Raw genomic sequence first — 72,089 nt, 5'->3', positions numbered from 1 at the left:
TTCTTCTCTTGTCCCCAGCACATGGTATTCATAGCACCCCTGAACATGGAGGTTCCACTTTGCAACCATGACTAAGACCAGATGATTGCCCTGTTTTCCCTTGACAGAAAAAAAATTGGGAGACAGAAGGGGGGGAAATATCTACCCTGACCGTGGAAGGTAGGACAAGAAGAAATAATAGCAACATCAGTAGCAACATTTGGACAGCCCTTCCAAGAGTCCAAAAGCACTTCACAGACATTATATTGTGGCAACCCTTACTCAACCGTGTAAGGCAAATAACTATTATCATCATCCTTACCTTATAGATGGAGGAAGCTGAGACCAATAGGCTTGCCTATGTCTCCCTAATGAATTCATGGTCGAGGCAAGATTCAGACTACCCACTTTCACACAGGAAGCTCAGAGTCTCACTACACATGTTTGTACACATGTTTGTCAAGTGTAGGGAGACACAATCTTAGCTGGGAAGCATATTTTTAAAAGACGGAGCCCGTGGAAATCACTCCTCAGAGGGTTTGTTAATTTCATCTTCCCTTCGCCAAAGGATCTGTCAATTTCACCTCTCCAGTCTAAAACTGTGGGGGATTACAATCACAGGGCAACAAGGAATTGAAATGGGCAGGAGCTGCCTTTCAGAACCAGACTTGAACCTGGAGAGTTTATAATGGGCTGAAGTTTCCCTTCTGGCATTTCACAGCCCCTTCACACCACTCCAGTGTATAGCAAAGCCTTTGTCCTGCTGCCCGCTCTGTCTTTTTAAACTACCTTTCCCGGCTGTTATTGCATCTCCTCACATCTGTTCTTCATGTGTCAAATGTCTCATGTAGAGAGACTCTCAGTCTCTTTCAGTGCAATCCTAAACAGAGTTAAGCATTCTACGCCCATTGACTTTGACAGAAGAGTATAACTCTGTTTAGGATTACACTGCTCGCCACTATGCAAGTACAGCAGTGGGTTTCAGTGGCATGGAATTGATGTTCGTTCTGCATCACCTTTCTAGTGGCCAGAGCATTCAGGTAAGAATGCCAGTGCTTTGGCACAGGCTACCCTGTTGCAAGGTATGTGTTTAGGTTAGATTAGCTATTTTGTCCCTTGCAAGTCTCTTCTTCTAGGATCCAGAATGTAAAATTCTATCCACAGAAATCTTAAAAGATCTTCAGCTGAAGTGAAGAGTGGCTCAAGCTGTTAACCTTTGACCAGAGAGTGAACTGTTAAGAAAGGCACTAATTCCCACCAGTGCGTTGTGAGAGAAATACTAGCAGGCAATGAGAAAGAAACTAATTAAATAATGAATGCCTCCTCTGAGAGCAAAGCATCCCTAGAAGAGGAGGCTGCTCGCTGCATCTCTGCACAGCATATGGTTCCAGCCTTGCCTGTTCCCAAGGGAAGTTGGCAATACCTTTGCATATGGTAAAGTGTTTGCTCACTCCCCAAAGAAGGCTGCCACAGGTGTCTCTGGAAGATCCGCTGCTCTCATCTTGCCTCCTTCAAATCATCCTCTTCTAGGGGCAGGTAATTCCAAATCCGTTCCATCACTCTTTAATTACATAAGAAGAAGAAAGTGTGCAAGTGTGTGCACCTGCTATTGATTATGTCATTTCCTGTATAACCCAGAAACGATGGGTCGCGCTAGGGGCTGACTGCTGTTGTAACAGAGTGGTTAAGTGGTTGGATGTGAATCAGCACTCTGCTGATTCGACTCCCATGAATGCCATGACCTCAGCAGCTGGCCTTGGGTAAGCCACTACAGCCCCAGCCGCCCAGCTGTACTGTAGGCAGAATCGTAACACTCGCCTTGTTCACTGCTCTGAGTGGGGCATGAGTTTATCTAGAATAACAATATATAAGCACACTGCAATTATTATTATTTAAAAACTGGGCCTGGAAAAGTTGCGCTGGAAACTACGTAATTGCCAGGGAACATGGGTGTGCATGCTCATTTCATCCGCATGCCTGCTGACCCACTTTCCCCTTTTCTGATGCCTTTTCCCTGCTGGCCAAGTAAGCAGTGGCAGGAGATGAGCTGGGGGGGGCGGGGTTAGGCAACCCTGTTTCAAAGCACCATCATGCGCCAGTGAGAATCTCATACTTGATTTGATTGGCAGGGCAATAACTCCATGCCTCTACAGCAAAGCACCTATTCTACATGCACAAGGTCCCAAATTCAGTCCCTGGTATGTCCAGTGAAAGGCTGCTACTTGTCAAGGGAAACTGTTCCATCAGGAGCTGCGGTGTTCCAGTGGCTCATCCCCATCTCCTGGCTGATTTTAATGTGATTTTTCGGGCTGTTGTTTATTTTTGTGGTTTTTGTAAGCCATTTTGCAGAAGAAAAATGGGATAAAAATATTCAAATAAATAAATCTTGGGTAGCAGTTGATGGGGCACATTTCTCCGCCTGTGACCCTGGAGGGTTGCCACTAGTCAGAGTCCACAGCACTGACTAGAGGTAGGATTCAGCACAAGACAACTTCATATCTCCCCATATAAAGCTTTACAAACACATAATTTTACTTTATTACAGTTACATCATTTTGAACACACGGAGGTACCTGTACGTAATTACTGGGTGCCCTCTGAGCTAAAACAGTAAAGTTTCTGGAAATTTTGAGTCCACAGAAAAACAAGACAAGATAAACAGATGTTTGGAGGGAAGTGGAAATATTTTCAATATTTATAGTGATGGTATGATATCATACTGGGAAGTGAAGTCATATCTCTCAAGGAGTCACCAGAAACAGTGATTCCAAGACAGGATCAATGTCATCTCTGGTTTTCCCCAGAAGTGATGTCACATCTCTTTAGGAATCACTAAAAACTCTATGGTTTTAGGATAGACTTTCTGGCAGTTCCTAGAGCAGTGTGACTTGGAAGTGATGCTGTGTCATCACTGATGGCATTATGGCATTTTAAAAAAATTAATCTCCCCCTGGCCAAATGGAGATCTCCTCCCCTAGTGGGCAATCTTAGTAAGAGGAATGCAGCAGAATGCAGCAAGTTTTGATAAAAAAATCTACCACCTTAGGTTTGCAGAAATCCTCCACTGGAGCCAAATCATTGTCTCATATACCTACACTCAGGACTTTTTGTTCAGAAAATATTGGATAATGGAAGGACATTGTCCCCTGGAAAAAGGACTGGGGCACTGAGGAGGCAGCAAGGAGCAGATTTGAGATTTTAAAAGTGTTCCAGGCCAAATTTCAGGCCTTATCCAAAGACAGGTATTCTCAATGTGGGAATGCTCAAATAGATTCATAATCAGCTGGTGAAATGTAAAGCAAAATCGGTTTGGGAGACACAGTTGAATCAGGGATGAAAGGAATCCCACAATTCCATTCCTTTGGGTTTCCTCAAACCTGTATCCTGAATTCCTAAATTAATCTTTGAAGTGGAACCTTAGTCATTTGTTGCAGCTTTCCATTCTTCCCATTCTTCTGCAACTTTCTCCTCCCTGCATTACTGGTACATGTTTGTGCATTTCTAAAACACTGCAAAAAGAATGTTGATGTGATCATAAGAATGACTGTATCAAGATTCTTACTGTTCTTTTTTACCAGTGTGTACGGGAACTCCTCCTGAATACTGGTAAACCATGGAAAAAGAATCTTGATTTAATCACAATGCTTTTTTTTTTTGCTGTGTTTTATCAATGCCCATCATTGTCCATGTGCTTTGGTAATACTGCACAAAAAAGAGACTTGATGCAATCATATACACCATCACACCAAGGCTGCTTTTTTTGCTGTAATTTGTCCATGTACACATGTACATCAGTAATTTAGAGGGGAAATAGATATGACAGAAGCTGTATATACATGTGCATAGTATTCTATACTAAATACAGAAATTAAAAAAACAGAGCAACTGAGATTTACTAAGGCAGCAGTGCCACTTCAGAATGAAGAGCAGATAATTCAAAACTCCAAAACCTGGGAGAAATTTGGCTGAGGAGCTCCCCCTCTCATTCTAAAACTTTTTCAGGGGGTATCGGGCAAAATATTGGGCATTAGCCTTTCAATTTGAACAATAACATGAGGTAAAAAGGCCCTTCCATCAGGTCTACCTACCACAAATAACAGCCATGAAGCTGTTCTTTCTTGTTAACTTGGTTGCCCAACTTGCCATTTGCAGAGAGTGTTTTAAGTTAAGCTTGACTAGTTGAACCCTGTAAATCCTGATGCAAGATTTTGAGCTAGTTCAAGTAGATTTCCAGAGCCTAAAAGCCTTTATACAGACCACTATATTTATAACATGGCCATATTCATTTTGTTGCTAAAGGCATCGACTCGTTTTCCTTTTTGTTACTGAACGACAAGAGAAAAATACAACATATCAATCTTTCTTGATGACACCATCTACAAAACCTTGATTTTCTATCCACTGACATAAAGGTCATTGCAGTACCTGTGTTTGGCATATGCTTCTCATCATGGTGATTATATCCTAAACTGAGAATTACCTTGTTCAGTGTTGGAGCAAAACCTTGAAACAACATGCATGCAAAAGGAAAATGAACGCCCTGCATTCCTCACTATTGCTTGACTTCTCGGTCTTATTGCATTCTAAATTATTTAAATATACTATTAGACATTATATTTGGGGGATGGGGAGGGAAACAGATGTTTTCTAATTATGAACCGATTTTTACAGTGCTACGGTGTCACGTATTTAAATTACAAATACAGATTTTTTAGCATTCCAGCTGTGCTTTACAAGGGTTTAATTTGCTTCTTCTGATATGTCACATCGCACCTGCCTTTTAAAACTCCCGTAAATGTAAAACATTTGTCAAGCGCACTTATTAAAGCATGCAGAAGAAACAGAAAGATTGTTGTAGGAGAAGGAAGACATTCATGTAAAGAGTCAATGCTGAGCATGGGCACATGGGTTCTGAAATAACATTTACAAATATTAACGGGGGGCTTCAAATAGGAATGGTGATTTGCAATGCATGCCACAGTCCTCCCAGCAAGACTCACACACAGAAGTACCTTTGGTGTATAAAAATGTTCATGCTAGAATGGGAAATGGGCTCAGAGACTGGATGCAGATGTGCAATTCAGATGCACATCCAGACAGAACTCATTGGATGGAGTGGTTTATTGTCAGCCAGTGAAGATGGGACTGCGTATTCAAAATCATTGCCATATTGTGCTATGATCTAAAGGGACAAAAAACAGTAATTTTGTCACAGCCAAGTAAATCGGTGTACGGCCAAGAGCTTGTATGGGAGATCTCCTCAAAACCGTGCATATGCTACCTTGAGCACCACAGAAGATAGGTGCAGTATAGCATAATGAAGAGCGTATCAGTGAATTCTGCAGTCGTAAAACTACGGACTGCAGAATGCATTTATATTTTAAGATCCATTTCATGATACCAGTCAGAACAAACTATATTGGGAAACCTTGGCCGTACCTCACCGTATGCTGGCCACAGTCCAAATAAGCTTTTGACATAAATGTAACATTTCCATATTATATGGTGTTAGAGGGTGTGTGTGTGTGTGTGCGTGCACATGTGTGCATGTGTGCTATCCACAGACCTCCCTTTTATAGCAGATGAAGCAAGTCCAGTTCAAAACCGAACATATCTTTCTCTTTAGGCTACAGAAGCCACCACCGCTTGTAACAAGGATATTGGCATGAACGAGTCCTTTGGACATATTTCCATGTAAAGTTCCATGAAATTTGGCATAGTCTCAGCAATACGCAGACAAGTGATCCAAACAAAATTTGGTTTTATTTGAGGCAACTGATACTAACAGCATATAGAGTGAGGCCCACCATACCTTCCTAGGTTGCTTGGATCAGTCCAGGCTGGGGAAAGATGCAGTAATTAGTAAAACATGAGTTGAAACTGTTTTCAATATTGTTAGCCTTATACGAAGCCAGATCATTGGTCCATCTAATTTAGTGTTGCCTAGCCTACTGATGACTGACAGCAGCTCTGTAGGGCATCATGCAGAGAAAACTCTTTCATAATACCTATCACCTGAGATTTTTTAGTGGAGGTATCAGGGATTGAATCTAGGACCTCCTACGGACAAAGCACATGTGCTATCTGTCACTGAGCCATGGCCTCCTTAAAGATGTCTAGATCTTGGTGTTCTGGAATTCTTCTTAGAAGCCATGCTATAGACTTCCAAATATTAAAACAATAGTATAATTTAAAGTTTATGAAGAGGTTTTAGAAAGTTTCAAAAGAAATAGATACAATACAACAAAAGTTAAGCACCGTTAAGAGCAATCTTAAGCATGTTTACTTGGAAGTGCATATATGTTCCAAGTGAAATGCTTCATAATAGACATGGCAAGAGTATAGCCTTCAAGACCCATGGACCAGGATTTCTTACTGAAATCATGTATTGAAAAGTACTTTAAATTCTTAGCATCAAATCCACTTTTTCAAGGTCCAGCTACTACTAGGACATCCACTAAGCTAATGCTAAGAATTAGATTTTGATGAGGATCACCAAAAGACTATATTTTGATTCAGCATATTTTGCACTTTAAAAAAACCCTTCAATTGACTCCAAAGTACGCCTTTTATATCCATAAACTCTCAAATAAATTGAAGTACATTTGCTTTCTTTCAAAAATTGTTTCTTTTCTTTTAATTAGTAGCCTTCATTATTTTTTTTTGCTAATTTTGAAGTTAAGTCATTTCTAGAGATGGCCTAATCTTTCTTAATGTTTCTGTTGGCGTCATGGACATTTCACCTCCTTTCCATCAACATGGAATCTTTTCTTGCTTACCCATCCTTAACCTGCTGAAGCATTGAAAGCCAATAAAACCAAAGAGTTTATTAATTTAGAATTGCTGAATTTGCTGAACAGAAATATTTTCAAGTTGATATTTTATACTGTAGAAGAAACTGCCCTGTTCCTTGGATATAGTCCTGCATAGTCAATCAGGAATGGCTGACATAGCCAGAACTGTCTGGGATGTTGATGACCTGAAAAATCAGATGCTTGGTGCTAGAGAGCAAGGCATCTGGTCATACTCACTAGAAGCAAAAGATGGTCTGGAGAAATGTTGCACCAGCAATGATCAGTCCACAACAAAGGGTTTTTATAGTAGGCCTGGTTGCCCCGCCCTTCCTGTTGTTCTAAATGGGGCCCTGATCCTGTTTAGTATTCAGTTTCCTCATCCTGAGTATGGCTATCAGGTGGTATGCCTTCAGCTGAAAAATGATTGTCCTGTTGTGTGGTGATTCTGAGAGGTCTAGAGATGCTCAGATTCAGATGGAGGTTCCTGATTCCATTATGCAATAAAGCTTTCTCTTGCAGAGAAGTCTCTTTGGATTCCACATCCCTCAGTTTATGTGTGTTATTAAGTCTATGGGACGATCCACCTTATCTAAGGAGGCTATATTTTGGGTGACGGATGCACAGGAAAGAGTGTTTTTTTGTCTGAACCATCTTCTACATATCTCTATGATTTAGAGGCTGGCTCACACTTAAGAATGGCTGACATATAATGGATTTGGGAGTGTATGGGGGAAAGTATTATGTTGCACAGTTGGGATGCTCTATAAACCAGGACAGTGTAGTATTTCTATCTGGCTGACAGTGCTGTTTTTTTTTAAAAAAAGTGACACTGTTTATATTTAAGGTTGGGCCCATTTCTACCAATTCCCTCCTCAGGACTCGGGAGAACCCCAAATCAAGGTGCCAGTGCAAAAAAAGCCCTGTGGCTCCAGTATATATATGCAGTTCCTAAGACTTCCATGATGGCCTGCTAGCCTCATAAAAAATGTAGTGGCTACGTCGACTCTATGGAAGTAAAAAAAAAATCAATGATAAAATCATAAAACATCAAAAGAACAAACATAATGGATACTAAAACCAGCAATAAAATTGGCTATGAAGTTGCTACGGGCATAAACATCAGCATATAAATGCATAAAAATATTGAACATAACAACACAAATGACAATGCTTTTCTGCTTGGTAGTAGAGATGGGCACGAACCGAAATATGAACCAAAGTTCATCACGAACCAGGCCGGTTCGTAATTTGCGAACTAGCAGTTCATCAGAGCCCATTTCTGATGAACCGCCACGAACTTTAGGGTGGTTTGTTTGGTTCATTTTTTGGTTCGTCACTGCAGACAGCCTGGTGCCAATCAATGTTTCCTTGGCAACAGGGGTTAGGCTTTCTGCAGACCTTATACTGACACAGAAGTGACTTTCTGTTGACCCGGAAGTGACAGTTTCATGAACCAAAACGATCCAGTTCGTGAACCGGGGGAGGTTCATGAAAGTTCATGGTTCATGAAACATGACGAACCATGAACCGCATGGTTTATTTTTTTTCTGGTTTGTGCCCATCTCTACTTGGTAGTAAATCTGATTGAATAGATCTAAAATGGCAATATTTGAAATTTCTAGACAATCTTCAAAGGCGTCCCAATGTAAACCTGGATGTGAGCTTCTGAAGGGTTTAAAACAGCTCACATTCAATTCCCTGGCAGTCCAGGGCCATAACCAGCCTTCCTTGTTAGGTGAGGAAGCAACATTACCAGGTGGGGCCGGATTCAAGAAGTGTGCATAATGGAAAAAATGAGCCAAAATTGCACACAGAAATTGGTGGTTCAGCTCATTAAAGCAGCTTCCAGAATGCTGAAGCAAATTTGGGAAATGAGACCAAAATGTTCGTGTGTAATTCGCTCCAAAGGGGAAAGACTGAGCCCTAAGTGGCGGGAAGGGGGCGTGCATGGCGCACATTAGTGTATTTTTTTCAGTGCTTCCTGGGCAAAGGTGTTATGGCATTGGCATTGAGTGGCTTGTAGATTTGCTTTTTACCGGGGAGGAGAGCAGCAGATGACATGGTGCCATCAGCACCAGTGTTATCATCGCCATCCCTTTCTGTGCACTTTTACGCACAATGCAAGGAAAGACTGGCCTGGCAACATCCAGGTGGGCATGCACACACACCTGTATCTGAGGAGGGAGGGGTCTCCATCTGCTGAGCCCCCAGCTGCCGCATAGGCTCATGTTATGCAGATTACAGTGAAAATTGGAAAGAAAAAACAATTATTAAAAGAGAGCCAGGCAGTCCCAGGCATGTGGAGCTGGTTTGTGCCCATTCAGTGGCCTTCTGCTGCTGCTGACTTTTTCTTAGGTTCCATGGCACCAGTGCCACTCACTGTGACTTAAGAAGTCCTCCAAAGAGAGCAGGCTGAGGAGCACCAAGAGGAATTTCATCTTGCACAGAAAGCCTTCTCTGATTAACACCGTTAGCCCAGTGTTAAAAGACAGGGAGATAGCAGGAGTATGTGCATATTGCACATGCGCACACTCATGCACCTCCAAGTCTTGCCAGATCAGTATTCCATGCAGAAGGACAGATTTTTTTTTATTTTCTGGCACATCAACAGGACTCTTGTTGCTTATATTCCTGTGATTTCTTCCTTTTCATTAAACTTTGGGTTAACGACTTTAATTGGAAAGGGAGAGTAACAGCCAGCAACCTCTCCAGTCTCCCATTCTTACTAGTCAAAATAGGGGGGAAAGAAGGCCATGTTAAAGGGGCAGGGCATTTTTTTTCCTAGAGGCAGTCAGCAACCATAAATTTAAATCATATTCATACATGCACATAATTTATACGTACCATATGTATTTTAATATCTAATACTAATTTACTGAAGTACAAACAATGTTTAAAATAAACCATGCATTTGATGTGAAGAAAAAGTCAGTGCAGGGCATCAAAATACGGTGCAAAAAGAAGGGGTTAAATTTGTACATGGGAGAACAAAAAATGAAATTGGTTGGGGGGGGGATAAAAACAGAAGCGATAAGAAAGTCAAAATCATTAGTAGCTAACAGCAAATTGGGCAGCAGTGGGAGAATTTTTGTCAGGGAAACTGCAGGGGGAAAGACTAAGTCTTCCCTGTATCTTCTTGGAGGCTTTTTAATTTAAAAGATCATTTAGGGGCACCCAGTCACAGATTTCCCCAATAACATGTAATCTGGCCCCAAGAGTCTTAGAGAAACAGCTCTGGCAAACACTAGTAGGAAGAAAGGACTATCCTTCTAACTTTACTTTTCTTTGCAGTGTGTTCAGCTGCAGCAGTACATTCCATGTTTTGGGATCTGGCAGTGTGATCCTAAGCAGAGTGACACCCTGATTTCAATTGACTTAGAATGGTGAAGCTCTGCTTAGGATGGCATATTAAACCACAACAGCTTGGGGACATAAAGCTAAGCCACTCTTTATGGAACTCTAATAAAGGTAGAAGTGCAAAAGAATATTCCTGAATGTTTAAATCACCCATAAATATAAATCAATTACTTATTATTTCATTAAACCGAAGATGGAAAGAACTCATTCCTGGGTCTTTGTGTTTGCCTCCTGGGGTCTTAGATAGCTTTCCCTGTCAAATTAAAAGGGAAGAAAAGATAAATAAACATGAGAAATTAAAATTGTCTAGGTGTGTAAAAAAGAAGGGAAGGGGGGCTGGAAATAGATAGAAATGATGTTCTGCAATTATTACCAGAGCTAAGAGAAACAAAATTACTTGATCATAAATTCAGGATAATCTGGTTTTCTTTATGAGTTTCCATTTTATTAATGAAAGGAAGGCAACACCTTAGTGTACCCGGATGAATTAAAATACCTATTTCAAGAAGCAATCCTCCATAGGGGTCTTTAATAGAATCTGCAAGTGATTTTGAAACCAGATAATTTAGCTGTATGAAAGACGATATTAATAGCTAACCTCTTCACATACATCAAATAATTTTGGAGACACTCCAGGAGTGCAGTGGACACTTTGTACTGTCAGAAATTCCCTTAGATTGGCCTAGTCAAGGGACTATCTGGCCATAAAGAGAAATTAGTGATTAACTCACATGGAGAGTTCAAATTACCCTCTCCCCATATAGAACCCCCTTGAGCCATATGGAAACACACAGAGGGCTGAACTGGATATTATGTTAGGAAATTTCCTCAGCATTTTAAGAGGAAATAATAGGCATGATGGTAGGGTTGCCAGCTCTGCTTTGGGAAATTCCTGGTGACGTTGGGGGTAGAGCCTGGAGAGGCTGGTGTTTGGGGGAGAGAGTTATAATGCCATAGAAGCCTCAGCAGGTTATAATGCCCTCCACAACAGCCATTTTCTCCAGGGGAACTGATCCCTGTTGGCTGCAGATAGGTTGTAATTCTGAGAGAGCTTCAGCCGCAAATCTACATGCAGAGAGCATACCCCTCTTTTTTTCCATTTTCTGCTCACATTCTTTTATCTTCTTCTTAAATAAAAAAATACTTTTAAAAGTTGTAGAGATGCCACTACTGTGATCCATTTTAGGGTCAGAGTAAGAACAAATTGTGGGTCCAAACTTATCAGTTGAAGATAGAAAGGCCAGGTCTTCTACTATTGGACTCTGTTTCCTGCTTCACAAGCCAATTGGGGGGCTCGCTGGCACCACACCAATGCATAATGCCATTTCCTCTGCAAACTAGAAGAGATGTCATCATGTTGCCTTGAAGTGATGACATTCCTTCCAGTTTTATGCCAGTTTTCTGCCTTTACTCCCTCCAGGAGTTCAGGCATGCAGCCATCCAGAGCACAGGAGAAGGGAGAGAAGGCAGGAGGAAGGTGGTGGTGGTGGTGCACAACAGCCCACACTGCCATCCAGAGCATGGAGGAGAAAGGGAGGTGGGCCAGCAGCTGGAGCGGGGAAAGAGAGCTGGCCAAGATGGCAGTGCCCAGGCGGAGGGCTGCAAGGGAATCCCTCCCATCCTCCAGCAAACCTATGCAGCTCTGTCTTTGAAAACTACAGTTCCCAGGTAAAATTGTGTCCCTGGCTACAGGTTTGAACCTGTGCCAAGAGTCTCATTTCGCCTGACCCTCAGTTAGGGCAGTGTAGATTAATTTGGGCTAGAACTGGATGTACGGATCCTTGAGTTTGCAGCAGGAAAACAAGGGATGGGTGATTGATTAGACACTGGAGCCGAGAGGAGACAGATGTCCAAATAGTTGAGTGTTAGGTTTGGAAGATTCTTTAATGTATAATAATAATAATAACATTCGATTTATACACTGCCCTTCAGGACAATTTAATGCCCACTCAGAGCGGTTTACAAAGTATGTTATTATTAAACCCACAACAATAATCACCCTGTGAGGTGGGTGGGGCTGAGAGAGCTTTTAGAAGCTGTGACTGACCCAAGGTCACCCAGCTGGCTTCAAGTGGAGGAGAGGGGAATCAAACCCGGCTCTCCAGATTAGAGTCCCGCACTCTTAACCACTACACCAAACTGGCTCAAACTGTAGACCCCTGATTGCTAGTGACAGGGTAAACATATGGTTGGATATGATATCCTGAGAGGGTTCTAAGGGAAGAAAGTCTATAACCTGGTAGCAGGTAGCAATTCACTGTCCCTCTGTAGTTTGATGTACAAAATAAATCAGCACAATGTGGTATACATGGGTGTAAGTTTCAAGGATTCTTATTAAACTCAGATATCCACCAATTTATCTGAGGGTTTGCAAGGGAGCTCATCCTATTGAAATGTCTTTAAAGCGATTTGACTAACTATACTGAAAGCAACTATAATTGCCATACCCATAAATCTGGGAAGGGGAGACGTGAGACCAGCAGAATCCATTTCTTCTCCAACCTCGATACTTTTCCCCATGCATCAGTGGGGGAGGGGGGGTGCCCCAAGCTGTACTTCCTGAGCACTGAATTCCTCCATGGTCCCATAGTTCTGATGTCTTTGACCTGGGCTATGCTTTGGGAGGGGGCACCATCCACACAAGGTCGCCTTTGAGGTATCAGCTTCTCTGAGGTGAAAGACTTATTCCAAGTTGCACTACTCAAAGTCTTATCAATATGAATTTTATCAATACGGACACACTGCTATCACCTACAGATAAACCTATATATATATATATATATATATATATATATATATATATATATATATATATATATATATATATATAAATGGATTTAGCATCTCCAATACTTTAGGAATCCTTTCTGAACACCTGCTACCAGAGATCCTTTTCAACTGGAGATGTCAGGGGTTGAAACTGGGACTTCCTGCATGCAGAGCCAGTACTCTGCCACTGAGCTGCAGCCCCTTTCTAGGCCTTTATTGTGACTTCTAATTTTGCCTATAAAGTGCTCCATGCGGATCAACCATGGTTCTTGAAAGACGTTTGCCCTAGTCCTAGGAACACCTAGTTGATTTCAAACATCTTAAACAGCTCAGATGCGTTTTCCTTAACATAATGCATTTTCTTCAGTGGGAGGTGAAAATCTTTACTGTCTACTTCTGAACAATTTCTTTCTGTAAGGTCAAAAAATGCCAGTAGCCTCAAAGAGCCAAATGTTAAATGGGCTTTGTCAGTGAACTTTATGAGGAAAGGGAGGCAGAGGGTCAGATTCAATGAAGGAAAGTGCTGCTGAAAGCCAGCACACCTCTGCACAATTCTTTACTGGCTCATGAGGATCCTGTTTTCAGTAAAATAATTCATTAACCATAGGCTGCAACTCAGTAATTCAGTCCACAAGTTACTGCTCTGTTACTGAACTGTAACTATCTCTTCTGGTTCCTCTTCATAGAACTTCCAGTCAGTTCATCTATTCTAAACTCCAGAATTTTATTCTCAGTCTCAGCCCATGCTTCCAGTAGGCCAAAGAAGTTTCTCTATACCTTTTATAAATATATGTACTAGATATAGCTTGTCATCCATCAGAAATAAATTCAGTACAGGCCCAAATCACTTTAAACACTATTTCTTAATAATTTATTTTAAAAGTGATAAAGTGCATTGAAAGTGCATTATCCAACGTGTGCAGAATCAGCCCTTGCCGCTTCCCCGGATTCTTTCTTCAAGTGTGCATGCAGGGCACATGTGCTCCCGGCTTGTGTGATGATGTCACTTCTGGGAAGTGATGTCATCACATGGATCTAAGGGCGGTCCTGCAGGTCAAAGAGCACTCCCGCGCTCAAAAAGGGGCACGGTTTGGCCCGAAACAAGCCCACTGTGGGGTGCAATTCGGCCACTGTGGGCATGGAAGCATGCCGTGACACCCAGGGGCATGCCGCACCACCTGGGAGGTACCCCCAGCCGGCCAAGTAAGTGGGTGCAGGGGGAGGGTGGGAAGAGAGGATCCCCTGACCCGGTTGGGGGAAATGACACCTCTAAATAGTTCCTAGAAAGAAATACACAAAATACAATTCAAAATTGATTTTGAAAGGAAAATGAGCTCAGAGAAGTGCAAGAGTAATTTTTGTTTGTGTCTGTATGTGTACTTGGAGCACACACATGTACAAGACTGCCCAGTATGCAACATAAAATCTCCTGATGAACAAATAACATTTTCAGAGGGAAGTTCTTGCTTATCCTTGCTAGAACCTTTCACTTTTGATCCTGAAAAAGGCACCTTATACATCAACGAAATCTTTGCACAAGCCAGAGAATCAATTCCCTGCTATTTCTTTACTGCATTCCCATTTTCAGGCATGTTGAGGTATTCCAATTCTTCCTACATATGGTGTCCATGGAGAAAAATACAATGGCCTGCATCCACTGGAGTGTTTCCGGACATGGAATGCCCAAACAGCACAACATTCTCGCCTCCCGCCCACTACAACCTAGAATGCCCTCCCACATTAATTTTATAAAGCCTCAGTATGAACATAGATGGGCAAGCAGCATTTTTGGAAGAAGGTTTCCCAGAGAAGCAATAGCACAAATTAGAAGGTGCTTACTATGATCAGTACCTGGCTTTCCTCACAGCAATACTATGAAAAAGGTCTCTCATGATAACCTCAGAATAGGCAGCCAGAAGGAGTCCTGGGGTCAGAATGTTTAGGGTTTTAATTTTTTTAAAAAAAACATTTTGAACTGCATGCGGCGGAGGGGGGGGGACAGGAAAGCAATGGAGACCTTGTACAGAAGTGCTTTGTTCACCAAGGAATGTTCTTATTAACATTTTGCCACAGAATTTGATACCAGCTGAAGTTTCTGAGAGATCTTCAAAGGCAGCCCTTCCTGGAGCACATTACAGTAATCTAACCCTGACCAGCGCATGGGTAACTGTGGCAAAATCATTCTAAAAATAACTCTTTTCAAATGTAAGAGTGAAGTGCGCATCCTTGTTTAATTCAGCAACAAAAGTCCCTTGGTGATTAAAAGTTTGGGGGATGCTCTTGACCACTGCAGAACAGATGTGAGCAGCATTTAAGGTTGTATGGACGAGTGCTTTGGAGGATGATTATCTTTGTGAGGTGAGAAGGGGTAGTTGTCTTTAGGCTGTTTGAAGAAAATGTGAGCAATGGTGGGGGGAGTCTAAAATTTAAGATTCAGATGGCCAGCTGTTTTTTTTCTCCAATTAATTTGAATAACAAAAATAGCACATGCTAAAATGTGTGTTTTTAAATCCCCCCTCACCAAAGAAATGAATATACTAGGAATGACTAGGAATAAGCATTAAAACCCACTGAAACAGAAATATTTCAAGAGCCATATGGAGAAGAGGTAAAAAAAAAAAAAAGAAAGAAAATGGAGAAAAAACAGGAACATTTGATTTCCAGCTGAAGTTTCTGAGGGGATGATAAATCTGACATATGGAATTTTTCTCCAACGTTAAATGGGAATGGTTTTAATTACTTTTAATAGATTGATGGACATGTCATTGCTCAAATTTGTTTAATAGATAATGATTTGGGGGAGGGGGTTATCTGCTATATTCCAGTGTGCAAACATTGGCTGCCTTTATTTGATTCATTTCACCACCTTTCTCAAAGAAAGCTTTGACACAGCTGCGTATCACCATTTTATGGATGGAGAAACTGAGGCTGTAAAACAAAGCAGATGCATGAATCATCTGGGACTGAAACCGGAAGCGTGCAACTTTTTTGCATTCCAGTGTTTCTAGAAAGTTGACTTAAAACCCACAGGTTCAGTTCATATCCTGTTGCCTGCCAACCTGGGTTGAAAAATATTTGGCACACATACATTATTTTGACCTAGCTGTAACAGCTTGAATATTTCCAGTGGTAGGTTATCTTTTGAATGGCCACTGAATCAATTTCGCTGAACTAAAATCACAACCATTTGCCAAGATAATGCCTGGCTACTTTGTTTTCAACTGTTTTTCTCATGAATAGTTATTGAGCAGACATGTCCTCAAGCTAGAACAAGCTGTCGCCACAGCCAGAAATATTTAATATTTAAAAGAGATTTCAGAAATTTCATGCATAATTTTTTATTTTTTTTTTACAATTGAGGTAAAATTCCAGGATTTATCACCAACCCTTCTCCCTTGCTGCCCTTTCCAACTGCTATTTTGAAAAGACTGGTTGTGTATCTCCCATAAAACCCCTTTTCAAGTCACAACACTACTACAGTCCTTCGGATTTAACCCTTTTCCTATGTATGGGCACTTAAAAGGAACTTCTATTGAACTCATTGGTTCTTACTTCTGAGTAACTTAAACAGCCACAGGCTATTAGCCCTAATCCTGTGTGGAAACTAAGCCTAAATATTAATCTGCTCACATACCTCTCTCGTTACCCTGCCAGTCTTCCTCTGTTTTACTGTATATTCCAGGAGTGTGGTTTATGGCAACTTTACAGCACTAGATTCCACAAGAGACATACTAGTTCTCACTGGTAGGGTTGCCAACAACCTGGAGAAAAGATGTCCTGTCCTTTTAATAGAAGCTTAATGTGTGTGGAAATGGTCAGGTGAAGCTTTTCATGGCATGGAGGTAAGTGACATCACCTGGTAAGTAACATGGACTTTTTTTCTCCAGATTTTGGCAACCCTAATTCTCAACCAGTAGAATCATGGAATCATAGAATCATAGGGTTGGAAGGGACCTCCAGGGTCACCTAGTCCAACTCCTTGCACAATGCAGGAACTTCACAAACACCACTCCCCCCCCCCGCCCACACACACCCAGTGACCCCTGCTCCACGCCCAGAAGGTGGCAAAACACCATCAGGATCCCTAGCCAAACTGGCCTGGGGATAATTGCTACCTGACCTCAAGGTGGCGATCGGCCTTATCCTGGGCATGTAAGAAGGGGCCATGAGAACTAAGCACTGATGTAACTCTTCCTGCCTTCCCTCTCATGAGCTGCCCAGGTTCACAGAATAAGCATTACTGTCAGATGGCCATCTAGCCTCTGCTTAAAAAACCCCAAAGAAGGAGAGCCCACCCCCTCCTGAGGAAGCCTGTTCCACTGATGGACAGCTCTGTCAGGAAGTTCTTCCTAATGTTTAGATGAAAACTATTTTGATTTAATTTTATCCTGTTGGTTCTGATCCAACCTTCTCAGTTGTCTCCTCTCCAGGCAAAACATACTGAGCTCCTTCATCCTTACCTCATAGGACTTAGTCTCCAGACCCTTCACCATCTTCATTGCCCTCCTCGACATGTTCCAGCTTGTCTGTATTTTTCTGAAATTGTGGTGCCCAAAATGGAACATAATACTCTAGGTGAGGTCTAACCAGAGGAGAGGAGAGCGATACCATCATTTCGCGTGATCTGGACACTAGGCTTCTGTTGACACAGCCCAAAATTGCATTTACCTTTTTTACCACCACATCACACTGCAGACTCATTTTCAATGCATGGTCTACTAGATCCGTTTTGCACAGACTACTGCCAAGACAAGTCTTCTCCATCCCATAATTATGCATTTGATTTTTCCTACTTAAATGCAGAACTTTACATTTATCTTTGCTGAAATTCATTTTGTTTTAGCCCAGTTTTCCAGCCTGTCAAGATCATCCTGTATCCTGCCTCTGTCTTTCACCATATTTGCTGCTACCCCTCCCAATTTAGTATCATCTACAAATTTAATAAGCATTCCTTCTATTCCTTCATTCAAATAATTTATAAAAATTGTTGAACAGAACAGATCCCAGGACAGGTCCCTGAGGCACTCTGCTTGTCACTCTTCTCCAAGAAGATGAGGAAACATTAACAAGCACTCTTTGGGTGCGATTTGTCAACCAATTACAGATCCACCTAACAGTAATAGGATCCAAACCACATTTTACCAACTTGTCAACAAGGATATTATGTGGAACCTTATCAAAAGCCTTACGGAAATCAAGATAAACTACATCTACAGAATTCCTCTGATCCAGCAGCATAGTAACTTTCTGAAAAAAAGAGATAAGGTTAGTCTAACATTACTTGTTCTTGAGAAACCCATGCTGGCTCTCAGTAATCACATCCATCCTTTCTAAATGTTCAAGGACTGTTTGATGATTTGTTCTAAAACTTTTCCAGGTATAGACATCAAGCTGACAAGTCAGTAGTTACCCAGATCCTCTTTTTCTCCCGTTTTTTTCCCCACCTCCAATCTTCTGGCACTTTGCTTGTTCTCTAAGAACGCTCAGAAATAATGGACAGAGGCTCAGAAATTACACCTACGAGTTATTTTAGTACCCTTGGATGCAATTCATCTGGCTCTTTCAAGGGCTGAGAAATGAGTTAGGCTCAATAACAAAACTGGAAATAAACGAGCTTTTTGTTATTTCTCTGCACATTCTAAATTTTGCCCTGGATTTTCACTGTTTTTTGAAGGCAGTTCCCAGCTAAGCACAGACGTGTGTGCGCTGTTCTCACAACATAAGAATCATCTCCTTTCCCTCTTTCTATCATACTCCCCTCTCCATTACTGGAATATAGATTGCAATAGTTTTGAAGAAGTAAATTTTTGCTTAGATTGCTAAGCATTTTTGCCTAGATTCTCTGAAGAGCATCATGAGTTTAGCTAATTTTCCACTTTTACTACTTATATGCCGTTTTGTTAATTGGTGGAATGGAAAAGCCTGCACTGGGGAGCACGTCTAGTCTTCTCTCTGACTGCTCCACTCTGGTCTATTTGCTCTCTGCTGTGTGTTGTGGCTTGTGGGGCTCCTCTTACACACTGCAGTACACAACAGAGAAAGAAAAATGCATTCTGGTTGCGGCAGCACTTCAAAGATATGAGGTGTGGGTATGGAGACCTCCTGCTAGAAGCTAAACCAGCACAAGTGTGGATAGACATATAGATATTCTTTTTACACCTGGTTTTCCCTTTGTGACCTGAGAATTCTGGCAGAGAGAGGCTAACCAAAATAAAACAAGTGTGTTCAGAGAGCTATGTTCCAGAATAAAAACTAGCAGAGACGAGAAAACAGCAGTGAATGGAAAAGAATCATTTGCTATTTTTTATTTGCCCTACTTCTTTTCTCAAGCTATCCACACCCAACAGAGCTACACATAAGGTCACCTACTGCTAGCTAATTTACCAGCCTGTTTAAAAATGTTTGACCATTGGTTCGGTTATCAAGTATTTTGTTGAATAATCCATGAATTTTCAGTCAGGAAGAGTTTAAGATGTGTTTTTCTTAAGCGTCCACTCTGATCTATTAGGGTCTATCTCTTCACAAGCCCTTCCCACCCCCTATCCAAACTCCAAGCTCCACTTTCTCCCCATCCCCCCACCCCCGGCAGAAACCTGCCTGCTTTATCCTCCTGACCTGCTTCTGGCTCCAGCCATGATTATTTGAGAAAATCATGTCGGCAGCCCTAGCTATACTATAAATCTATATTGGTTTTCCCTATACAATTTTCACTGTTATGGCTTCCCCCAAAGAAGTCTTAATATTGTAACTTAGTAAAGGTGCTGAAAATTTTCTCTTAGAGGTCCCTCACTGAACAACAGTTTTTGGGGAGGAATGACTATTTAACCAATTTAAGCCTCTGATACAGATCCATTATTAAATTGTGAATTCTTCGGTAAGTGATAAACTTAATGACATTGCTGCTAGATGGCCTGGAGTTGTAGGACTATTCCATGGTAGCTGCTGGTGCTATTTAACCTAGAAACTGATGCCATTCAAGGATGAAACAGTTTGGTGTAAGAGCCAATTGAGCCAGTTTGGTGTAGTGGTTAAGATTGAGGGACTCTAAATCTGGAGAGCCGGGTTTGATTCCCCACTCCTCCACTTGAAGGCAGCTGGGTGACCTTGGGCTAGTCACAGTTCTCTGGAGCTCTCTCAGCCCCACCCACCTCACAGGGTGTTTTGTTGTGGGGATAATAATGGCATACTTTGTAAACCGCTCTGAGTGGGCATTAAGTTGTCCTGAAAGGTGGTATATAAATTGAATTTTATTATTATTATTAGTTCCTATCATCAAATAGATACTAGTCTGTACATGCCATTTGTGTGTACAGGGCTATGTATATGTAGAGGGGAAATAGAAAAGAATTGAGTGCACCAATCCCCATCTATACAGGGTCAAGTAGACCCATCTGCTTATCCATGTTTGTTACAATGTAGACATGAAACATCCTTGCATACAAACTTAAGAGTCCCTGTAGTCCCTGTAGTGTAGGCATGTGAGACGAAGCCTGGGGAAAGGCAGGCACATGAACCTGCCTACCACATACTGAATCAGAGCATCAGTCCATCAAGGTCAATATTGTCTATTCAGACTGGCAGTAGCTTTCCAGGGTCTCAGGCAGACGTCTTTCACATCACCTACTGCCTGGTCCTGGCTGGACTGAACGTGGGACCTACTGCATGCTAAACAGAGGCTCTTCCATAAGCCCCAACCCCTCCCAGGTTCAAATCTTTGCTAGCCGTGAAACTCCCTGGGTGATCTTCGGTCAGTTATTCTCTCAACCTAATCTACCTCAAGAGGCACGTTGCAAGAATAAAACTGAGAAGGGGAAACTATGTTTGACACCTTGAACTCCCTGGATGAAAGGTGAGATAAAAAGCATAATAAACCAAAAAACAACAGACACAGAGACCCCATCCCTAGATGATCACTGGAAAAGCTCCATGCCCACGTGGTCTTAATGGTGGGGAAAATGCATATTGGAGTTGTCCTGTATACACAGAAATCAAGTGTACAGGGCTGAATCCTATTGGCCCTACGTAGCAAGGCTGCTGTGCTATTTGGGCATCACTGGCAGAGGCCAAAGAGTGGGTATAGCACAGAGATCTCTGACAAGTTGACAGCCTCCACAGGCTAAGGATGTCCTTGGCTAATGATGGCTATGAGAGGCTTTACTTGGGAGCGCAACCAACCTGTGTGCTTGTACAATGTTCCAGGGCTTTTTTGCATGGGGTTTATTCATCGGTTCTGGCCCCAGACAACTTCCATGATTTCCGCATGGCTTTGTTTGCCTTTAGTTTTCACTTCATTTTTTGTTTGTTTGTTGTTTGTTTTCCCTGGTTCTTTTGAGACCACATTTACCCTGATCTTTTAAAAGAGAAAAAAAAAGCTAATTCTGAGTTGCTTTTGTTCCTTGTATGGAATGTTTCTTTCAGTTTCTGCTCCACCCACCTCCAACCCACTTTCTGATTATTGGTTTGTTTTTCGTAGTCAAATAACCCCCCTCTCTCTACAATCTTTTCCCGTTCTGGTTTTGCTTTCAATCTTTTACTTTTAATAATCAATTTCATAACATTATAACAACCTAACATTGTAATAATAGATGGAGTAGGTTTTTGAATCCCAGCTTTCATTTGAAAAAAGGTAAGTGTCTAGCCCCTTCCATTGCAGAGATATGCCTTTTTCTTTGTATCTCCACAAGGGAAGGGGCTAGACTTACTTTTTTTTAAAAAAAAATGAAAGCTGAGGATTCAAAGAACCTGTTACTAGAGATGGGCCCGATCTGAATTACGATTTCAACACACACACCCCAATTTTGGCGTTTTCGCCATCGTGACTCAGCTAATCGGTTCTGTCCATGGCAACCGATCCAGCAGTCGGGAGTTTGCTAGTTTGGGACTTGATTGGATGGGTCAGTTTCTGTTTGGAATTGCAGACACTCTGGCGCTAGTAATTAATTCCTGGGGCAACGGAGTCAGGGAAATGAGCTGTGTTTGCCCTCCTTCTGTCGCCCTCAAAACACGAATGGAAGCCCAGCTTTCCTTGATTAGCAGGCTTCCTTCCAAACATGGAGCAGCAACCCAGGGGAGGGAGGGGGAAGGGGGTGGGCACAAAGGAAAGGCAAAAGGCAGCGTGGGAGGCTGGGAGGCCACCCGCACCGTTCGCCTTTCCCCAGGACAAGGGGCGTGTGGGCAAGCCAGCCGCCCCTTGTCCTGGGGAAAGGCAAAAGGCAGCACGGGAGGCTGGGAGGCCGCCCGCACCATTCGCCTTTCCCCAGGACAAGGGGCACGCAGTCAAGCCGGCCGCCCCTTGTCTTGCAGGGCAGGTGAATGGTGCGGGCAGCCTCCGAGCCACTCGTGCTGCTGCCAGCTCCGCAGCGCACTGGGACAGCCAGCTTGCTGCGTGGGCAGGAGCGACTCAGGAGCGCGTGTGTGCATGCAACAGCCTGACTATGGTTGCTCTGGGTGCTGGCCTCCCCGATTCCCGATTTCGGACTGGAAACGAGACTTGATCGGTTAGAATCGGGAACCTGTGTTCGGCGGCAGCCCAGATCCATGATCGGCTTAATCGGGATTTATTTTTGGATCGTGCCCGTGTCTACCTGTTACACCTGTTATTACAACATTAGGCCATTATAAGATTAGGAAATTGACGATTAAAAAAAATTGCAAAAATCCCATAGTGGTGGACCTTAAGCATGTGCTAAAAATAAAAAGGGGGAGGGCTGCAGTGTTGACATTGATGATATCACTGAGGACAGCACCCTAACTTGAAAATCCTGATCATATCGGTCACATGAGGAAGAAATAAACTGACTGCACAACTGTTAAAATACAGAGAGAGGGCAGACGGGCGGAAGAACTGTACCCAAACCAATTCCAGTGAATGTGGATTGACTATTAATAAAATCAGAAATAAATTGAGCATGTGGAAAAGCTCCCACACTCCTCAATGCCAACAACCATGGGCACTGCTGAGCATTCAAATCCTGCCCTGCTCCAGGGGATGGCCATAATTGTGTACCAGTACTTGAAACGAAACAGATAACTCATGCAGTTTGAAAGTAAAGTGGATCTTCTAGATGTTGCAGGGGGTGGGTAGAGGGAGACAGGATCTCTAGTGGCTGCTGTGACAGGAGCGAAGGGCCCAATGAGCCAAGCATGCTGAATTTCTTGCTTCCTGCCTAGGTTGCCAAAGGCACCCTAATGCACTAGGATATCACTCAGTTAAAGCAATCTTTGTTTTTATTTTATTATTTACTTGAAGCATCCTAACTGTTCAAAAAATTCCAAGGCAGCAATTATTTGATTATATGATCACCAATTTCTTCTTGTTTTCAATTTTTTGCAACCCCCTACCCTATTGTATTGTTTATTGAACGTCCCAGCTGTTGATCATATTGACTTACATTTTGTAATTCGCCTTCTGTCTCCGTGAAAAGGGCAGACTGTAAATAATATAAATAAATAAGTAAATAAATAAATGAATTGACTTATTTTTTTAAAAATTGTGTGTGTAAATTTATAGAACTTTGGAAAAGTTTATACTTGTAGGGGCCTGACCCATGCACACTATTGTGTGGTAGATGGCTTCTGCCTTCCCCTTGCCTCCCTTCCCCCCTCCCAGCCAACTCACACACCATAGCACATCAATCATTACTTGCAGAGGAAGACCAGTGTGTATTCCCAAAAGACTGACAGATCCATCCCTGTCCTTTCCACAGCTTGAGCTGTGGTGGCTGTAGGTTGGAATATGCCCTTTTGGAACATCAATAGATTGCTGTCCTTTAAAAAACAATGCTGTGTTAAAACACATGGCTTCCAACCTGGATTTCAAACATTTGCTTTTTCATATAAGTAGAGTTCTTTTCTAGGAAATGGGTGGTGAGGGCATCTGCCCATCTTTCACTGCTGTACTTGTGCCCTTTTCCAGCCAGCATCAACATGCCAAGCCCTCCTGACTGCTCTCTTGAATGGCAACTGCAAAACAAGTGGGTGGAGGATGGTGATTTAGCTTCAGCCAGGGAAGGCAGTGTCAGAGAACTAATTTAAAGACAGGCATCTTGTACTAGGGAATTCCTATGCTAAAATGGTACCTGGCATGCTTAGTTTTTGTAAGGATTCATTTTTTAAAAAATCAAGGAGACCTTTTAAAACAAGCCAAAGGTTTTTAAAATCAATTTATTGATCTGATCAATCAACTAAACACTGTAGCCTCCCAATGTGCCCTCTGGAAAGAAGAAAGAACTGTCCCTCTTTTTTTCTTTTCTTTTTTTTTTTTTTTGCTTACATAGCTGAGATGGTGAAAGGAAGATGGAAGCCAAAGATCCTCATACTGTGAGCTTATTACTAGGGACTGCAGAATGCTTTGAAACAGGTATTATGCTGATTAATAAATTACATTTTCAAATGATGGTGATGTTATCACCCAAACATCTCATGATTAATTTCTAATGCACACCTTAGGGCCTTCACTTAGAAAATCACTTGAGTTTCCCGTGTCTGTTCAAAGGTCGAGCACTTATACGACTCAGCCAAGATCCTCGCCATGGGCCCCCTCCCTCCAAATTGAAACAATAGCTCTAACCTGTTAATCCAGTATAACTTCCTAACCTCAATTACAGCTCTTGAGATGGAGGTGATTAAAAACATTAGTATTTTCTCCCCTTTTCAATGAATGGGTCGTTCCTTCTAGGGAAACACTGTTACAAAATGCTATAGTGGCAAATTAATAGCAATAATAATTAAAGACCACTTAATAAGGGAAGCAAAGATTTCTCTTCTCTTGAACAAAAAACCCCTTTCCCTATATTTGATCAACATTATATGCCTCTGTTACTGAGATGAGGAAAAGGGCCCATCCCACACATTCTTGAGGCACCAAAATATTAATGATGCTGTAATCTCTTCAAATAATATTTGACTTAAATTTACCCAGTGTACAGTGCTTGTTTCATCTTGAATCAGCATCCAGAACACTCATATTGATGCTCTGATCACAACTGAAGCAATAGTTCACCAGTTTGGTGTAGTGGTTAAGACTAGAGCAGTGGGATTCTAATCTGGAGAGCCAGGTTTGATTCCCCCCTCTTCCACTTGAACCCAGCTGGGTGACCTTGGGTCAGTCACAGCTCTCTGGAGCTCTCTCAGCCCCACCCACCTCATAGGCTGATTCTTGTGAGAGAATAATAACATACTTTGTAAACCATTCTGAATGGGTGTTAAGTTGTCCTGAAGGCTGGTATATAAATTGAATGTTGTTATTGTTGTTATTATCTGTGCAGTTCGCGGAGTAAGCTGCCATTGCAGGCTAATAGCCGCTATTGGCATATGTGCAAAATAAACTGGGTTGTGGGTAGACATGGGCACGAACAGAAAAAAATCCGAACATGGTGTTCGTTGCTCGTGTTTGCACCTGCTGTGGAATGCTGGCACATGCTCAGAATTTACCAGGTCAAACTACAGTTCCCAGGCAGCAGAGCAAAAGCACACAAAATATTTGTAATCCAATGTAGAATACTGAATGAATACATGCCCCTTTGGCAGAGAGGCAAAATGTGGCAAGATGGAATTTACTTGGCTGCAGTTGGGTTGCAAGAAGGTATGTAAACTGAGCTACTGACATACATAAGCTGCTGCGAACTTTTCAAAAAGAAAAGCGCTATAAATATTGACCAAGAAATGTATATTAAAATGTTGTGTTTGGTGGAAGAGAGCAGGGATATGGATGTTTAGCCCGTTCAACTCAAGTTATGTTTATTTATTTGCACTTATTTTAAAAAATTATCCTGCTTCTCCCCATGGCTCAACGAGGCTTGTAGAAGGTCAGCAATAAAACATACAATATACAAAGATGAACACATTAAGAGAACACAGCAAGTAAAACATTGTGACAACATTGTCTAATCGAGTGCCCTTCTCAACAACTAATCTCTAAACAACAGAACCAATAGCACCTTAATAGCTAAATGTCCTCTTGCATAAAACAGTTTTGTTGCCCAGTGAAAAGACAATGAGTGAACCCCATTGGCACGCTAGAAGCCATGTGTACTTGGCAATGTAATAGAATGGTCACCTAACTTCTTGTGAACCATCAAGCCAACTGCAACCCATAAGTCACTGGCAAGGGCTCAATAAATTCCAGCATGGCACATTTTGCCTGCCTGCCTGACAATGCCAAATGTGCTTACAGAATATTTTAATTTGTTACCTGACCTAAACTGGCAAGTGGGAGCATTTGGGGGAGATAGTTCCTCAAATATATGAGCCCTACAACATAAAGGGCTTTATAGACAAAAGCAAATGCCTTGTATTTAACTCAGAAACAGGCTGGTGGCCAATACATCTATTAGCATGATGTGTTTGCAACAAAACATTCCCATCAGAAGACAGGCCACCACATTTTGCACCAACTGAAGCTTCTGAGATATCTCCATGGGCAGTCCCATGGGCAGCTTTGTGCATCAATCCAATTGAGAGGTCACAGTTGCATGGATCAGCATTGGCAAGGTCAGCAGAGTCCAATGCAAAGAAGTTTGCATACCATATAAAGATGATAAAAGACACTTTTTGCTGTTAAATTAACCTGCTTTTTAGTGGGGCAGCCCTGGGCAAGCGGGTTTGTGGGCCAGCCAGTTTGTCCAGAGGTGTGGCAAAGCCAGGCAGAAGACAGTGGTGGCAAGGCCACGCAATCATCTTGGCCCACGATATAGCCTCACCCCAGCCTGCTGAGGGGAAAGGAGATGGGTTACCCTTCAGTCCTCCACCTGGTCACTGCTGCCTCTGCAGACTGTTTACCTGGCTCTCCTCCCTGCTCTCCCGATGGCAGCTGCACATCGGGGGGTGTGGGCAGTTGCACACCACAACCATGTTCCACCTGTTCTTGCCTCCTTTCACAGGAGGAAACCAGTGACCCAGTAATGACTCTGTGGCCCAGCCACTGCTGTCTTCTTCCTGGCTTTTAAGTGTTTTGATCGGATTGTGCCCGGAATAAGCAGGTCAAGGTATAAACCATTTTGCTTTATAAAAATGGAATGCCTACTTCTGTGAATAATACTGATAGCCATCATATGGTAAAAAAATAACAGCACCCAATGCAATAAATTAGAAGAAATATAAATTAGTGGTTTACAATTTAATGCACCCAAGAACAGACCTTTGGACAATACTGAATCAAAGCCTTTGGATTCCACAGCCACTAAACTTTTTTGCCGTATATCACAATGATATATGAAATGGCATTGTTGTAGAGCAAATGAACCATATTCCAACCAAGTTAAAGCATGTTTAAATATCATTCATTGCAATGGAAAAGAGTTATGCATGAACTTAATTCATGCCATGGAACTTATCAGTACTTAACAATATTTACTCAAATTGTTTTCAAAGGTATAACATAAAAAAGGGGTAATCTTACATTCACATACAAGTTCCTGTTTTAGTCAATAATAATATGTGTGTATGTGTATCACATTTTTAAGGGAACAAATACGGTAAATCTGGACAAAAAATGTTCCCTAGTTGCTTTGGTATGCATGATGGAGAATGAAAGCACACCTGTACTCCTTGCCTACCCAGCATGCTTGCCCACTTCCAAATCATGCAGATGAGTCAGGTTCATATCAAACCTTTGCAGCATGCATAGGCCCAAACTCTGTAGCTAATACCCAGATTGTGGCTGATGCAACTTCGACTGGATAGTACATTTTTTTAAAGTACATTTTAAATTGCAACAGGCCAACCCCTGTTTTCTTTCTTTGGGGGTGCAATTACATTTTTTTCTATTACATTTTATTACAGCCTTCCTGCAAAGGAGTTCAGGAGGGCATAAATGGTCCTTTGTTCCCCTCACATCAACTCTGTATGTGCAAGGAGGGTGGGTAGGCTGAAAGAGAATAACTAGCTAAAGGATTTGAAAATGCTGTACCATCATGTTGGTCCATGCAAAATCCTAAACCAAGAATGAAATCCATATTGTATCTTTTATTAGGACCAAGCAAACTGACCCAAAACATTGTGCAACTTTATGAACTCCCCAGTATTCCTCATTAGGCTGGATGTTACAAAAAGAAAAGGATGGATAGATAGATAGATAGATAGATAGATAGATAGATAGATAGATAGATAGATAGATAGATAGATAGATAGATAGATAGATAGATAGATAGATAGATAGATAGATAGATAGATAGATAGATAGATAGATAGATAGATTTCTCTCTCTCTTGTGTGTGTGCGTATAAATGTGTTTGCGTGTGTGTGCGCGCGCACGCACGCACGCGCACGCGTGTGTGTGTGTGTGTGTGTGTGTGTGTGTGTGTGTGTGTGTGTGTGTGTGTGAAAGGCAGATTTTTCAGGCCAAGATGTCAAGACCTACTTGTACTCATCTTGAACCTAAGATTCCAAAATCCCACACTACAACCACTATTCCATACTGGTTCTCTGATATTAGCTTAACTAAGTTTAGTTTTAATAATTTTATAAACATAATGAGGGCTACTATGATTTTTTTCCAGTCCATAATAAGAAATTTGTGGACACTTAATTTTTTAAAGTAACCTAATTGCTAATTTTTAGAAGGCATGCCACATTAAAAATGAAGGGAAGAATTTGTTTTTAAAAAAATTGGAATAATGTGTCTACACTGACACATCTTTCCTGCCACAAGGTGGCATCTCCTTATTTTTATATAAAACAAATGAATATTTAAAAAGGAATAATTTTCTACAGTTGAATATTTAAGGGATTCTTCTTTCCCTTAATGGGGGTAATTTAACAGATGCGCCAATCCTCAGCAGTACAGCAGTACAGTTGAGCAGCACTTTGGCATATATATATATATATATATATATATATATATATATATATATATATATATATATATATATATATATATATATATATATATATTCCATATATATATGGAAGTGTGTTTTGCACTTTTTGTCATGTGCCTGAAATATGTGGATGAAATATCAAACTTCTGGCAAAATAACATGCCAGTACAATGCTCTACATGTTACGCTAACAGAGAGGTGCTATCTACACTGTACATTATGCAACATGGTAAACAACTACACCTGGGGGAGGGGGGATTCAACATTACAAAAAATTATGTGGATTTCAGAAACGGCAGCCCACATCAGGCCCAGCTGCGTTTTGCAGTGGCTCCACTTGTAGCTCTTTTTGGATAACATATTAGTAATGAATGAATAGATTTCCTATGCTCCCATTAACAGTGTGATCATATAAGCAAAGTTATACTCTTCACAACCCATTGTTTCAATGGACTTAAAAGCATGTTACTAGGCTTAGGAATGGCACTGCTAACGTTCTGGGACTTTGCTCTGCACTGCATGTCACTCAGTTTGAGGTCTAACTATGAGAATTTAGCACTGCTGCAACTTCATTGTGCCCATATGTAAGAGTGTATCTTTCAAAAGCATTCCATTTGGGCTGATAAAAGCAAAGTAAAACAGAACTCAAGTGGCACCTTTCATACTAATCAAGTTTATTTCAGCATTAGCTTTCGTAAGGCCTCACTTCTTTAGATGCCTCAAAATTCTTTTTGAGGGATGTTTTTACTGGTACATATGCACTACTTTATGTTGGTAAAACACAAGAAAATTGTATGTAATTCAATTCAATTCAAATACCTTTAATAGCATACAAGTATGTACTATCATATCAAGATTCATCTTTTGCAGTGTTTTATGTGTACAGAAGAGTAGGAAAAAGATGCAAATGAACTGAAGGAACTGAAAACTATAGCAAACACAATGCTTTGAGAATCACACCACTCTTCCTAATAAATAAATCAGGTCTCAGTCAATTGCTGCAAAAATGACAAAAGCCTTGTGTTACTTGGAAGACTAACATTCCAGTACAAGATGGGTAGCCAAGTCAGTCTGTTTGTAGCAGTAGAAAAGAACAAGAGTCCAGTAGCGCCTATAAGACTAACAAAATTTTTACTAGGGTATGAACTTCCATGAGTATCTGAAGAAGTGAGCTGTGACTCGTAAAAGCTCATACCCTATCACAGATTTTCTTATTCCAGTACAGTTAAAGTGACTAGTAGGGCTTTACAAATCTGTAAAATGTTGGTTCTTTTTTGCATTTATGTTCAGGGAGTCTAAGTTCTTCCTGCCCAACAATTAACACTGATCGATCAGTGGATCATTATGAGTCAATATAACAAAAGAATGACTTGCCAGCAGCTACAGGTTAGAAAAAAGCTACTTTATCCTAATATGTACTAAAGGCATCATGCCCTGATGTAATAACTTATTTTTTTATCACAGATTTGTTTTGTTTTACTGGCTTTTGCTGTAATAATAAATGACTGACTGACTAAAGGCATCAGTACGAACATCTGGTTTTTTCTGCCAGAGTTTCTTTGTATATTATCAAGCATGTTCAGCATGTTCATAGGGGAGGGGCGGTGGGGGGGCTGGGGTTTGGGCAGTTTAAAGGGCCCTGCCACTGGCAAGTCCCTCTAAACTATCAGCTGGCAGGCAGTGAGGGGGGATCCCCTCCTGCCGCCTACCAGCTGATAGTTTAAATGGAACTCCCATTTGCAAGGCAGGAAAGGACCCTTTAAACTGTTAAATGCCCCTTTTCCTGCCACTGTTAAGGCCGGAAAGGGGCATTTAAACCCCATGAACCACGAACCACGAACTGGTTCATAACTGATCCAGTTCCATGGTTCATGGTTCATGAAACCCATGAACCACAAACCTCTTGGTTTTTTTATTTTGTTCCATGCCCATCTCTAATCTTGATCCACAATATTAAATACCATACAGAAAATAAGGTGGTACAATCCATGGAAAGCTTTCAAGCAAATCATTTTGTGCAAGTTGTGGAATGAGATTTGTACCCGCAATTCTATGCATCAACAAACATTGGCAGGTTTTGCCAAGACTCAGAAGACATGCAGAAATTTTGTTTGTAGAGGGAAAGAAATAAAAGAATTTCTCTCCTGAAACTTTACATATCATTTATCAGCTGAAATGCTTACAGCACCAGATTGAGGAAAGACTGCTCATTTGTTTTTCCAAAATAAGTGGCCCTCCATTCAGTAAACTGCTGTGTGACTTTTTTCCAGGGGGAAGAGGGGTAAAAATATTACTAATGTTTCTTTTTAAAAAATTTCCTTTTCTTTTTACTTTCTCATTGCCACACTGACATTGCCATTTTATTATTTTTCTTTTATCTATTCTAAATTTTAGTGGGGGGAAAACCTCAGATATCCACATAAAAACTCTGCACTGTACTTCCATTATGTTAAGCACAAGGCATTCCCGCAGGGCCATAAGAGGCATTTTGCAGGGTCCCGTGGGAGCTGTAAGATTCCATCTGTCAAGCCTTTTTGTGTTTCCAAGATGGCGTCTACTTAAATCTCCAGTCAAGCCTCTTAAGTGAAAAACTAAAAAATAAAAGTGTGTGATACACAACCTACAGCTGTAAGGCCTGTTACTGTTGCTGTTTATACTGCACTGCAACCAGCCACTGGTTTTCCTCCTCTTTACAGTTATGTTTCAGTCTCTGGTTCCTCACTGAAATGGTAGGCTTTATCGAATGAAAATATGTCATTGGAACAGTTAGGTGTACGTTCACGGGCACTACCAAGGATACTTCCAAAATTCTTCTCCCTGGATTAGGGATGCCAAATTACCTGATCTTGTTTGGGAAGTGAAACCTAAGCATTAGGAATCCTGTGTTGCTTATTTTTTCTAATTCTAAGTTTTGTGTAGAGTTCATGGCAACTTTCAGTTAATTTGTCTCTTTTTTTCTCCTCTGCAGTAACACAAACTTTGCTAAAACACTGCAAAAAAGAAAAAGCAACCTTAATTTGCCATACATGACTGCATCAAGCTACTTCTGATATGTACTTGACCAATGAATGTGCACATGTGCACGTGCAATCATATAAATGAACACATTATGATGCTACCGTGATGCCTGACTGATGTTGAGTTGTTCTCCCATGAATTGGTAAAACAAAGGAACAGAATCTTGATTGAAACATATACAGTCACAACAAAATTACTGGTTTGCCATGTTTTATCAGTGATAGGGGGATGAAAATAAGAAACATAAAGCAAGCTGCAGAAGATCCACTTGTGGAAGTAATTTTAGAAATTCTCCCAGGTGAGGAGGAGTGAAATTCAGTGCAGAGTGAACTTCTGGTAGAATACAAGAATGGAACTTAGGAAATCCCCCAGTGCCTTTTGCTTTCCTGAGGGGGCCTACTTCAGAACTGAAAGAGGCAAAGATATTTCTGAATTACGAGGCTGGATTGCAGTGAAACAATGATATACAAACTTGGTGATAATCACATTGCATTTGCCTCAGACCTTTCTGTTGTGGTTGTTTTTTTTAAAAAAAGTGGAAATATAGAAACCAAACGTGGAAATCTTTCCATTTGGTGTGATTTAAATAACTTGTTTTTCCCTAGCTTTTGATCCAATCAAAGTTAAGGACTAGGGTTGCAATCTTTAAACACTCTTTAATTTATTCAATAATCAGACTAAGGCTCTAGTTGATAGATCGATGTGGGTACAATTGTTGAATTTTCGAAGCTACTCTGATGTGATACTATAATTAATATTAAGAAAAATGTTGAAGAGCTTTTTTCTAAGAAAAAAATTGGTTAATGGTTTATAAATTATTTCACACATCTTATAATATCTCAGAATGTTACCTACCTCGATACAGGATTTGGTAATATGTATTTCTAAATGTAATCAATAATCAATTGATCAGTTAAAATACAAACGGTTAAGTATTCCCATTGTGTTTAACTTCCATTGACTTCAATAGGGAACAGACAAGTGAGTCTCCCATTCAAACGGACATGATTTAAAGGTACATAGTGGCTGGATCATGGTCCCATATTTCCCATACACAGTCTATTATTCTAATCAATAAATGTAGCAAGCTGCACACAACTCCTTATAGGTTACTTCTAATTTCTTTTAATTCATCAATGGAAAAACAATCTAGCAAAGAGTAATTAATTTAATTTCTTCTGAGAGTGAGTCGTTGCTAGATATGTTAAAAATTTCCAACAATGAGGCTTGAAAAACAGCTGCAGCTATGCAAAATTTTTATAGGTTTAATTGAACATCTGTGCACTTTAATTGATTAATTTGAACAGATCAAAGAAAAAATAAAGCAATTGTAGGTAATCCGAATTTAACAAACCAATTTTTATTTTTGGAGCACTCAGTTAAATGCAGGGGTTTTTGTCATTAATAAAAAAAGCAACAAATAGCAGACAACAAATAATACTTCCTAGTCCATTTATGAGAGGTGATGCTACACATTAAATTAGAACAGCAGAGTTGGGGGGTATTTATTCTTTTCCCACATGAAACTGCCTTTGACTTATACACACACCACACACACTCACACAGTTGCTGTTAACAGGACTAACAGGAGTTTTAAGGGAGAGCATTTAGCCTGGAAAAACAATGGTAGAAGGATGCTGGTCAGGTCTAATTTGCAGTGTGCCTACCCCCTCCCCTGTCAGGTGCTTTTAAGTGAAAATCAGAATATCAGGGAATCCAGTCACAGATTGTCTACATCTGGGTTGGCCCTAATCTGGCCTAATCTAATCTTCCACTGCCTCACTCAGTGGTAGGGCTCTGCACCAAATGTTATTTATATTTGTCTACAGTCTATTTTTTGTACTTTTGTAATTGTAATCATTTTCTTTGTTATACTTATTGAACCTTGTCAGGTTTTTTTTAAAAAAAAATCTTTATTTGAAGGGGTCTCCTGTTATAGGCAGATAAAGTCATGGCACGTATCTGGCTCTTCCTTTATATTCCCTCCACCTAAACACACAAAATAGGGGATGAAATTGTCAGGCACTGTAGCCCCTCCCTCTGAGAAAAAGAATATCCCTGCCAAAAATTCAGACAGAGACGAGAAAAAGTCCCCATTTTACAGGTATTAACATTCTCGCTTGCAAAGTGAGCAAGAGGAGGTGTTTTGGTAGCCCTACAAGGCAGGCAGAGTGGGTACAGGAAATGTCTGACACTCAACAGGCATAAATTTGACACCTCAAGTCACTAATCAGGCACTAATCATACATGTAGTCTTGCATGTAGCTTAGTGATAGCAATGCCAAGCGAGTGACAGAAAGATCCTTCATGATTCTGGGGCCCAGGCCAAAAACTCCAGGACAGGGCCCCAGAGTTGCTGCCGCTCCCCATTAGTCCTCCTGCTGCATTTACCCCCTCTCAACAGGATCAACAGGGTTAAGATGGAGCCACTGCTGCCATCCTATTGAATGGGGCAAGCATGAGCAGTTCACTGAGCTGGCTGCCAGAACCCCAGACTGGGTGGGTATGAGCAGCTGCTGTAGCAGAGCCAGATGCACCTCTTCACTGGGGCGTGGGGCCATGAGCAGCGAAGCCCCCACCCCTCCAGCATGGGACCTGGGGCAGCTGAACTTGTAAACAATCTTTCACAGAAGGTCCTTGTGGCAGTGGCGCTCCTCTGCAGTGCAACGATCCCTGGAAATTCTGGGCATAGAAACACAATCCTTTTCATTGGCACAAGACTGACAAATGCTTTGAAGGATGGTCAGTGTGCCTGATGGCCACAGTATCTGCCGGCTTACTCTCTCTTTTCCTCAACTGCTTCCTTTTCATCTTCTCCTACCCACCAACCCACCCACCCACTATTTACAAACTGTAACATTAGCAAGATCACAAAGGACTAACACCCTTCCTCTGGTATGTCCAAATGGAGTTAATTTCCTAGTTCAGATTAGTTACAATAACTATATTAAAGAACTGGTATATTCAGTTTGGGTTTTAATTAGATTCCAATGGCATATCCTACTAGGTGCGCTTAGGCAAACATCTCCCCCCCCCTCAGTTTCATCTGGGGACAATACTGATCTACCCTGCAGGGCTGTTGTAAAGATTTATAATGTATGTGTCAAGCACTCATATATCAAACATTTTATGTGACAATGCAACAAACCACCGGCATCTTTGTCATTGCCAAAGGCATTTAAATAATACAGGGTGTGCCCTTTCGCCTGCACCACATTGTCAGATTTTTCAGGGAGGGACATAGCCAAGGTATACATTTCCTGCATCCTATATGTTCAGCTGTTCATAATCGGTGGCATTAACAATTTATCATCCAACTCAGTGACTGCTGCCAACGTATCAAAGTGGCCAGTGGATACATATGCTCGAGTCTGAGCATCTGGCTCTTCCGTGTTTCTGACATCAGCACAGACATCAGAATCAGTGGACTATTGAATGCAATTACAGTAAGCGAGACAGACAATAAAGATTGATAGCACCTTCTCCTTTTATCATGCACCAAAACTAGTGGGGGGTTAAAGCTTCACCTTACGCTGCCTCCGTTTAACAATGATTGAAAATATGCAAGTGTTGGCGAGGGGAGAACTGCACCCTACCCTGTGCTGTTTTGTTTACTGGACACATTATCAAATTAAATGAAAAGTTAGCTGCAAAAATAAAGAAATGCAACAGATATGATACATTAATGATGAATATTTACTTAACATTGTTCAACACATCACACACCAGGAAAGGAATCCTTCTTGTTATCTCCATGGCGGGTTACAGACGAGTAGGTTCAATATTGCTCTGTTTACGCTAAGTCTTCTGTCTACAAATCTCTAAACACAGACTTGCCCGGTTGATTTTGTGACTTGCCACGTGACTCTACAGATATGTAATTAATAAAATCCTCAACTGTAGTAGAATCCTAATTATTTCCACTTCAAAGAGGAGTTGGCATTCTTGTAGCATTTCTTGGATGACAGAAACATAAGAAAACAGCACGAAGGCTGCAATCCTGCACAGTTAGGTTGTTGAAATCACATTGGCTTTAATGGGATTTAAGCAATCTAACTGAGCACCGGATTTCAGCCTAATACCGTGCACATGCCTTCCATCAAGGCATAAATACGCCATACAGGTTTAATTCACACTTCCAAATCTGTATAAAAAGCAAACTTGGATGTTCCTAGAACTGTTGCCATTTTCTGCTTTCTGTAACACATTTGTTCTCTGTTGCCTCTTCACAGTCTCTCAGATCTTTTAAGTGTGGTGAAAGTGGGCTGAATTATCATTCATGCACTGAAGATTTTTTTCCCCCCTTAGGGTAAGATCCTCTCCAAATTATAACAGCTCTATGGATTTTAGATACAGCGGTTTGGGATCTATTGGTTAGAGCCTATGTCATCGCCAACATGCCTGGAGTTGTTTTTCAGATTTGTAAAGTATGTTTGTGGAGTTTTGGAGTAAAGTGAAGGAAGTACATACCTATCTGCATGGATGTAAATTAATTTGCTATTTTAATTATTTATAAACCACTTTCTTTATACAATATGTCCAAAGACATTGTAAAAATGCAGTACAAATAAGTAAAATCAATAGCAATCAATAAAATGAGTAAACTCTATAAATTAGCAAAATAAAAACAACAGTGTTAAAACTCTTGATAATCTTACCATCTTCTTAAGGAACTAGACGGTGGCAATAGCCCAAATTCAGGGAGGGGCATTATGAGAGGAATAAGAGAGAGAAATGCTATAGGAATTGTTGAATGGTAAATATCAGATGTAAAAATGTGATGCTTGCCCCTCATAAATCTATTTTCCAAAAACTGATCTCTTGCCTTAGACTCCCGAGATAGATATTCCATGGTTATCTCAAACTAAACTTGGTGAAGGCACTCCTCATCTATCTGCTAAGACTTAAACCATACCCTACACAAACATTATGAAAACCATTAAAGACCATCCCATTAAGATCATTTTGAGCCTCTCCTTTGGACCAGTAATAGTTAATACCTGTATTCTTAAGGGCAGCTATAATCTATAGAAAATGGTCCTGGGGCTGGAAATATCATTTGCTGCACAAACTGACCGTCTAGCAAGTTATCAGATTTCATGAGAAAGTTGAAGCCATCTCACAGTAAGGGCTTCAAACATGCCCTCACACAACCAGGAGCACTACATGAAAACTCATTTAAAAAGAAGCGGGAAAAGAAGTGGGGGTGTCTGTTTCTTACAACTTGAAAACTCTGTTTTGTTCTCCTCAGGTCAATTTGTGAGCAAACCGTTCACTGAAGTTTGGTAGGGCTACCAGGGACTTGGTGGGACTTCTAGTATGCCATTTTAGAGAAATGATCTTTAGAGAACTGATCTGATCACCAATGACAGCAAGTGTAGATTATGCAAAAAAGCAGATGAAACAGCTGATCATTTCATTAGTGGGTGCAGTGAGATCACACAAACTGACTATAAAAACCACCATAATAAAGTAGCTGCAATGCTGCATTAAAATTTATGCAAAAAGTATGAGCTATCTTCCATGAAATATTGTTGGGATTTCAAAATCCAAACAGATAAGAGGTTAGAACATAGTACTCCAGATATTACTGTGGTTGAAAGTAAGAAGTGAAACTAATTGATGTGGCAATCCCAGGTCACAGTCAAACAGAAGAAAAAGAGATTGAAAAAATAACAAAATATCAAGATCTAAGATTTGAATTTCATTGTCTCTGGTAGAAACATACAACAGTTATTCCAGTAGTGATAGGCGTGCTAGATGGGATTCCAAAAGGACTAACTAAACAACTAGGTGATATTGGCATCGATAGGATAACAATTGGACAGCTGCAAACTGTTGCACTACTTGGAACATGCAAAATACTAAAGCAATAACTCACTAACTCCTAGATTCTTGAATAAAATCCAAGTTGGTGACGGATTCAAAAAAATCCAGCCAAAATATCTGGTGGGCTGCAATACAAGAAGAAGAAGTCTAGAGCTCTTATTCTGAGATCATTAAAGTGTCAGTACTCTGACCTGTGATTTGCCATATTTGCAGCTGTGGGTAGTCTACACTCAGTACCCATGCCTTCTCAACAGGTGGGTAAGCCATAAATGTTACCTTTAAAGAATTTTTCATATGTTCATTATGAGATCAAAGAATTCCTGGAAAGCAGCTCTTTTGAGTCCTGGAAATGAAAAGAAAACTAAAGCTGTAATTAAGACAAACTTTTTAGCTTGTTTTTTGGTTTCATTTGGGTACATCCCCTGAAAAATAAGTCAACTATCTACAGCCAGCAAAGTCATTCTTTGCTTGTTTATTGGAGCATACAAGGTCAGCAAAGGGGCACATGGACAATTGGATGGCAAAGAATATTAATCTGAATCATATTTTTTTACCATCTGGAGCATTTCTCTGAATATCTGTTTAAATGTACAGCCCGCTTTCTCCATCTCAAGACTGCTTAAAAAAACTGACCTTCATTGATTGACACTTTGTTCAACCTCAAAAATGGCCTTTTCTCCTTGTCCCATAATAATACAACTCAGGGGACCCAATGAAGTTGATGGGCAATAAATTCAGAACAAACAAAGTACTTCTTTACTCAATGAGTAATGAAATTATGGTATTCACTGCCAGTGAATATAGGCCACAAGCATGAGCAGATTTAAAAGGGAATTACATTCATGGGGGAGAGGTCCATAAATGACGACTAGCCATGGTGATTACAGGGAATGTCAGTGCTAGGACATCAGAAGGCCTTGGCTAGTTTACTGTGTTTGTTGGCCCTCCAGGGCAACTGGTTGGCTACTATGTGAAACAGGATGCTGGACTAGATGGACTACTGATCTGGCCTAGCAGGGCTCACTTTATTTCCTGTTCTTATGGCAGATAAAATTAAAAAAAACATACGGAGGAGCATTCAGACATAGTATCTCCCACATGCAATCTGAAATGGTACAGATGGGCAGAAGATTCCATCATGTAGGGGTTCTTCTTTTCTGTAACCACTTCTTGTAAGCCATTTTTAAAAATGGCTTCTGTTCTGACCAGTTTTGAAAACCAAGATGTTTCTCCTGAGTGTCACCCAACTCACAAATTGTCAGCCATCTTTAATGACTATAAATCTGTATCTCAGAGAATCTTTATCTTTCAGAGAAAAGAATGTAGCAATTCACTTCCGCACACAGAGCTTGTGCTAAACTGAGTCCAGTACACAGGGGATAATTATCAGTACAATCATAAACAGAGTCACACCCTTAAAAGTCCACTTAAGTCAATGGACTTCAAAAGGTATAACTCCGCTTAAGATTGCACTGCCAAAGCTCCACCAATTCACAAGGGACAGTACCGTGTCTTTAACTATATTGGGAGTTAAGTCACAAAGTACTTCCTATTGAATATATATCTGACAAATTCAGTAGTTGCCTTTTCATTACCATGGCCCAAAATTTTACTTGCTGTTAGTATTAGCACAAAACACATTCATCCCTGGACATATGCAAGGGATACACTCTCTTAAATATATCAGGCCAAAGCCATACATTGTGGTCAGGTTTTTTTTAAGGCTTTAGAGTAATTTTATATTCTTTATTCCAGATATATATGGTGAAGTATAAATTATTTAAAAATTAAAGCTGTTTAGAATAATGGCCCTCCAAACACAAAGTATTTATTTCTCCTTTCACCATCCAGTATTTATGGCATTGATTTTTTTTCCCTGCCATTTACTTAGTATTAGACTTACACAGATCTCATCAATAAAAAATGAATTTTGATAACTTTCAAAACAGCTATATTATTTTTTTTCCCTTTCATTTGTAGCAATTTTTTCCTCCTCTCAATGGTATTACTGCAGTAAGTCAGTCATTATTTCTTTATGTTTCCCCTCCTTTCGCTTTAGTCTTTTCATTTCCCTTTACGGCACCCGTCTCGTGATCACAAAGAAGGGGGGGGAACCCAAACTGAAGCATTTTTATTTCTTTTAACAGTTGAAATTGCTGCAAGTGATTTAACTGTCATTTAATTTGATTCCTCTCTTCTGTCTGTGGAGAAATATGTTTAATGTACTGGAAATTATGTTAATAAGAAAAAGCATTATCTCATTTAATGAAATAAATATACAAATATTTCAAAATAAAATAAAGAGGCAATCTTCAGCAAGGGAAGAAAAACATCTCACGGTTTGCATAAAATAACACCAATGAATGTGTGCGGGGCGGGGGGGGGGGGTGGAATTAATGATTGCATTGAAACGGATTGACAAAGAGAAGCACCTAAACGCAAAAGTAAAGGAGGAAGATAAAAGGAAGGTGATTATATTGTATCTCACCTTATCAAATATTTTTACAATACACAAAAGCAAGCAGGAACAATCTGCACAAAAAAAGAGTACATTTATTTTGACATTCCCTCCAGCCAGTTTTTCATTCAGTTGTGGCAATGTGCTACACTTGTGTACATCTTTTTCCCCACTCTCGGCTTACTTTTTCATTTATTGGTTCATGACTGCTCTTTGTTTGTCTCCCTCACAACACACACACACACAATTACTCAGGATTTTTTTTCGTACAAAAAAAAAATTAATTTACAGCAAAAAACTCTGAACTGCTCCGATTCTGGTTAAATCACAGCTGTCAATAGCGCCGCATCGCAGCCTTTGCATATGGAAACTAACGCGAGAGCAGCATTCATGGGGGCTAAACAAATACTGTTAGTGGCGAGAGCAAAACTTGCTGCAATTAAGTAATAAAAGCATGACCACTGCAACAGAGACACATAATTAGCAATTTAATTACAGGCATCAAAACACAACGAATGGATGTCAATAACAAAACCAAAATCTGGCGTGACAAACCGATTCCATTCTCTCATTCTGCTGTTCGAGGTCTTAATGTTGTTCTTTATATTGTTTATTACCCCCACAGTAATAAATAATGCACTATATAAAAAAAATTAAATCCAAAGCAGTTTCTGAGTGTCATCATTTTTGCACTGTCATTCTGCCAAGGATATTTATCATTGTACAGTGATTGTTTTTCGAACTCATGTAAATCACATTGCTAATTCTCCAGAAAACAAAACAAAACAAAATTATTACACAGAAAAGATTAAGAGCTTTTTTTAAAAAAAAAAATAAGCTGAAACCTCTAAGTGTAGAATGCTACACATTAATTCAGAATATGATCGGAGAATGTAGTTTAAAGGATCATGTCTCAAATGTTATGACTTGATCCAACTATATATGGGTGTGTGGGTGGGTGTGGATCCAGTCTTCTGTTCCCCTTGCCAGAAGTCAGTGCACTGTTATCTACCGGGGCTTCATGCTGGCTACAGATCTAGAGAAATAATTATGATGATGATGATATCTATTAGCCACATCTAACCACCCCTACAGAGACAGAAGACACTTCCATGTGTATATGGGAGAGACGGGGATATTTCCATTGGATATTTTCATCAGAGGCTGGTCTGGAGACCAGGACTGGACAGGTACAGTGCATTGCTATCAGAAAAAAAACACACTGTACATAGTAGGGTTGCCAGTCCCCTGGTGGGGATGGGGGATCCCCCACTCTCCCCTCCTGCCACAACTCATCTGGCCATCAAGAGAAAAGGCATGGAAACGGGTCTCCAGGGACATGCTCCTGGCGTGGCATAACAACGTCACTCCCAGGAGTGATGTCATCACGCAGGCCCCAGGAGTGTTTTTGGGCTTCTCACCAGGTCCATTTGGCCCAGCACAAAACCTGGGAGCACTTCCAGAGCCTGTGTGATGGCGTCACTCTCAGAAGCGATATTATTGTACCATGCTGGGCGCAGACACGTGCTTTGCAAGCAAGCAAGCAGACACTAAAGGTAAGTGCTGCAAAAGTGCTGCTCCCTCTGCAAAAGGTGCCAGTACTCAGTACTGGCAAATACCACCACATAAAAAGCCTGACTATTCTCACAATCCTCATACATCCAAGTGGCAGATCTCCTAAAGGATCAGGTACTGTACAATTGGTGTCAGGATTAACCAGGGCTTTTTTTCTGGGAAAAGAAGTGGTGGAACTCAGTGGGTTGCCCTCAGAGAAAATGGTCACATGGCTGGTGGCCCAGCCCCCTGATGTCCAGACAGAGGGGAGTTTAGATTGCCCTCTGCACTGCTCAGCGGTGCGGAGAACAATCTAAACTCCCCTCTGTCTGGAGATCAGGGGGTGGGGCCACCAGCCATGTGACCATTTTCAAGAGTTCCGGAACTCCGTTCCACTGCGTTCCCATGGAAAAAAAGCCCTGGGATTAACCATGTAGATAGAAGTCTAGAACGGCATGGAGTTAATCTTAGAAGCAGGAAGCATATTAGTTAAGATTTGCTCTCATAAATAATTGTTACATCTATAAGTACAAAGATGTATTTTGAATACAGTTTTGCATCTAGATATACAATATTGCATTACATTAGACACATTGATTCTATTAAATAATGGGGAGGGGATCAGCAGTGTCCTGATGCACTGACATCACTCCTGTGTGCCTGGAAATGATATTAGAGAGTCGCTAGGGATATTCTAGTATTTGGGCAAAACTCTATGGTTAAACCATAGTTTTACCAAATACCAGAGCATCCAGCAATATGCTTATGTCACTTCTAGACCCATGATGGAAGTGATGTCAGCAGGGCTTTTTTTCTGGGAAAAGACATAGTGGAACTCAGTGGTGGAACTCAAGACTGCACAATGACATCACTTTGGGTCAGCTGGAACAAGGGGGCATTTTTAAAAGTTTAAATTGCCCTTGGTGAAAAGGGCATGGAGGCTGGAGTGAAGGGCAATCTAAACTCCCCTCTATCTGGAGATCAGGGGGTGGGGCCACCAGCCATGTGACCATTTTCAAGAGGTGCCAGAACTCCGTTCCACCACGTTCCCACTGAAAAAAGCCCTGGATGTCATTGGTGACATGATGATGTTGCCAGTGAGCTCCCTGTGACCTGGTAAGTCCTGCACCTACTGACAGTTTCTGGGGGGGACTTGGCAACCCTAGTTCTTTGTTAAGTGAACTGGTCTCTGCATTTTATATGGACCTTTTACAGTGCTATGTTTCTGTAAATGGTATTAGGTAGTAGTACCTGTCACAGGTCAGTGTGGTCAAGAACCTGTCGAGGCCCACATCCTGCTAGAGAGTCAACTCTCTGTTGGAGACACTGGATTGCACTTCTAGATCCCAGTGGGTGGTTGGATGGAGACTGTGGAAGAAGCAGAGTGCAACAGAACTGTGCTCTGTTGCCTTCTCCAGGAACCCATCCCAACAGCCTAGAGGCCCTGGAGACATTGCAGTGATTCTTACACTTTTTAGATCCGCTGGCCCAGCAGAGCCATAGCTGAGAGCCCTAACTGCACCAGGAGGAGGAGGGGAATTGCAGAGGAGCCTATGGACACTTCTTGCCCAAGGACCCATAAGAGCTTGCAGTCAGTCCTGAGCAGCACCTTCAGGTTCAAGCTAGACATGCAGGTTTTTAAAGAGCTGGGTCCAGGTTCCCCCAAACTCAGGTTCCCCACAGCCACACAGCAGGTGTGGGGAATGGCTGTTAAAAAAAATAAAAGAGAGCTAAAATGGTCTCAGAACACCACCACTGAGGGAGGAAGGGCTTCTGTCTCCCCCCTCAAGCAGTTTTCAAAATAGCAACCGGGGGTGGGGGAGGTCTCTGCTAATCCACGGGCAGTATTCTGTGCACACGGAGCAGTAAAAACTGGGAAATCCCCCCCCCCATGCTATTTGATACGGGAAACAGCTTGGGAGGGAAGGCAGGAGAATCCATGGGTCTGTGTATAGTGGCACTGGCTGATATGACTGTGAGGCCTTTAGGGAAAGCAGGATATGCAGGTTAAATAAACACGTTAACATGTACATGAGCCCAACTGCTACACAGGAAAAATGCTGGTGACAGTTATTCTTGCTACTTCACACACAATCTGCTTAAGAACCGCATTCTTCTGTAGCTCAGATACAAACCTACAACTCAGCTTGCTACGTTAGTGAGCTTTACAGTAAGCAAATGCTAAAAGCTATTTGTTCCACTCCTATCTGATGTACTTTTGAAGTTTTGCCTGCCTCTTTTATGTAATTCTCTTAGCTTTTTTTATCACATCTTTTAAAAAATGCATTTGAATGCATTTGATTTTCAACTCCCCCTTGCCAGCTCCACTGCTGCAATAAAAAGGAATTAATCTGTATACTTTTGAAGATGGTGCCTCGGTGCTCCTTCAATACAGCAAGCAATTCTTCTATAATGGATGCTATAATAAGGCGGCTCAGGATTGCATCTTCTCAGTTGGGTAATGTCGGGGACTCTGGGACTTCACCCAGGAACTTTATGATCAGAAGCTGGAACTTAGCCCAGTGAGCTACTGAGACCATTGGATGCTTTGGCCTCAGCGCCCTCTTCAGACACATAAGGTAGCAAGGATTTGCAGTATCAGTCCCTGAAACTGGACGGTGGTATGATGATAACTCTGGACTGGCCAGGCCTGATATAAATGTCTGCTAGCAACCCCGGCTAGGGCTGTCAGCTTCAGGTCAGGAAACTCCTAGAGATTTATGGGTGGTGCTTGGGGAGGGCGGAGTTTGGGGAGGGGAGGGAGCTCAGCAGGTATGCAATGCCAGAGTTGAACTTCTGACGCTGCCATTTCCTGCAGGAGAATTGACAACCATAGTCTGCAAATCAGCTGTAATTCTGGGAGAAATCCAGACACTCCCACCCCCCAATGGAGGTTGGTTACCCTCTCCCTGCCCCCCTAACTTTGTCAGAAAAAGCATTTTTCACTTGGAGGTTCTGATTTCTCAATTCCAGTGTTTGTAGATGCGGGCCTTGAGAACAGGATTGGCTCTGGTGCCATCTATAGACTAAGTAGTCTTGCAGCAGGGCCCAGATTTATAGATGGAGGCTATTAAGTCCAATTTGCTCCATTCACTCACCTGCCAAAGCAGGTAACATACCTGGGATAGTCCAGTTCTAGGGCTATGTTGCATAATGTATGTTGCTTGTTCCCTATCGTGATAAAAAGGAATGAGAGAGTGAGGCTCAGTTCAGATCTTAGTTACTCTGCTTTCACATAGAGATGATGTCACTCTTATTGCTGATACAATTGCGGAAGTATTTCACAGTGGCAATGGAGCATCTACAAGCAGATTTCTTTTCACTTTTGGTGACAAAGCAGCCACTGCCCCCTTCACCAAAAAGCTTTAAAAAAAAAAAACTAAAATCAGGAATTGGTATATTGCTTTAGCATTGTCATGTTATAACAATCTACTGGCTGCACCTTTCCCCTTATAACGCTGCAATGAAATGTGCTAGAGACTTTTTTTAAAAAATGAAAGCTGGGAACTAGTAGAGCATGTCAATAGATCATCAAAACATTCTAACACTATAGAAATGTTGCAACTCATATGTGGGGGGAGTGACATGGCAGTCAAGAGGGCTGAAGCAAGGAAAATGGCCCCCGTGTGGGCAGAACCTTTTAAAATGCACTTGTTTGATTCCACACAGCATTCAAAGATGCTTTGGCTGTGATCTTTCATAAAGATTGTATCAAAACAGGTTTGGGAAAGTTCATAGCAGAGCGAAGAAAAGCACAGCAGCAGGCCAAACAGAGGGTGGCAACATACAGTAAAGAAGCCATGCAGAGCCACACATCCATGCAGGAACAGCCTTCGTTTACTTGAACCAGGGTTTCACATGATGTCTGAGCTGAGCCAGAGAGTCAACATGTGCCATATCACTTCTACATTCTCTTTTTCAATGCACTTTAATCATAATATGACTCCTCATTTATATGGCATTTTCCCTACATGCTCAGAGAATTTCATATAACAGATTGGGGAGTAGGATGAGGTGCTGAGGCTAAGAGAAAATAGCTTGCACAGAACAACTTGGTAGATAAATGCATGAGGCGAGACTTGAACCAGAGACTTGAACTATGTGTAACAGAATTCTAGACTAGATGGGTCACTGGTCTGATCTATCAGAGCTTTTCTTGTTTATGTTTATGTTCATATATGGGTGAAAAGGAAGTACAGAGGACTTAAGCTTTCTTTTCCCTTCATTGTTGTGAATGACTGGTGGTAAATGGTAGCATCTCCCTCTGGTTTCTTATGCATGGGACCCGCTGTTCCTGTGCATTTGAGTAAGTTCAGCTTCATATGCTTCAAAAAAAGTACAGAGAAGGGTAAGTGGGAAGCATCAGCAGGAATCACTCAGTGTACAGTACTAGTGGTCTCATAGTGGGAACTACTGTAGCAGGTTGAAAGCCAAGATCTTTGCTGAAAACATGTTTCATGGGTAAACATGCTATTTTTGACCTCTGAGATTAATAGTGAGATGAGCCTTGGATCAGCTATGGTCACCTTCAGGGGTCATTTCGTAGAAAAAGAGCTGGAGGAACTCATTAGCATAAATCATTAGCATAAATCATTAGCATATGCCACGTCCCTTGCCAACACCGGAAGTGTGTCATTAGCATAACTGATTTGCATATGCCACACCCCCTGACATTGCCTATCCTGGCTGTTTTAGACCCAATCCTAGCCATTCAAGGTCGAAATTGGGCCCAAAATGGCAAAAAGGAGCTGAAAATGGCCAAAAAGGGGCCCAAAATAGTCAGGATCGGGCTGCTGCTGAGTGGGAGAGTGATCCACCACCTATCAGAGGCCCGATCTGGGCCGTTTCGGCCCCAATCCAGGCTGAAACGGGCCCCAAATGGCCAAGAGTCAGGTGGGCAGGGGCACCTGACATGTGACCTCTTTGGGGAACTGCCAGATCTGCATTCCTGCACGTTCCCCCTCAAAATGAGCCCCGGTCACCTTCAATGTTCACTGTCCAAACTGAGCACCATGTTGAACAGCTTTGGGGTGGCACAGCAGCTGTGGTGATGTACCTTGGTTCCACAAGGTGCTCATGAATGTGGCTGGTTTATGGCTGATACACAGCATACGAAGGCAGCCTATCACAGCAGTCGTTGCGCATGATGCAGCTGATTGTACAGGAAGTGCCAGGGTTTCTGAGGACAGATGAGAACTCCATGAGCCAGTGGTCACACAGCAGAATTTATCCCCAATAGGAGTACTTGTCTGTGTGTGGTCTACTGGTAAGATATAGATATCTTTTTTACTTTAAATGATGCTGTGGCAGGAGGGACGATGTGTCCCACACAAATGTGCAACCAGTATGTGCAACCGACTGCAGCTCCAAGCAGATAGCATTCTGCTGATATGTGTCAGACAGGCTCAGATGAACACCAAATAGTTTATATATGACTTACATTTTCTTCATTCTTCATTTAAACAACTGGTGATGGGGCACAGCAATGCAATGGCAATGGGGGGGTGTTAATGTTCATGGGAAGCAACCTGGCAAACAGGCTTGAGTTGCTCACGAGCTGCACACCAAACGATCAGCTCCCTGCTCACAACAGGTTTGTGTGATGTGAGCTGAACCAGCAGCCTCTTTCATAACACAGCCAAGTTTTGTTGCACCTGCTACACCAGAAGCTCTCAATTACAACAAAGATCAGGTGACCTGGGAAGCAAACAGGGTTCCATCAGACCTTATAATACATCTGATTCTACCCTGGTTCCTCAGTTTAGGCTGTGAATGGCTGAGGAGATTAACGGGCTGGTGGCTTGTCTACCTGCCAGCCCAAACGCTCGGAAAACACCAAAACGTTTAGGTTGAAGAGGCCAAAAAAAGTTTAGATATTTTGAACCCCCCCCCCCACCCCCCAAATAACACAGAGTGGTGATGCTCTGCTATTATGCATGTGTGTTTTGAAATTCAGATGAAAATAATATTAGTTAGTTCTGAGGGGGTTTATATCAGACATACGCATGTAGTTTCTCACTACAGAAAGCCAGGCTATGACAAGAGCTATGAGGAGCTCAGACACAATCCCTGACCTAAATACATTATGCAGGGTTTGCTTGTGTCTTAAGTAGGTCAGAATGGGCTCTTAAAAGTCATTCAAAACTTACTGCGACTATTGTCACATAGCACAACTGGATCACCAGTGCCTTAAGGAGAACAGGAAGTAAGAAAGGGCTGACGCTTACTTCATCTGTACTTTCATCCCATGCAAAACAAATCTTCTACCTCTCCCCCAAAGAGGTACTCAGGTGTTCAGTATAGGGGTAGCTAAGCACTTCTTCCAAGTAGAAGACACCAAAGATGCAGAGGAATAGGAAGCATGAGGAAATCTACCACATTCACAATGTCTTACATAGTTTAACACGGCACTTGTCATAGAAAGCAATTGGAAACACCTTTATCAGTTCAGTTAGACCTGAGCTGAGCCCTTGCCAGCCAGGTACTTCAGGCATGGCTAGAGGTATGAGCCTGGGGCACAAGCCAAAAGACAAGAGCTAAAAGGCTCTTGGTCCATGGCTTGTAGCTTGTCTGGCCTCTGTGAGCTTCAAGAGGGGACTGGACAAATATATGGAGCAGAGGTCCATCAGTGGCTATTAGCCACAGGAGATAGATGGTATTCTCTTTGTGGGGAGGTGGTGCTCTGTTGTCTTGGTGCTGGAAGGAAGGCAGTGGGAGGGCTTCTGGTGTCCTGGCCTCACTGACAGTCCTTTAGATGGCACTGGATTTCTAGCCACTGTGTGTGACAGAATGTTGGACTGGATGGGCCACTGGCCTGATCCAACATGGCTTTGCTTATGTTCTTATGTTCTTATGTTCTTAGCTGTGCCAGCATCATCAACACCAGTATTGTACACTATCACCTGTTATAAAATTGTACTGTGGACATGTTAGGTTGTATATTCTAGTCTAATTTGTACTTCTGTATGAATATTTCATTTTGCAAGCGGTTTGAGTCCCTAGTGAGAGAGAAAAGTGGGATAAAAATTTTAAAATAAAAAATAAAGTTATCAGTCAATCAATAATAATGTTTTCTAATATCTTTAGGCCATAGAGTACAATATAATTATCTAGCTTATTAATGATTGGTTGATTTAAGAGATGTCTCTGATGCCTCTGCATGAGATTTCTGCTCAAGGAGGCTTACAAGCAAAATCATAAATTATCAATATATAAACAAGCCATCAAAAAAAGCCATGAGACATAAACAGCGTAAAATTATCCTTCAGACCAGAATAGTCCATTATAAGCTGGAAAGAGAACACCTCGAATTAAACAGCTGGATGATACGTTTTGGCTGTGTACCTAAAAGACAGTAGAGTAGGCACAAGCAATCCTCGGGGGGGGGGGGGGAGTGTTCCAAAGGTGAGGTGCTACCAAAGAAAATGCCCTGTTTCTTGTTGCCACCTGCCTCACCTCTGAAAGTAGGGGCACAGAGACCAGGGCTTGAAATGCAGATCTTATAAGTCGGGTAGGAGAGTATAGGAGGACACAGTCCTTCTGGTACCCTGGCCCCAAGCTATTTAGAGCCTTAAAAGTGAGAACCAGCACTTTGAATTGTGCCTGGAAACAGATGGTAGTCAGTGCACATATTTCAGCAAAAGGGCGAGTCAGTCCCTGTAACCAACCCCTAACATTAGCCTGGCTGCTACATTTTGGATCAATTGAAGATTCTGGACAGCTCCGCACAGAGCACATCACAGAAATCTAACCTGGATGTGATCAGTACGTGGATCACTGTTACCAGATCATGCTATTTGAGGAATGGCTGTAGCTGGCGTATCAGCTGCAGCGGATATAAGATGCAATGTGCACTGAGGACACGTGAGCCTTCAACCAAAGGTCAAGATCTAGCAGCACCCCCAAGCTATGTTAGGAACTTAGTGGAAGTGGGTCACAACCTTCATCTCTGCATATTGATATCACTTCTGACACGACCCAGAAGTGATGGTGTTATGCCAGGGTCGGTTCTTTAACACTCAGCAAAACACAGTGTTTGTCCAAACACATTATGGTTTGGGCTGAGTACTAAATAACCGGCCCTGATGCAATGCCATCACTTCCAGGTCATGCCAGAAGTGACATCATCACATGAAGACAGGGACCGTGCCCCCATTTCACTGGTCTGCCTCTATTGCCAATACTCGGCAGAGGCATTAATTGTCAAGAATTTGCCTACCATAATGGACCACCTGGCAAGCCTGTATGAACCTACTCCTTCAAAGGGAGTGCAACCGCCTCTGGGACAGGCTGACATCTCAGTGTCCAAGCAACTAATGGACTGAGCGTCAGTTTACTGGCCCTCATTGAAACTGAACCCAGCCAAGACAGAGGCGATGCTGGTTGGGAAGGCAGAGATATGAAAGGACATTGTGCTCCCCACTTTCAATGAAGTTCATCTTGCAGACTATGTTAAGAGCCTGAGGGTTATACAAGATTCAGCGCTGCTACTAGAGAAGCTGACACAGCTGATCTATCCACATAGATCTACAGAACGGTAGCAGCATAGCTAGAACACTGTAATACCCTCTACATAGGTCTCCTCTCAAAGTCAACTCAGAGACTCCAGTTGGTGCAGAATGCCGCAACTCAATTATTACCAAGAGGTAGACTGAGCATTAGAGGTGGGCACGGTCTGGAAAAAGGACCTAAATTTGACACGCCCGGTTTGTGGTTCGCGAACACACGGTTTGTGGGACTCACCTTTTTCATGAACTTTGGTCCGTTTGGGCTGGTCCAGCGGTCCGTGGTCCATGAATCCAGGCATCCTGGCTCTGATCTATCAATTTCCTAGGCAACAGAAGGGACGTCCGCAGACCTTCTGCATTCCTTAAAAACTTGATAGGCAGCTCTGCCACTGAGCTCCCATTCTGCTCTATGCAAGCAAGGAGAAAGAATTAATTCCCTAGGCAACGGAGGGGTGGACATTCTGCAGCCATAGGAACACCAATCTTAGCCCTCAAAACCTTAAAAGGCAGCTCTGCCTACCAACCAGAGAGCTCCCATTCTTCTCTATGCAAGCAAGGAACAAGAATTAATCCCCTAGACAATGGAGGGGTGGATGTTCTGCAGCCATGGGAGCACCAATCTTAGCCCTCAAAACCTTGATAGGCAGCTCTGCCTGCCAACCAGAGAGCTCCCATTCTGCTCTATGCAAGCAAGGAGCAAGAATTAATTCTCTAGGCAATGGCTGGGAAGATGCCTGTGTGGTAAGTGTGGGGGCTCTTCCCCCACCTTTTTCTGTTTGATTTTGCTTCATTGCAACTTTTTGGTGCTGCAAGCCAATGCAAGTCAATTGGCATTTGCAACTCCTAGTATCTACTGGAAGTTTCCTGGGGCTGCTGCTTTGGGGGTCTGTAACTCGGACATGCGAACTGCAATCTTGGCTAAACTTAGAGGGTGGCTGGAAGAGAGCCTTCTGAAGCCTTGCTGTGAGTTTGGTATCTCTGAGTGTGAAGGGGCCATTCCTAGGGCCCCTGGAAGTGACAGACCATGGCTTCAGGAGGGCTTTCATACACAGGTAATAGGACTGTACTGTAAGGAAATGGTTCAAAGAGGTGCATTGATGAATGGTATAAGGACTGTAAACTATATTATTGTGCACTGGCTGTTACTGCTGTCTATTATGTCATGTTAAATTTCTTATGTTATATTTTAGCATTGTTTCAGCTCTGTATCATATATATGCATGTTTTCAAATTTTTTCAGTCTATACACTATTCTATTGTTTACTGAATGTCTCAGCTGTTGATCAGGTTGGATTATACTGTGTAATCCACCTTGAGTCCACCTTGTAATCCACCTTGAGTCTTGATGAGAAAGACATCAATAAAATAAAATATCCTCTCCATGCACCTGATGAAGACTCGCATAGTCCAAAAGGAAGGAGTACTAATACATGGGAAATCAAAAACATAATGACAAACTGAAACTTCCTAGCTATAACATCAGTTCAAGAGCAGATCGTGATGAAGGCTGTTGAGGTTTTCCAAGGGAAATCTGGCCAAACATCTCTCACAAATTATAGAATATCTTGTCTCAGATCATGAAACTGGCTTGTATCTCATTGGGCCTCTTCCAATCCTGACCCTAAAGCACGGAGAGGGCAGCCAGACAGGAGTGGAAGATTGCAACAATTCATGACAGACCTCAAAAGGAGATGCACAATTTATAGAAGGGACTCTATTTCCAAATCTGTAAATTTTGGAAAGTTTAGTTTTTCCATTCATTTTGACATTGGCTTGCTTCATACTAGGTTTTGCATGTTTCAAATGCAGTAACATTCAACTTGAATTGTATTGTGAATTGTATTATAAAGTTAAGATTATAAACTTCAGGAATGTGGTGATGCAACAAGAAGTTTGAAATCAGAATTTAGTGTATTCACAATGCTTTTTTTCTCTCCAGCCTATCATCCCATATGTTTCCATTGAGGGTTCACAAGGTAAAATGGACAATATTTGGAATGATTTTGCATCTTTGTATTTGGTGGCATTTATTATCATATTCAAAGCCAGACAGTAGCCAGAACTTACTGGATTCCTGGAGTTAATGGAAACTAGTTTTATCAGACTTTGAATTCTGTTTGGATGACCATGAGAACAACAGTTCCCATCAACTATTTTTTTATTTTTTATTTTATTTTGTTATTTGATTTCAAGCCCACCCTCCCCATGAGCAGGCTCAGGATGGGTTACATCAAGCAAGGATACAATTAAAAACCACAATAAGATCATCAGAATTTAAAATCAGTTTATCAATACAGTTAAACATTTCCAGATACAATTGTCGAAGGCTTTCACGGCCGGAGAACGATGGTTGTTGTGGGTTTTCCGGGCTGTATTGCCGTGGTCTTGGCATTGTAGTTCCTGACGTTTCGCCAGCAGCTGTGGTTGGCATCTTCAGAGGTGTAGCACCAAAAGACAGAGATCTCTCAGTGTCACAGTGTGGAGAAGATGTAGGTCATTTGTATCTACTCAGGAGGGGTGGGGTTGAGCTGAGTCATCCTGTAAGAGTTTCCCAGGGTGTGGAATGCTAATGGCGGGAGGCTTCACTGTATCCTGAGGAGGTTCTTTTGCATATGGATTGGTACTTGATGTGCTAATCTTCTCTGCAGGGCTATTGCCAGGGATAGAATGTTTTGTTAGCCTGGTGTTTTTCAGAACTGGAAACCATGCTCGGTTCATTCTTAAGGTTTCTTCTTTCCTGTTGAAGTTTTGCTTATGCTTGTGAATTTCAATGGCTTCCCTGTGCAGTCTGACAAAGTAGTTGGAAGTGTTGTCCAGTATTTTGGTGTCCTGGAATAAGATACTGTGCCCTGTTTGAGTTAGGCTATGTTCAGCCACTGCTGATTTTTCAGGTTGTCCAAGTCTGCAGTGTCTTTCATGTTCTTTTATTCTTGTCTGGATGCTACGCTTTGTGGTCCCGATGTAAACTTGTCCACAGCTGCAGGGTATACGGTATACTCCTGCAGAGATTAGGGGGTCTCTACTGTCTTTTGCTGATCGTAGCATCTGTTGTATTTTTTTTTTCGGGTGGAAGAATTGATGGGGTTTTTGAATCATCTCAACAACATCCACCTGAACATACAATTCACCATGGAGAAAGAAATCGAGAGAAAACTCCCATTCCTGGATACCTGGGTCATCCGCAAAGCAAACTTTCAGTAAGGTCACAAGGTCTACAGGAAACCAACTCACACTGATCGGTACCTACACAAAAACTCCAATCACCACCCCCGACAGAAAAGAGGCATAATGAAAACATTAGTGGATCGTGCAAGACGGATATGTGAGGCGCACTTTCTCAATGAGGAAATTAATCATCTAAACCACGCACTCCAGGCAAATGGCTACTCCAGAAATGAAATCCGAAGAGCAATCAAACCCAGGATGAATCAAACAACCAAAGAAAAACAGTCTCCCACAGGAAAAGTGTTTTTGCCATATATCAAAGGAATTACTGATCAGATGGGAAAGCTTATGAAAAAGCATAACCTTCAAGCAGTATTCAGACCCACCCGAAAAATACAACAGATGCTACGATCAGCAAAAGACAGTAGAGACCCCCTAATCTCTGCAGGAGTATACCGTATACCCTGCAGCTGTGGACAAGTTTACATCGGGACCACAAAGCGTAGCATCCAGACAAGAATAAAAGAACATGAAAGACACTGCAGACTTGGACAACCTGAAAAATCAGCAGTGGCTGAACATAGCCTAACTCAAACAGGGCACAGTATCTTATTCCAGGACACCAAAATACTGGACAACACTTCCAACTACTTTGTCAGACTGCACAGGGAAGCCATTGAAATTCACAAGCATAAGCAAAACTTCAACAGGAAAGAAGAAACCTTAAGAATGAACCGAGCATGGTTTCCAGTTCTGAAAAACACCAGGCTAACAAAACATTCTATCCCTGGCAATAGCCCTGCAGAGAAGATTAGCACATCAAGTACCAATCCATATGCAAAAGAACCTCCTCAGGATACAGTGAAGCCTCCCGCCATTAGCATTCCACACCCTGGGAAACTCTTACAGGATGACTCAGCTCAACCCCACCCCTCCTGAGTAGATACAAATGACCTACATCTTCTCCACACTGTGACACTGAGAGATCTCTGTCTTTTGGTGCTACACCTCTGAAGATGCCAGCCACAGCTGCTGGCGAAACGTCAGGAACTACAATGCCAAGACCACGGCAATACAGCCCGGAAAACCCACAACAACCATTTCCAGATACAATTCTGAAGATTAGTCCAAGTCCAAAATCCACCCCTACTGGTAGTACATAGGGGGAAGGGGGGGACAACATTTTCAACAGGATTAATTCAAATTAAATCCAAATTTAAATGGGGGGGACAAGATAAAGAACAACCTCCCCGATAACATATTGGTAGGGAGGGTGGAAGCAGCCTTTTTAACCAAAGTTGATCCAGATTGGGGGGGGGCAAAGTAACAAAGCAGCCCCCCTTTCAGCAGGAGTCTGGTAAGGAGGCTCACACAGCGGCCTCAGCCATCTGCCCCCCAAGTTTCAGAAAGATTGCACCCTGGGAAAAGGATAATGCATGGGTCTCCCTCTTTGCTATCATTTTCTCGTCACAGTGGCAAAAATGGGACTGCCTGTTGGAAGGCAGCTACTTTGAGGGGTTACAAACTGACCTTCCCAATGTCCAATACCCACCAAATTTGCAGGGGACATAGTCCTCACTGTCCTCCAAAGACCCCCCCAAGTTTCCAAGACATTGCACCCTGGAAAAGGCATGATGCATGGGTTTCCCCCCTTGTTGTCATTTTCTCTTCACAGTGGCAAAAACGGGACTCTCTGCTGGAAGCTACTTTGAGGGGTTACAAACTGACCTTCCCAATGTCCAATACCCACCAAATTTACAGGAGACATAGTCCTCACTGTCCTCCAAAGGACCCCCCCCCCCAAGTTTCCGAGAGATTGCACCCCGGGAAAGGCATGATCCAGCCCCCCCCTTTGCTTTCATTTTCTCTTCACAGTGGCAAAAATGGGACTCTCTGCTGGAAGTACTTTGAAGGGTTAAAGCCAGAAGGAAAGCCAGAAGGAGTTCAGACAGAGTTCAGTCCCTGCCTCCGTTGCCAGGGGAATTGATTGAAAGGCACCAGACTGTCTGGCTTGACTAACGGCTGAGGAAGGCAACAAATGAAGCTTGCAACAACCACTTGTTCGTTTAGAATGGGGCCTCACAAATGGCTTGTTTGCGAACAGATGAACAGGCTGTTCATGGGTTTTTTTCATTCATAATGCTGTTCATGCCCATGTCTAGCCAGGACCAAAAAGTCCCATGCTCTGGTCAAGGCCAACTGAGCCTTCCTGGGGCCAGGGACCACCAGTAATTGCTTATTAGCTGATCTAAGTGCTTTCTGGGATACATACGGCGAGAGCTGGTCCCGCTGGTCCCAGTCCACTCAGGGCTTTATAGATCAAAACCCAGACCTTGAATCTGATCCAGAATTCCACAGGAAGCCAGTGCAGCTGCTGCAAGATGGGAGCAATATGTGCCCTATATGGCATACCAGGACACACGCAGCAGCATTCTGGACCCGTTGCAATGTCCGGATCAGGCCCAAGGGAAGCCCAGTCATCCTAAGGAAGATTGAGAAGAGTATTTGACAGGACAGATAGGTCCCAGTTGCAGCATAGCCACAAGTGTACACACCAACAAACACTTTAACAAGGCATCTCCAGAGTAGCCCTGTTAGGAAAAACATCAACAGGTACATTCTTGGGGTTTCAATTAGAATAATTACTTTCCAATCAGGGGGTCCTCCCTATGCTTTTACCACATAAGTCCATTCTTCATTGGTTAATGAAATATAAAATGTCAATGCAGTTCTTCCGTTTTGCATATAATTCCATCCCTATCCACACAAGAAATACTGCTGATTGCCTTTGAATTACAGCTGTCCTATAGTATGTAACCATTTCCACTGTGAAACTCAATATTCTGTTAAACTTCTTCAAGAAACTGTTATGGTCAGTTTTTTACTTACATTGTTTCAGAAAACAACTGAGGAAAAAGTATTAGAGACGGAATAAATACAGCTTACAGCATGAATAGCCAGGTCTTCAGCAAAATATGGAGGACGGGGTGCTTAGAGCAGAACCAGATGTGATGAAGAACACAAGGATGCTGTCCAAGCATCAGCCCCATTTCCTTCCTTGCCCAGATATACAGGTTGGATCCAACAAGCTGTACTACTAGTGAACAAGGTAAGAGCTCTCTCTGACCAACAAAAAAGATTGCGCTGGGTATCACACAGACCTTGCATGGGCAAAAACCATTTGTGATGGAGGCTATAGTAAAGAGGGGAAGTGAGCAAGGCTGAGTGGGAAAACTGCCGGGATCCAACCTATCATGTTGTAAGGGAAACAGATGATATGTTATTTCCCCACCCTTGCTAACCATTATTGGCCACTGCTGAGGAGGGGAGAAACATACATCACATCACATATATTTTATACTCAGATCAATAGAGGGATATTTTCTTCATCACAATGATCTTTCTTGGAAGAATAAGGGGGGAATTCTGTTAAAACATATATAAGACTTGGCACAGCATAGTGGATAGAGTGCCCTGGAACAAGCAGGTCCACATCCTCACTCTGCCTTAGAAGCTCCGCTGGTGACCCTGGGCCTGTTGTAATTTCTTAGCCTAACCTGCCTCACAAGATTGTTGTGGGGATAAAGTAGAGGAGGAAAGAAAATGAGGTAAGCCACTTTGGGTCTCAGTAAGGGAGAAAAGTAGGACATGAATAAAAAAATAAGCATAAATAAAATAAGCATCCCTGTTTTCATCTGTGAGGCATCAGAGTAAAGCACAAGATGGTTACATCAAGGAAAGGTGATCCATTGAGTGTGTCCCATATTTAATATTTCTTTTCTGTCTGGCCCATCCTGAATTCTGCATTGCTCACTTGTACAATAGCTCTGCCCTGGAGGCATTAATGTCTCATCAACTTACTCCGAACACCCATCACACTATGCATAGAGACAAAATAAAACAAACCTACCACCAACTTTAAGGGCAGCAGTCTTTTGCATATTGAAAACGAGGGGAAAATCCGTACGGTTCAGCTCCTTCTCCTCCCCTTTATTGCTTTGTTATTTCATCATTATTCACTGCAGTTTCTTTCCCCTTCCATTTGCCGAGTTTGGGTTTTAATGTAATGGCCATTCCATAAAAATGTTGCTTTTTAAAAGGTTTGCATATCATCCCATTTTCTTTTTCAACCCTTCAGTTACCATATGGCAAGCAATCAGGTCTGCAATCACGGGGTCCATATTATGTAGCGCATGATTTCGGCATTATGCTATTACCCATCTGTTTCTGTAGAGAAAGACATGAACCCTCGTAAGAGAGGTCAGTGGTTTCATTGCACACAGTATTCCAGAAATCTATCTCTGTTCACTTGAGATCACTTTTGTGATTTACTCTAGTCTCCAGGCCAGGTTCTTTCTTTTATTTATTTCTCTCTCTTTCTCTTCCTCTCTCTGTTTAAATACAGACAATCAGCACAAATTTGTCTATCTAGCTGTTGTATAAAATTATTTCTGCCATTCCAACACACTCGCATAAGAATGCACACCTATTCGATCCTATCAGGCATTTTTTCATAATGAAAAAGAAGTGGACAACCCCACATAATTTAATTTTTTAGCTTATTAGTTAACAAAGACACATGAGGGTATATGTCTGATGCTAATAAATTTATAGTCAGGTACTAGGAACCTTTTGTCATTTATAAAAACTGTAATAATGCTGGCATTTGTTTTCTTTCAACAGTAAACTTTGGACATATGTCTTACAAAAGACCGTCATTTTCATGAGATTGTTTTTATGCCTGCAAAAAGCAGAAATAGGTTATTCAGACCACAGTGCTTTGCATTACATGGCCCGTCATGCCAACACTACATCTCCAGGTTTCTTATGGTGAAATCTAACATATATCCTAAAGTGTGATAAAAATGGACTGAATACACAAATGTCTGCCTGTCTTCACCTTCTTCCTGAAACTAAATGCCATGAAACAATTTTCATACTAGTCCTATTCAGTCCAAGTGTGTACAGCTCTACACAGCAGTACTATAATTGTGGGCCCCACTGCTGGACAGCTGAGCATCTGGGGATAGCCTTATGACCACACGTGTACATGCATATTGTATAAGTGCATGAACACATGATCATGAAAGCTGCCAAAAAGCAGAGTCCCATTCATAAGTAAAAAGCCCACACACATACATATGGCTTTACCATACAGTTTGAGGAGATTGCCAGAGCATCATGGTGATGCACGATGTCACTTCCAGTTATGCAACTGGCAGCAACATTGCACTGCAACAATGCCAAATTTCCCCCCGTTTCCTCCAGCTGCTACACTGGACAGCAGTGGAAGAACAGAGTCAGGGGATCTCCCAATATTGCAGAAGACCTGGTTCCCCTAGTGCACAAGGATCTTGTGTCTCACTACAAACACAAAACATACACACTTTAAACAATTGAAGGGTACTTACTAGACATGGGCACGAATGAAAAAAAAATGAACAAGCTGTTCGTTGTTCATTGCCATCCATGAACAACGAACAGTAACGAACATGACCCTGTTCACAAAGATGTTCATTGTTCATGGCCCCTTAAAGATCCCCTTAAACTATCAGCTGGCAGGTGGCAGGGGGGATTCCTTCCTGCCACCTTCCAGCAGATAGTTTAAAGGGCCCTTTCCTGCTATGTGCAAGGGGCAGGGCCCTTTAAACACCCCACACACTGACCTTCCCAATGGCCAATACCCACCAAATTTACAGGGAACATAGTCCTCACTGTCCTCTGAAGACCCCCCAAGTTTCTAAGAGATTGCACCCCAGGAAAGGCATGATCCATGTCCCCCCCGCTTTGCTGTCATTTTCTGTTCACAGTGGCAAAAATGGAACAGCCTGTTGGAAGGCAGCTACTTTGAGGGGTTACAAACTGACCTTCCAAATGTCTAAATTTGCAGGGGACATAGTCTTCACTGTCCTCCAAAGACCCCCCCCCCCCAAGTTTCAGAGAGATTGCACCCCGGGAAAGGCATAATCCATGGGTCCTTTCCTTTGTTGTCATTTTCTCTTCAAAGTGGCAAAAATGGGACTCTCTGGTGGAAGCTACTTTGAGGGGTTACAAACTGACCTTCCCAATGTCCAATACCCACCAAATTTGCAGGGGACATAGTCCTCACTGTCCTCCAAAGACCCCCCCCCCCCAATTTCAGAGAGTTTGCACCCCAGGAAAGGCATGATCCATGTCCCCCCCCCTTGCTGTCATTTTCTGTTCACAGTGGCAAAAACGGAACTGCCTGTTGGAAGGCAGCTACTTTGAGGGGTTACAACTTACAAACTGACCTTCACAATGTCCAATACCCACCACATTTGCAGGGGACATAGTCCTCACTGTTCTCTGAAGACCCCCCAAGTTTCAGAGAGATTGCACCCCGGGGAAAGCATAATCCATGGGTCCTTCCCTTTGTTGCCGTTTTCTCTTCACAGTGGCAAAAACAGGACTCTCTGCTGGAAGTAGTTTGAAGGGTTAAAGCCAGAAGGAAATCCAGAAGGAGTTCAGACAAAGTTCAGTCCCTGCCATTGCCAGGGGAATTGATTGAAAGGCCACAGACTGTCTGGCTTGATGAACGGCTGATGAAGGCAATGAACGAGGCTTGCAACGACCACTTGTTCATTTAGAATGGAGCCTCATGAATGGCTTGTTCGCGAACAGACGAACGGGGTGTTTGTGGTTTTTTTCCATTCATGATGCTGTTCATGCCCATGTGTAGTACTTACCCTATACTGGCATGGGCATATAAACAAAAAAATATCCAGCAATCAGCCAGCATTTCTGGCTTTTGCACACAAAAATCTGGGAACCAGCTCAAAAGTAGTCAAGCTTGGATATTTTCTAGTTGGTTAACCCAGTCTGAATGTGTATTTTCTTTCCCTCTATGCTACGTCCTCACATAGTGTTTCTCACTTCTTTCCCCTTTGCCAGTTAGGAAAGGAGCATTGCACAAACTAAATACAAAGCATCTGTGTGTGTTTTAAATCTGAACACTATAACTACATGTATATGTTGTAAACACTGTGAAAATTAATGAAAAATATGAAGTGTTCCAAGTCATGACTGGGGGAGAGGAAAATTACAGGCTGACAACCATTAATTACAGAATAAATGTTATTCAAAAGCTGAAGTGATAATAGTTGGAAAGACATACAAGTACAGTTTGACCTACAGTTTTATTTACCATTTATCAGGCAACCCGAATGTCACTGTACCTATGCAAACAATGTGAAGGCGTCACATTGAAATAAAACCCGGCTGTGGTTAATTAAAATGATTTAATCAAAGCATACATATTTACAATAGAAGAGCTAGAGCAATAAACAGATATTTGTTGGTAGTTTGTATCTCAATAATTATTCAACAAAAATTATACACGTGACACGTGGTTGCCTACTCATATGTGTGCACCATAATGTACAATCTCACCTTCGTCTTCCCAATGTTGAAACATAAGGGTTGAACATTAATGAGCATAAGATTTTAAACATGCACACTCCATGTAATGTCTCAAAGCCATGGGAAGGGCAGGCAAGATCTGAGGTTGGGTGGCACACTTGTGAGCTTGCTGCCATTGTATCTCAAACTGGTACATGTTGGAGCTACAATTGTGGTCACCATATATTCATGGTGCACTTCTTTTAAAAAATTGGTTACCATCGAGATAATTTGAGAATTCGGCACTTACCCGGCAGGCTGTGGGCCGGTTAGCCGGGTGCCGTTATTGCCTCCCTGGAAGGATTGAGGCAGCACCGGCTCCTCCCTCCTTCCTGGGACTAGGCTGCTGGGCGGGGCAGAGCGAGAGGGAAGAACGTGCTCTGTCCGGCCCAGCTTCAGTTGCGGCTCGTCGCTTGGTGTGGGTAGTCGGAGCTACCTGGGCGAGCGACGGTCGCAGCGGCGGCAGCGGTACTCCGGCGGCGGCGAGGCGGCGGAGAGGCAGCGAGGCTGCGGCAACGTCCCGGGAGGCATCGGCGCAGCAGCGCAGCGCACGGAGCCGGGCGTTTTGCCGCGAGCGCGGCGCGAGCGGCGCAGCGTTTGTAGCGCGGCCGCCTGCGTGTTTGGTTACTGGGGGCTTGGCTCCTTACGGCCTAAGGCCGCTTTGGGGGGTGGGGAGCTGCCTCCTTTACGGCCGGATTGTTAACCCCCCCCCCGGTTGGGCTGTATAAGTGTGGCCTTGTGGCGTTTTTTGCGCCGGGTTCCCCGGGCCTTGGCTGGGTGGCGCCAGCCGGTACGGGGGGCTTAAGGCAATAAGGGGCCGTTGGGAATTGGCCCTGGTGAGTGGCTGCCTGCGCAGCGTGTGGGGTGGTGTGTGGTTGCATTGGTGGGCCCTCCCCCACCCTCATCCTAAGCCTAATTTCTCCCTTGGGAGGGAGTTTGGGGTACCCAAGTGGCCCTTGGCTCGAGCCGTTTGGCTGGGTGGTGTTGGGGGGCATTGCATCGCCTGCCTCCTAGGGCCTGCGGCCAATATCAGACTGCAGCAGGCCCACTCCTGCTTGGGCGGCCATCTTAGAGGCAGTTGGTGGGGCGGCCATTTTGTGGCTGGCTTATTGGCCTCCTGCATTTGCAGTGGCCTGTTTTGCTTGTCTTTTGTGGTGTTGGTGGGTACAGCATGCCGCCAAAAAAGGGCAGGGGTCCCCCCAAGGGGAAGCAGCCTGCTGCGAAGCAGGCAGTCAAGAGGCCTTGTCCAGTTTTGTCTTCATCAGAAGATGAAGGGGTGGCTGACCAGCAGGATATTTTGAAGCGCCTACGCGCTTTGGAGCAGGGGAAAGGGTCTGTAGGTGTTCCATCACTGGAGGCTGATTCAGCGAGGCCTGTACGGAGGGCGTCCAGAAACGCAGTTAACAGAGATATTTTGCGGCGTTTATCTCTCCTGGAAGGGGCAGCTGGAGGAACAGCGGGCGGAAGCAGCAGCAAGAGCGGCGCTGGGCCTCCCGACCCTCAAGTGATGACTGGCGATGAGGAGCAAGCGTGGCAGGAAGATTCTTCCCCTGTGGCTGTTGCGGTGGAACCTGTGGAGTGTGGAGGTAATGACACGACACCACATTCAGCTAGTACATGGCCTTGGGGGCCGTGGGGCCAAGCAGTGGCAGGCCCTCTGCCTTCTCTCTCAACGGGGGCTTACATGCCTTTTGGGGGGCAGGCAGCCAGAAGTAGCCCGGCTGGCACAGCTGCCGGGGCGGGGTCCCCGCTCCTGCAGGCCGCGCCCGGTACTGCAGCTTGGGGAACTGGAACTGCTATGCCCTTCCCCAACCCGTATTTGGGGTGGCCTGGGTATGCAGGAACCCAGTGGGGGTTTTACCCTCATATGGCGATGGCATATGGACAGGTTCCCTTCAACGCTGTTCCATTTGGGGACACAGCATTGCCATTAGGCGAGCACCTGACCCAGGCAACCAAAGATAAAATATTGAAAGGGGAGTACGTGGACCTTTTTTCTCTGCTTTTTAGAGAGCTGGAGAAAAAGAGTAAGGACGAAATGGATGATAGAGATAGGGAGCGGATCAAAAGGAGGAAAGTGGACAGGACGTGGAATAATTGGCTGCCCGGATTTTTGATTTATGCGGGGGTCATTGTTAGGGCTCAACCTAGCCGGGCTGTCCAACTATTTCAATACTTGGATATTATATTCAAGGGGTATACGGGCTTCTCAGGTGCTGCATGGATGCAGTACGATGAGGAGTTCCGTATGCGGGCTGCCATGAACCCTAGCATTCCTTGGGATCGGGTTCATCAGGAATTGTGGCTACAGGTTATGTCCCCAGCTAAGCCGAACGTGTTTGATAGGTCAGACAGTGGGCATGTCGTGCATCGGTCTTCTCAGGCCCCAAGCTCCCGCGTTGCCGCGGGTCAGCCGGTTCAACCCCGGCTCCTGTGTTGGGAGTTTGCGTACAAGGGTTCCTGTATGCGGAAGCCTTGCCGGTTCAGACATGAGTGTCCCTCTTGTGGAGGTTCCCACCCATATAATTCATGCCCCAGGGGTAAGCCGGGGTGGGGTGGGAAGAAGCCGGGAGGTGGCAGTGCAGGGGGTCAACACCCCCCTGGTAAAGGGCCCCAGCCCGGTAAGGTTGAGGGTCCTTAGGCGGCTTTTGCAAGGTTACCCCAGGCAGGAGGACGCAGCTTATTTGTTTCACGGGTTTCAGGACGGATTTAGAATTCCGTTTCAGGGTGCCAGGGCACCTTTTATGTCTGATAATTTACGTTCGGTTTTGGGGAAAGAGGACATAGTTCGGAAAAAGATTGAGAAGGAGTGTGCGGAGGGGCGAGTGTTGGGGCCATTTCCTGCCCCCCCAACCCCCAACTTCAGAGTATCTCCTCTGGGGGTTGTGCCTAAGAAGGCACGAGGGGAATTTCGCCTGATTCATCACCTGTCATTCCCTAGAGGGGAATCGGTGAATGATGCCATTCCTGAGCAGTTATGCTCGGTCCGGTATACCACTTTTGACCAAGCAGCCAGGGTGGTCCGTAGGTGCGGGGTGGGCGCTGAGATGGCGAAATGCGACATTAAGTCGGCCTTTCGTCTTCTGCCAGTGCACCCCAATGACTTTGAGCTCCTTGGCTTTGCCTTTGATGGGGAATTTTACATGGATAGAGCATTGCCAATGGGCTGCTCCATTTCATGTGCGGCCTTCGAGTGTTTTAGTTCTTTTCTTGAATGGGAGGTGCGGCGTAGGGCCGCCTCTCGCGATACGGCTCATTATTTGGACGATTTTTTGTTCGCTGGGCCGGCGGGGTCAGGACAGTGCGCTCGGCTAATGGCCACGTTCTTGGCCTTAGCGGAGGAGCTGGGTGTGCCGTTGGCGCATGAGAAGACAGAGGGGCCTTCTCAGGTGCTCACTTTTTTGGGGATAGAATTGGACACCGTCCAACAGTCTTTTAGGTTACCGGCAGATAAGGTGGCAGAGCTTAGATCCAGGGTGATTAAGATGCGCTCTCAGCATAAGGTGTCCCTGGTGGAGCTACAGCAGCTGGTGGGTTACCTTAATTTCGCTTGTAAGGCTATCGCTCCTGGTAGGGCCTTTTTGCGCCGCTTATGCGACGCTATGGCGGGTTTGCGTGCACCTCATCATAGGTTGCGGGTTTCAGTGGGTATGCGTGCAGATTTAGCAGTGTGGGAGACCTTTTTAGCAGAATTCAACGGGGTTTCTCTTTGGAGGGAGGTTCTCTTGCTTGAGGCGGAACTGCAGGTGACGTCGGACGCATCTGGATCCACTGGTTTTGGAGTTTATTTCCGGAATCATTTGTGCGCAGAACAGTGGCCGCAGGATTGGCGGACATCTACCTTAGTGAGGGACCTTACCTTTTTGGAGTTCTTCCCGCTTTTGGTGGCGGTGCACCTATGGGGGCAGGAGCTGGCTAATCACACAGTACTATTTTGGTGTGATAACCAGGCGGTTGTTCAGGTGGTTAATGCCTTAACGTCCAAGTCCCCCATGGTGATGCGGTTGGTGAGGGAATTCACTCTGGTGTGCCTCCAGAGGAATATTTTGTTCAGGGCCAGGCATGTGTCTGGGGTGGATAACGGTAAGGCAGACGCCTTGTCTCGCCTACAGATGGAGCGTTTTTGGAGCCTCGCTCCGGAGGCCGATCGGCTCCCGGCTCGGATGCCACCGGAGCTGTGGCAGCTTGGGAGACCGAAGTATGTCGGGCTATTCAAGCAGCCATCGCACCCAGCACACGGAGAGCTTACCAGCGAGCGGTAGGCCTGTTACGGGAGTTTAGGTCGGTTGAAGGTTTGGCCCATAGCTGGCCAGTACCGGTGGAGCATTTACTGCGATTTTGTATCTGGCAACGGGGCAAAGGGTTGGCGGTGCGATCCATTAGGGGGCAGCTGGCAGCGCTAGCGTTTATTAGCAAAGCCCAGGGGTTGCCTGAGGCCACGGGCGACTTCCGGGTGAGGAAGATGTTAGAAGGCTGGGCCAGGGAATGCCCCAGAGGTGTAGATTCACGGGAGCCCATTTCCCCGGCAGTCCTAAAGGGGTTGAAGGGGGCATGGAAGGAGGTGTGTACGTCGCGGTATGAAGCGACGCTTTTCCATGCGGCCGCTCTAACTGCCTTTTTTGGGGCCCTTCGGGTCAGCGAGCTAGTTGCGCAGTCAGCAAGGGATTCCTCGGGTCGTGCATTGATGGCCAGAGACTTGACGTTTGAAGGGGAAGCCGTTACCCTTTTGATTCGTTGGTCTAAAACAGACCAACAGGGAAAGGGGGCTGTTGTGAGGCTGGGTCCCTGTGCTGATGCGGAGCTGTGCCCAGTTAAGGCATTGAGCAGATATTGGAAGTTGAGGGGGGATGGTGAGGGCCTGATTTTCTCTCACCAGAGCGGTGCTCCGCTTACGCGTTTTCAGTTTTGGGCGGTGACAAAGCGAGCTCTGAATAAACTGGGTTTGAAGGGGGTGAATTTTGGCACCCACTCGTTTAGAATTGGGGCTGCATCCACCGCGGCAGCCATGGGGTTTACTGGGCAGATGATACAGCAGGTGGGTAGGTGGAAATCAGCTGCTTTCCGTTCATATGTTCGTCCTCTTTCGCATGTTTAGAACGCTGTTAACTGATTGTTTCTTAGGTTCCAGAGCGCGCGGTGCCAGGCAACGGATCCTGATCTGCGGCCACAGTTATGTTTTTTTGGGCAGCCCATCAAGCAAGATGGACTTCTGTGGGGTCGCAGCTTGGATTGAGCGAGAAGGCTGTGTTGGAGTGGCAGGGTCGCCGTGGCCTCAGGTGGTCAGGTCTCTTGCCCTTGCTGTTTGGATTGGGGTGTGAGCCCCCCCATATCCTAGTTGTTCATTTGGGCGGCAATGACCTGGGGATGCTCCAGGGTAGGGTGTTGTCTGCCCAGGCGCAGGCTGATTTGAGCCTTATCGCTGAGAGGTGGCCGGGGGTGCTGATTATATGGTCAGCAATGGTCCCTCGTTTGGTTTGGAGGGAAGCTGGATGCCGACAAGCCATAGAGAGAGCGAGGATGAAGGCCAATCGTGCCATTCAGAAGGCGCTGGAAGGAGGGTTAGGGGTGTATTTGCCTCATCCTAGGATAAGGGCCGAGGTGCCGGGCCTCTACAGGGGCGATGGGGTGCACCTTTCAGAATTGGGCAACCAAATATTTTTGGACGACTTGCGGCAAGGGCTACAGCTGGCCCTAGATTATCAGTGGGGCGCCAAGGCCTAAGCAGAGGCTTGACCTTGGCGTTGGCAGGTTTTGGGTAGTTAGGGTGCGGGCCGGTGAGCACCCTTGGCGCTTCCCCTTTAGTGGGAAGAGGGGCCTGCCTGAAGGGCTGGTACTGCTTTGACGACTGCCAGTTGCAGGGGCAGGCTGCCTTTGGAAACCCCAGCTTGCGAGTCCTTACCTCACTGCTATACGGCTGAGGTGTTAGGAGCTTGAGAAGGGGGTGACCACGTTGCCTGGCCGGCCGGGTCCGCGCCGTCCTAGGGATGGGTCGCACCCGGGGCTTCGGGGCTCGCCCAGACAGGTCAGGGCGGTGGTCCAGGGGGACCCCGTGGCCTGACCTGTACCGCTTTAGGCCCTTGCCGCTGTGTGTGTTAATGTTAATATGTATAGTTAATAAAGTGGCCCTTAGTTCCAACAAGGTGTCTGCCTCTTTATTCCAACTAGGGTGGCAATTCGGCACTTACCTGGCAGGCTGTGGGCCGGTTAGCCGGGTGCCGTTATTGCCTCCCTGGAAGGATTGAGGCAGCACCGGCTCCTCCCTCCTTCCTGGGACTAGGCTGCTGGGCGGGGCAGAGCGAGAGGGAAGAACGTGCTCTGCCCGGCCCAGCTTCAGTTGCGGCTCGTCGCTTGGCCCACCCTCCTCTCCCAGTATCGGTGCAGGATTAGCCGGCTGCTGTGTCAGAGTCAGGTAGGAATTTTTTCCTCCCCTCCTGAATTGGCAAAGTGGAGAGGGGGTTTTTCGCCTACCTTGCACCGGTATGGGGGATTGAGGAATTTGGCTGTAGGGTGGTGCCAGTTAGTGTGTCCTGGCAGGTTTTGGGTAGTTAGGGTGCGGGCCGGTGAGCACCCTTGGCGCTTCCCCTTTAGTGGGAAGAGGGGCCTGCCTGAAGGGCTGGTACTGCTTTGACGACTGCCAGTTGCAGGGGCAGGCTGCCTTTGGAAACCCCAGCTTGCGAGTCCTTACCTCACTGCTATACGGCTGAGGTGTTAGGAGCTTGAGAAGGGGGTGACCACGTTGCCTGGCCGGCCGGGTCCGCGCCGTCCTAGGGATGGGTCGCACCCGGGGCTTCGGGGCTCGCCCAGACAGGTCAGGGCGGTGGTCCAGGGGGACCCCGTGGCCTGACCTGTACCGCTTTAGGCCCTTGCCGCTGTGTGTGTTAATGTTAATATGTATAGTTAATAAAGTGGCCCTTAGTTCCAACAAGGTGTCTGCCTCTTTATTCCAACTAGGGTGGCAATACTTTCCATTCTCCCATTCTGTGTTGTCCTGGGTGAACTGGGATAGGGTTGTCTCCTTGGTATTCTTCTTTTGTTTCACACAAGATGAAGGATTAAACACACTTCATTGACTTATATATGACAATGAAAGAATATGAATAGGAAGGAGTATCAGCCCAAAGTTTTCCTGATTACAGCTTGTTCCATATCAGCCGATGTACTCATTTGGAATTGACACATACTGAATCATACCATTTTCCATCTACCTCATTGTCTTAGCTATAGAAAGAAGACCCAGCTGGGGAGTCCCTTTTCAACTGGAAATGCTAGGAAGGATAGGATCCTTCTGAGACACACAAAGAGATTCATCAGCACACATTAAAGGAGCTTGGTCTAAAGCTAAGCAGTGACCTGGACTTTGTGGAAATCACTTCAGAGCAGTGAAATACAGCTTACCTGAGAACATATTGAAGATGCCCTAGCGAGTGAGAAAACTATGCAGCTGGACTGGATTTTTACTAGGCTTACTATCCCCTACTTTCTATACTCATTCAGTTCAGCAGCATGAGAAAACTTGGTGGGAGCAGACACTGTGATGTCACTTCCACAACATGCTAGGAATTTCCCCTAATCTCACAGGCATGGCACTGGCAACCTTACTTAGCAGCCAATGGCAATACAGTCCTAGAAAGGAAGTCTCCTTTCTCTAGCTGAGACATGGATGTAGATGGGAAATGGTGTGATTCAGTACATGCCAAGAAGACCCAACTGTGGATTCCCTTTTCAACTGGAAATGCTAAGGATGAGATCCTTCTAAGACACACTGCAACCAAGGCATGCACAAAATAAGACCTAAGTGAGGCCCGTCACCAACAGGCCTGGGGAGAGCAGGAACTAGCTCTTGAGGATTCACTTAAAGTTACTTATATATATATATATATATATCACAGAGGGTAATGGAGAGGTCTTATTTTAAAAGTAGTGTGCAGATGTGAGGAGCTAAATCTCCCCTCTTGTTACCTTAGTTTCCCATGTTGTGTTGCTGAAGACTCTTTCCTGCCTGGTATTGAGGTAGTATTGGGCTGGGAGAGAAAGAGCACCTGAGGCAAAAAGTGTGTGGAAGTAAGAGGCAGAGACAAGGAGTCACTCACACATCCCTTTTGATGTTAGACTCCATCTCATATTTTATATGTAAATGGCACAGACACATGACCAACAAACATGGATGCCCCTGCTATGTCTAGTTGTCCACCAAGAATCCTATTCTCTTGTCTATTCTAACAACATGGTTCTGTCAGCCTGCGCATTCTAAAATTTTGCTTTCCCCTGACTCTCCATCCTGAATTCTTTTTGCCAAGGTTTGAAAAACCACTACAGCCCGCTAAACAAAGATTTCCTTCAGCTCCCTCTCATACATTACCCAGACCCAATCCAAACATCATATGAAAGCAAATTACCCAGCATTGCCAACTCTAGGTTAGGAAATTCTTGGTGATTTAGGTGGAGGTGGAGGGGAGGGAACTCCGCTAAGAGTCTGTTCTCCAAAGCTGCCATTTTCTCCAGGGGAAGAAAATGGTCTGTAGTTTGGAGATCAGTTATAATTTCTGGAGGACTCCAGCCTCTGCTTGAAAGATGATAACCCTACTGGTGAATTCCATTTGTTAGCACAATGGTTAAGTGGTCTGGCTGCGAATCAGCACTCTACTGGTTCGAATCCCACTACTACCATGAGCTCAGTAGGTGGCCTTGGGTAAGTCACTTCTCTCAGCCCCAGCTCCCCAGCTGCATTGTGGGGATAATAATAACATTAATTTGTTCACTGCTGTGGGTGAGGTAATAATCTGTCTAGAAGAGCGGCATATAAGCACAGGTATCATCATCATCATCATCATCTACTCCATGGTTGTTTTTCTTCTTAAACCTTTTATCAGTCTTATTAAAAATGAGCTAACAAATAAAAATAGAAATGTCCCACATAGTTTTCCCATCTTTCTCCCCCACTGCAGCCTACTCAACAGAGGAAAAGAAAAATAGGAAGGCCACTGGTCACAGAAACACTCAGCCCCATACAGTAGGAGGTAAGAAGCAGCTGGGAGGGAAGATGGTATACTATAACCCAATCTTGTCAAATCTCCAAAGCTAAGCAGGATTGGTATTTGGATGGGAGACCACATGGAAGACTCTGCAGAAGCAGGCAGTGGCAGACCAGCTCTGCTTCTCACTTGACTTAAAAACTCCTTGCTGGGGTCACCATCCATGGGTTGTGCCTTGATGGCACATATATATGTAAGAAATGGCTGAATGTTTTGGGTGCAGAAATGAAAAAAGAGAAACAAAGTACAGGAGCAAGAAAAGGAAGAAATTGATCCAATACTTGCAGTCACGCTGTTCCAAAAGATAATCTTGCTGTACATTTTAGGTGTGATGCAGGAATTATGAAACTATATAGGATTCTATAAGTGACTCTAGGTTTGCTCTAAATTTCTTGTCCTGCAGAAGGCTTGAGATTGTGCAAGAACTGAAGCCTGAACCACATGGGGTACCTTAGCAATGCGGAAGCATACATCGGGCCAAATGCAGAGTTTTATCTGCCTACATGAACTTCTGGTGGTGTGACCATCTGAATACTTGTTTATATTTGATATGAAAACCTTCCTCCTATCCATCTCTCTCTCTCTCTCTCTCTCTCTCTCTCTCTCTCCGGCATCAGCACCAGGGCAGGAACCTACTAATCACTCTCTGGACATTTCTCCAAGCCTGCAGCTCTTTCCTAACCTCACCTGACAAACACACATTTCTGAGGCAGTGTTGCAGCAACGGGAGTTGTTCAATTGAGCATTAAGATGTGGTTGCATTTGACAGGTTCTGTTTGACAGGAAGAGGGGGGGATGGGGAATTGGTATGTGGGAAAACAAAAACAACTGAAATTTGAAAATTTACCAAACTACACATTTGTCTTTGGAGCTTAACAGTTCCTTCAGAAGATGGAGGAGTGAATTGTGCTGTCCTCCACCCCCACAGCTGATTGTTGCCAGCCCATCTGCCACCCCAACTGTTGAGAAACACCACCCCATGGACTTGTACTCCCTCTTGCGGCTTTGCTGTGTTAATCCAATTATGCAAGGGCTTCCGTCTCCCTTTCCCGAGAATTCCATAACAACTGGCCCACTTTCATTTTCTAGGAGAGAGGTCATAAACCTAATATAATACTCAGAGTGTGGTTGGATTGTACAAAGCAGTTAAAATAACTTTTTAGAAGCAGAACAAAAGGAAACATTAATCGAAAACTGATGATAGGACTATGCCAGATTTTTTTTTAAAAAAAAAACTTTTTAAAGCTAAAGTCCTAAAGTAGCTATTACTGACAAAGGTGACAAAGTGTGAAAAGGAAAGGATTCCTGTACCTTTAACGGTTATGTAAAAGGAGGGGATTTCAACAGGTACAGCTTTTCTCCTCCATGCATGACAAACAGAACCTGCCAAATATGTCTCTTATATTCATCTGTTAAAGATAAAGGAACCCTGTCTTTTCCAGTTTCTGGTCATCCTACAGCTCTGTGGTAATATACTACTTAGCATTTTACGTACTGCTTTAGAGTGTGCTTCACTGTAATGCATTTAGCAATGTATTTCTTCTGTCTTCTGGTTTATTATGATCCAAAAAACACCCACACAATTCAATCAGAAGGAATGAGATGACATTTTCTCCCAAGAACATGAGTTTTCTGGACTAGTGGTGGCAGCAGCCAACCTATACCTTGCCTGAGGGCAGCGGCCTCTTCAGGCTGAGCCCGAAAACAAATGTAATACTTAGTATTTATATAATGCTTTGTGTGTTCAAAGCAATTCCCATTAATCATCTCAGTGATTGTTTATGGTTGCCAACTAGCCTGGAGAAAGATGTCCTGTCCTGTTAAAGAAGCTTGAGGGGTGTTATTTACCATGCAATGTTATTTATCTTCCTGCCATGAAAAGTTTCAGTTGTCCATTTCTATACATTAAGTCTCTGTTAAAAGGACTTTTTTTTTTCTCCAGGCTTGTTGGCAATCCTAACTGTTGTTTCCTCTTCAAAGATTGTACTGGAGGAGCTTTTTGGCACTTATTGGTGGTCTGATTACACCAGATGCTGAACATGAGGCAGGTTAGGGGAATCTGGAGTGGGATGTCTGGTAAATGCACCATTACAGTGCATATGGGAGCCGGTAGATACGGGAATAGGCTCTAAAAGGACATTGTGCTTCCTACTTGTGATGGACTTTGTCTGACCCTTGCAGACTCAATCAAGAGCCTAGAAAGTTTTGAGGATACCATGGACGGCCAAAAAGACAAATAAGTGGGTACTAGATTAAATCAAGCCTGAATTCTCCCTAGGAGTTAAAATGACAAAACTGAGGCTATTGTACTTTCACTGTCACATCACAAGAAGACAAGATTCTCTGGAAAAGTCAATAATGCTAGGAAAAGTAGAAGGCAGTAGGAAAAG

Source organism: Eublepharis macularius, chromosome 1 (assembly GCF_028583425.1).
Source record: "Eublepharis macularius isolate TG4126 chromosome 1, MPM_Emac_v1.0, whole genome shotgun sequence".
NCBI lineage: Eukaryota > Metazoa > Chordata > Lepidosauria > Squamata > Eublepharidae > Eublepharis > Eublepharis macularius.
This window is presented reverse-complemented; position numbering follows the sequence as displayed.